Below are 72,089 nucleotides of genomic sequence, written 5' to 3'. Positions count from 1 at the left end.
CACTTGAAACATCCCAATCAAAGAATCCTCATTACCCAGTCCTGTCCCCTCTGCCCCACACCCACCCACTTCAGACCCCCAGAATCTCACCTTTACAAGTTGTGAGAGACACATCAGAGCCCTGGGCACTGTCACTGCCTGGGGTAGAACAAAAACACGACCTGGTCAGAGCCTAAAGGAGAGGTGGAACAGGAAGAATTATGGAGTAGGTGAGCTCCTCCACACTCCCACCCCCGACTTCCAGGCAGCCTGAAAACTCCTTTTTCCACCTGTGGGAAGAAAATATCCTGTGAGGGGACTGGGAGGAGGCAGGGTCATGAAATCTTAGAGGAACCTCCTAGTCTTGGACATCAGAGAAGTTTCCAGAACTGTACTACAGACCCAGGGCGGGATCAGAAAACACAAGGAAAGCAGGTGTGGGTCCTGGACCAAATACCCTCCTAGGGTCTGTCCTTAGCAGTGATTTTCCCCTGACTTGTGAATGCTGGAATCAGGACCCCATCACCACAATCATCAAGGTGATACATCTGTCCTTCATTGTCACATGTGCTTCACAAAAGAATAAGTGCTGGCACACAGGGTCCCAGGCTGGGTCAGCCCATGTGTTGATGGTGCTTCCCAGTAACGAGGCAGGACACACCTTTACTTGGGGCTTGAAACCCCCAGTGGGACAAGAAAACCCAGACCTCACTCACCCCTTCCCTACCTGAGCTCAACCTCCTCCATATCACAGCAACAACCACAGCTCCAGTGATCACAGCTCCTAGGACAGCCAGGCCAGCAATGATGCCCATGATGTGGATGCTGGGCTGGGAAAATGGCTCTGGGAAAAGAGGGGAAGGTGAGGGGCCCTGACCCCCCAGGCCTCAGCCCTGACCCTGCTCAAGGGCTCTTGAAGGGCTCTGCTTTCCCTGAGATGAGACGTGACCCCTCATCCCCCTCCTTACCCCATCTCAGGGTGAGGGGCTCCAGCAGCCCCTTGTGCTGCACATGGCACGTGTATCTCTGCTCTTCTCCAGAAGGCACCACCACAGCCACCCACTTCTGGAAGGTTCCATCCCCTGAAGGCCTGGTCTCCACAAACTCAGTGTCTTGAGTTTGGTCCTCCCCATCCCGCTGCCAGGTCAGTGTGATCTCCGCAGGGTAGAAGCCCAGGGCCCAGCACCTCAGGGTGGCCTCTTGGTCAGAGATGGGGTGGTGGGTCATGTGTGTCTTTGGGGGGTCTGACGGGAAGTCAGAAAATTCAGGCACTTTGCATCTCTCATGGGACACCCCAGCAGCACCCATGTCACCCTCCTGAGAATGGACAGGACACCTGGGGTGGGGAAGGGAGCACAGAACCCAGACACCAGCCTGGACATGGGCACCTGGGATAATCTCCTATTCCTTGGAAAGTTCTAGTCTCTGAGAGACGAACAGCGACTTCTGGTCCTGACCTGAGTGGAGGCCGAGGGACTCAGAAAAGCTGGAATCAGACATTCAAATACGCTGAATATGAGGCAGAGAACAAGGCCTGAGAGAAAAAGTCACGGCACCCAAGGCTGCTGCAAGGGTCAGAGGGGACCCATATCAGTATTCCAGGGACTGTCTTCCCCTCCATTTCCTCGGAGAAGTCATCCCTTAATTGTCCTAGTGAGCAAGGGATGCCCTCAGAGGAAACTCAGGAAAACTCATGCCGTTCTCCATTCAAAGGAGGGCAATATTCTGGCGCTGATCCCATTTTTCTCCCTTCCTCATGGGAGGCCAGATGGCAGATGTATAGGAGATGAGGAAGACTCCTCACTGCCCCAGTACCTGCACGCTGCAGCCTCTCCTTCCCGTTCTCCAGGTATCTGCGGAGCGACTCCACGCACGTGTCCTCCAGGTAGGCTTTCATCTTCTCTGCCTCATGGGCGGCTTCGAACTTGCGCTGGGTGACCTGAGCCGCCCTGTCTGCCGCGGTCCAGGAGCGCAGGTCCTCGTTCAGGGCGAGGTAATCCTTGCCGTCGTAGGCGCGCTTGTCATACCCGCGGAGGAGGCGCCCATCAGGCCCGAGGTCGCAGCCATACATCCTCTGGTAGGTGTGAGACCCTGGCCCCGACCCCGAGGTCAGCCCCTCCCACTGAGCCCCACCCCCGCCCCAGACCTACCCGCGGGGATTTTGGCCTAAACTGAAAATAAAACCGGGTAAAGGCGTCTGGGGCTCTCCAGGGTGGAGGGTATGGGCGGGTTCCGCAGCCTCGGGGTAGATCTTGGAGACTCAGGGAGAATAGAGCCGTCTGTGGGTAATAGGGAGGGGTCGTGACCTGCGCCCGGGGCCGGGGTCACTCACCTGCCTGGCTCTGGTTGTAGTAGCCGCGCAGGGTCCGCAGGCACACTTGGTTTGTCTGTGCGCGGGCCTTGAGGGTCCGTGTCTGCAGGTCCCAATACTCCGGCCCCTCCTGCTCCATCCAAGGCGTCCGCGGCTCCCCTCTCGGAATTGCGGCGTCGCTGTCGAACCACTCGAACTGCGTGTCGTCCACGTAGCCCACGGCGAAGAAGTGGGGCTCCCCGCGGCCGGGCCGGGACACGGCAGTCTGGAAATACCTCAAGGAGTGGGCGCCTGGGGGCAAGGAGGGGCTGAGACCGGCCCGACCCTCCTCCGGGCGCGGCTCCCAGGGTCCTGAGCCCCAAGGGCGGGCCCCTCGCTCCTCCCCGCACAGGCCGTTTCCTTGGCGATCCTGCACTCACCCGCCCGGGTCTCGGTCAGGGCCAGGTTCACCGAGAGCAGCAGGAGGAGCGTTAGGGGAGTCATGATCCCATCCTTGGCATTTGGGTAGAATCTGAGTTGCAAAGGGTGACTGGGCACTTTAGAACCGGGACCGCGGCGACGCTGATTGGCCCGCGGTCAACACCCAATGGGAGAAACCCAACACCCAATGGGAGTGGGAATTGGGGACGCGTCATGAGTATCCAGGAAGAAAGACCCGACACAGGTTGGGAGAGGAAGCAAACTCAAGGGAGTGGGGAATCCTCAGCGCTGCGTCCCCTCAATGCAGACAGGACCCTCAGAGCCTGAGACTCTGAGAGCCACGCCTGGGACTTTGTCCTGATCCCTCTTCTACACTAAGCCTCTTTGTCACACTGTCTGCCTGAGTCCTGGTCTAGGATTTGCCTGTGGAAAACAGGGAGGGACCCCCAGGCTGCGTTCAGCCCCTTCCCCTTCACTTCTCGTCCTGGAATCCCCGTCCCTGAACTGAACTCCCTGCCTGCCACTCCTTACCTCTCCCCTTGGACTCTTGTACGGGCAAACTCACCATGGGGAACTTGACTCCAGAGAGTGAGCTCGCCCTGGGAATGGACAGGTGTAGAGACACAGGTTTTCTCTCTAAACCTGGTGAAGTTTTTTCTGAAAGTATCAGATATTCTCATAGAGACCAGTTTCCTTTTTGTTTATTAATACAGTAAGTAGCACAGTATTGATAATTCCTGAATGATTGGAATTCCAATCTGTAAAAGACCTGTGTCAAAATAGTATTACAATTAAACTCTCAAAGCTCCTGTTTTGCTTTCCAGGACTATGAATCTTTGACTCTGGGTTGTTGCATTTAAAATTATCGTCATTCCCTAGCCTGAGTTTCTCTGTGTGAGTCCAGAACACCTCCTGAATACAAAGAAGCAGAGTTTATTACTGTATATGGCAAGCGGGAGCCTGTAGTCATCACCTTAAAGTTGCAAGTGCTCCGTGCAGTCCCGATGCTCTTCACCAATGCACCAGCACTGCCTGTTTTCTTGAACCATGCACATCTAAGCAGTGTGCACATTTTATTTAGGCACTTGATATTGTTGTAACCCTCTTTATAAAAAAAATCATGAGGAGGCCATTAGTTTTTAGGCAGTCCCACAAAATTTATTAAATACCGAATGCAAAAAACTCCCTGCTAGGCTCTTCCACTGCTTTAGACATGGATTAAGCTGGAAGCCATCGTCCTCAGCAAATTGATATGAGAACAGAAAACCAAATACCACATGTTCTCACTCCTAACATGGGTGGGAGTTGAACAATGAGGACACATGGACACAAGGAGGGGAAAACACACACCAGAACCTGTTGGAGAGTAGGGAGCAAGGTGAAGGAACTTAGACGATGGGTCAATGGGTGCAGGAAACTGCCAGGGCAGACTATACATATGTAACAAACTTGCATATTCTGCACATGTATCCTGGAACTTAAAATAAAAGAAATTAAATAAAAAAAGAGAGTGCCTGTCTTATGTGTACACATATGTCCACTGCAGCACTATTCACAATAGCAAAGACTTGGAGTTAATGAAAATGTCCATCAATGGGAGACTGCATAAAGAAAATGTGGCACTTATATACCATAAAATACTATGCAGCCATGAAAAAGAATGAGATCATGTCGTTTGCAGGAACATGGGTAGAGTTGGAGGCCATTAAACTTAGCAAAGTAACACAGGAACAGAAAACCAAATACCACATGTTTGCACTTATAAGTGGGAGCTAAATGATGAGAAAACATGGACACGTAGAAGGGAACATCACACACTGGGGTCTACTTGAGGGTGGAGGGTGGGAGGAGGGAGAGGATCAGGAAAAAGAGCTAATGGGTACTAAGGCTTAATACTTGGGTGGGTACTAATGGGTACAGAATAATCTGTACAACAAAACCCCATGACACAAGTTTACCTATATAACAAACCTGCACATGTACTCCTTAACAAAAAAGTCAAATAAAAAATAAAAAGTGCATGATGAAAACAGCATACGGTTGATTTTCCTGTTTTTTATAAACCAAGCCACATAATCTCTGCCCTTCACTGGAGTGATTATTCATGTAGATTTTTGTCATTATTGATATGGTAAGTTTTAGGTCTACCATGTTCTTTTCCCAGTTTTTGTTTCTCTGTTCCTCTTGTCCTTAACCAATGACTTCTTATTAGAGGCCATAGAAAGAAAAGAAAGTAGAATAGCATCTTTAAAGTGTTGGAAGAAAAAAAGGTCAACTAAGAATTCTATATCCAGCATAGATGGCCTTCAAGGAAAGGCAAAATAGGGAGATATTTCAGGTAAAAGAAAATTAAGAGAATTTGTCACCAGTAGATCTGCATAATAACAATTGGTAAAGAAAATTCTTCAGGCTAGGGGAAAATGACACCAGGTGGAAAATGAGATTATCAGAAAAGATGAAGATGATCAAAAATGGTAAATAATGACCTAAGTGCAAAAGCCTATGTTGCTCCCCTCATTTACATTTCCTTTACATAGAACTGTTTAAAGATAAGAAAAATATTTTTCTTGTCGTACTTATAATGTATATAGATATATTACATATAATATCTATACCACAAAAGGTGGACATATTAACTTGTGTTTTGAGATACTAAGCTAAGCATCTACTCACTTATGACCCAGCAATTGCACTCTTAGTTATAAACCAACAGAAATGCATGTATGTGTGTGCCAAAGTATATGAAATTATTATTCATAGCAGCATGATTTGTAAAATCTGGATACAACACAGTTGTCTATCAACAGTGAAGGGTCAAGAAGTGTGAGCTATTTATGAAGTGGAGCATTGGACAGCCATGGCAGTGAATAGGCTATGAACACACACAAGATGATGAGACCCAGGAGGATGATGGTGACAATATAATGCCATTCAGCTACAACTGGCAGAACTAATCTATGTTAAAAACAAGAGTGGCTACTTTAGGATGGGAGAGGGAGGTTTATGACGCCAGGAGCCCAGTCCTCCAAAAGAGAGATGACACAAGAGACAATGTGCTTGTGAAACATCAGCAAACAAACACACTCCTACACAAAAATCTTGAAGAGAGTTGTTGAAACACAGATTCCTGGACTGTACCAATAGGTATTCTGATTAGGTTGACAAACAATCAAGTGCATTGAAATTCTGAAAAATCCTCAAAAGTTTATAGCAACCAACTGAATGCAGAAAAACAACTGGAACTCAGTAGCAGAGCTTAGTGGGATCACACTTTCCCTTTCCCTTGGTCCATTTCTCCCTCTCTAGGTCAGCAGTGGTCTTGAAGACAGCAGCCTGGCTTCCCAGTGTGGGTTCCTGGTGCCAGATGGAGTTAAGTAGATCTTGCTCTCAAAAAATTGTAGCTGTTTTTTTGTTTCTCTCATCCTGTTGGGCAACTCCCTGAAGGATGAACAGAAATGGTTTGCATTTTCCCCCTACTTTGGTCTTTCTCAGGGAAGAAAGTCAGACAAGGCAGAGAGCATTTGATAGAAAAATAACAGACTTTTAAAAGCCAATGAGTCAGCAGCTATCTCTTGGGCAAAATATATATATATATATATATATATATATATATATATATATATATATGTATATAAATTGAGAAAAGTAATAGACATGTAGGAAAAACTGGAAGGGAAAGCTGGGATTGAGATGGTCTGGGGAAGTAGGGTTTTGGAAAGTTTTCATATTCCTAGGAATCTAGATAACCTTATACATGCTCATAAGGCACCTGAGAGTCCCTTGTTCACTCCTCTAGCCGACTTTCAATATCTTCACAAGCAAGAAGGAAACGCAAAGGCAGAGTTGTAAACTGCCCAACTGGCTATTGAAGGCATGATTCAAACATACCCCCACACCCTGGATAAAAAGACTGGATTTTTTATTTTATTTTTTATTTTTTGGCTCAACACATTTAAGGAAATTTCTGTCAAAACTCTAGAAGACCACTAAGCTAACAGAACAGAGACTTCAGTGACCACACAAAATAAAGAATACAGTCTATTAAAAAATGGTTTAGAAAACGTAATTTTCAGGGTGGGCATGGTGGCTCACACCTGTAATCACAGCACTTTGGGAGGCTGAGGCAGGTGGATCACAAGGTCAGGAGTTTAAGACCAGCCTGGCCAAGATGGTGAAACCCAGTCTCTACTAAAAATACAAAAAAATTAGCTGGCCATGGTGATGAGCGCCTGTAATCCCAGCTACTTGGAGGCTGAGGCAGGAAATCGTTTGAACCCAGGAGGCAGATGTTGCAGTGAGCTGAGATCACACCACTGCACTCCAGCCTGGGTGACAGAGTGAGACTCCATCTCAAAAAAATATGTAATTTTCAGAGTTACCATATTGTAATATTGAAAATGTCTAGTTTTCAACTTCAGAAAACATGAGTTATGCACATATGAAAGTAAAACCCATTCACAGGAAAAGCAATAAACATAAATTGCTCCTGAAAAAGGCCAAGCACTGGACTGACTTACTAGACAAAGACTTTAAATCAACTGTCTTAAACATAGTCAAAGAGCTGAAGGGATCATGGTCAAATAACTAAAGAAAATCAGGAGAAATATGTTTCACTATATAGTGAAAATCAATACAGAGTTAAAAATCAATACATTGTGAAAAGGAACCAAATAGAAATTCTGGAGCTGAAATGTACAGGAAGCAAAATGGAAAATTCACTGGAGGGATTCAAGAACAGATTTTAGTATGCAGAATGAAGAATCAGTAAATGTGAACCTAGGTCAATTAAAATTGTCCCATTTGAGGAGCAGAAGGAGAAAAATATGAAGAAAAATCAACAGAAGAGATCTGAGAGACAACTTCAGCATTTGCATTTTGTGAATCTTCAAAAGGGAGAAGAAAGAAGTGGGAAGAAAGAATATTTGAAAAAATAACCACAAACTTCCAAAGTTTTATTACAAACAGGAACCTGGGTATCCATCATACTCAAAGATTTAAAGCAGCAGAAATTCAAAGATGTCCACACTGAGAGACATTATAATACAACTGTCAAAAATTAAAGATAAACAGAGCATCTTGAAAAGAACAAGAGAAGGGACTCATCGAGTACAAGGATCCTCTATGAGATTAACAGTCAAGTGTTCTTAAGAAACCATGGAGGTCAGAAGACATTGGCGGGACAAACTTACAATTCAGAAAGAGGAAAAAAAACCTTGCAACTGAGAGTTGTATATCTGCTAAAACTCTTCTTCAGAAATAGTGGAGAAACTCAGACATTAACGAGTAAATAAAAGCTGATAGCATTTGTCTCTAGTAAACCTATTCTACGATTAATGCTAAAAGGAGTCTTTTATTTCAGGCTGAAATAAAAGAACATTAGATAGTAACTTGAAGCCATATGAAGCAAAAAAGTACACAGCTAAAAGTAACTTCATAGGTAAATAGAAAAGCAAAATTTTTGGGGGGGTGGTTTGTAACTCCTCTTTTGTTTTCTCTATTTAATTTAAAAGAAAATGCCCATCAACTGATGAATAGATAAACAACATGTAATCTATTCTGCAATGGAATATTATCTGATCATAAAAGGAATAATGAGGCCGGGCGCGGTGGCTCAAGCCTGTAATCCCAGCACTTTGGGAGGCCAAGGCAGGTGGATCACGAGGTCAAGAGATCGAGACCATCCTGGTCAACATGGTGAAACCCCGTCTCTACTAAAAATACAAAAAATTAGCTGGGCATGGTGGTACGTGTCTGTAATCCCAGCTACTGGGGAGGCTGAGGCAGGAGAATTGCCTGAACCTAGGAGGCGGAGGTTGCGGTGAGCCGAGATCGCGCCATTGCACTCCAGACTCGGTAATGAGAGCAAAACTCCGTATCAAAAAAAAAAAAAAAAAAAAAAAGGAATAATGTACTCCTACGTACAACAACTTGGATGAACCTTAAAATCATGTCAAATGAAAGAAGCCAGTCACAAAAGGCCATATATTGTATGATTCCATTTGCACAAAATATTCAGAAGAAGTAAATCTAGAGACAGAAACTGGGTTAATGGTGCCAAGGTCTGGGGTCAGGGAAAAGTGGAAGGTGACTGCTTAATGGGTACAGAGTTTCCTTCCAGGGTGATGAAAATGCTCTGAAACTTGATAGTGATGGTGGCTACATATGTTGTCAATCTACTAAATGTTACTGCATTGTACACTTAAATGGTTACAATGGTAAATTTTGTGTTTATGTGTATTTTATCACAGAAAAAAAAAAGCAGCTGGCAAATATATTCTAAATTTTCTTGGGAATCTGCCCGTCTGTCTTTTCCCCTCGGGATTTCATCTGCTATTCAGAGCTCACCCTTGCTCTTCTGCAAGTAGAAAGCCTCTTTTCAGAACACGGTCCAAGTTCAGCCAGGTCCAAACCCCAAAATGACTTTCTGTCTTGGATCCAGATGCTCAAATGCAACTCTGGGGCTAACTTCAGGAGAAGTTAGGAGATTATCCAAATAAGATGATTCACTGAGAGGGACAATGTTTGGCTTTAATGTTAGGGAAATTATCTTTGCATTTCTAAAAAGGATTCTGCTTACCAGTTAATATGTTGCTTTGTCTGTGCAGGATGGAGTTCTCAGCAGAGGAATGACAGACAGCCCTAGGAACATGATACACCTCATGGGTAGCTGATTGACTCACCCTCCTGCTGCCCCCAGCTGAAAGAAGTAGCCACACTCTACCCTTCACCCATCCTTCAATTGTATTCCACTGGATACAGACCCTCTACAAATGTGGACGTTCCTGGGTCTCAGTTGCTCTTCAAGCAGTCTGGGAGTCTCCACTGGTGTGGCTCATGCCTAGATAGGCTCGGTAGGAGGCTGGGTGTCTCCTAATTCTCAAGGCTGACCTTCAGTGAACCCAGACCAAGCCTCAACGTTCTCAGGGGCTCAGCTTTTAGACTATGAAATGGAAGAATCCATCTCTCTCTTTAGGTACAGCGGTAATTATATATAATTATATATATGTGGTAATTATATATTTATATACACACACACATATATATACATGTACACATATATGACAATCAGTAATCTATATATTGATGGTGTTCTTAGTGTTGACTTTATTGCACAGCTGAACTCTATAACCAAAAATTGGATCATGGATTGTGAAGGAAGAACTCATTTCTTTTCTCTGCTGGAGCCCTCAGTAGGCATTTCTGCTCTTTGGGTTCAAATGAGAAAGTAGCTTTAGCCTGAGACAGGAAGAAGATCTGGACTACTATTGTTATTGTATTATTGTTATTATTACTATAAAGATAAGGTCTTGCTATGTTGCTCAGGCTGGAGTGCGGTGACTATTCACGGCTGTGATCATAGTGCACTACATCCTTGAACTTCTCGGCTCTAGCAATGTTCCTGCCTCAGCCTCCTGAGTAGCTGGGACTACAGGTGCATACCACCATGTCTGGCCTCATTTCTTTGTTATTTTGCTTCAAATGTTTTATTTTAAATGTTAAAATATATGTTTTTATATTAAAAAAGTGAAACCCTATCTGATCACAGAAGACTGTAAAATGCACAGACAGATAGAAACACCACCTAGGCCTTTCTTTAAAAACTCACTGCTATTATATTGTTGAACCTTTACAGACTGCAGTGTGAATGGTGGTCACTGAAGCTGTCTTGTGCAGTGGTGCTGATTTTCATTTTGTTCTTTTCTATATATATATTTTTACATATGCTGTCAGTTCACAAAGTTGCATTCATATGTTATGGGTTATCTTGGATGTTGTTTTCTGAATGTATTATTATACAAGTTGTTTTCCATGTTATAAATTCTGCATAAACTTTATACACTTTTACAAGCCACATCCCATTTCAGATAAGAAGATGTAACCCAGCTTCTTTTGGATCCATCTGCTTTCATTTTGTCTTGCTGTAAATAATGTCTTTACAAGCATCTTTATACAGAGATATTCTTCTATGTTTGGAATTTTAAAAAATTCATAGACTATTCAAATGATAAATATTAGGTCACAGACTTTTAAAAACTTCTAAGTCTTTCCATACATACCGTCACATTGCTTCTCTAAATCGTTGTAATGATGTATTCCACTTCACCTTTCAAGACATGCTAGAACTCAAGGGTATTTACTGATCTGGTTCAGAGAGGGGTGTTGGGGTTAAATGTTGAGTGAAATCACAGGGTCTTGAGGACAAATACCTTAGAGAAGACCATTACTTTTTCATTAATCAAAGCTGAATTAACTTCCCCAAATGTAGTTGAATGTAATTGGCAAATAATTCTCAGCAGAATTTAGGAGTTCAGTATCTTTAGCTTCATCAGGAAATTCTGAGATGTTCCCCTTCCGATTTTCCACATCCCATTTATTCTCAATCAACACACTTAAATAACATATATTCTTTGAGTTTGGGATTTGTTTTGTGTTGTAATTTACCCACCCACAGGATGAGACTCTGGGGTTTACTTTTCAGAAATTTCAGCCCTGCAGCTACAGGAGATTAAGATTTCATTAAAAAGAAACAAAAACTTTTAGGAGATTTATATGGCTCATGAGCTGAAAGTTTGCAGCCCTTAGTTCATCTTTTTCTTTCCCCATTTTGTTCAGCACTATTGGTAGCAATCAGCCAATCACCTTATACTTGCTAGTTAACAAAGTCTTCTAAGGTCTCAAATACATGGTCACCCAGATCTTACAAATATTTGATTAGATCCATCTAGTGGTGATATTCTGCATATTAGCACTCTATGTACTACTGGAAATAGAGTCATTTGTGCCTTTATATCTAAATAGATTATAGAACCAATTCAAGAAACTACCCCCTTCCAAAATTCAATAAATTATTCTTAAAATTCTGTTCCAGTGTCCCTGTGCCCCAGAAAGCTGGACTGGGCATGGTCTGAGGCCTGGCAGACCAAGGACAGCTGGCTCAGCTAGGTGTGCTATGCACTGATGGGTCAGCAGCCCACAATGCTGCTGGGTTTATGGGCACAAGCCCATTCTGGAGTTGCACACACTGAGTCGGCCTCCAAAAAGCATTATGTTGAATAAAAGTGACAAAATTTGGCATCTTGTCTTGCTCCAGTTCTGAGAGAAAAGACTTTTAAATATTCTCTGTTCAGTGTGATGTTAGCTGTGCATTTATCATATGTAGCCTTTATTGTTCTAGTTATGTTTCTTCTATATCTAGTTTGTGGAGGGTTTTTTATCATAGGGATGTTGAATTTCAACAAATGCCTTTTCAGCACCTATTGAAATGATTGTGTGGTTTTTGTTTTTGGTTCTGTTAATGTGGGGAATCATGTTTATTGATTTGCAAATATTAAAGCATCCTTGCATCCCTGGGATGAATCCCACTTGATCAGCTAGCCATGAGGTGTATTATGTTCCAAGGGCTGTCTTTCATTCCTCTGCTGAGAATTCCACATCCTGCACAGAAAAAGCAACATATTCACTGGTAAGCAGTATCCTTTTTAGAAATGCAGAGATAACTTCCTTTCCATTAAAAAGGTGAATGATCTTTTTAATGTGTTGTTGAGTTTGGTTTGCTGGTATTTTGTGGTGAATTTTTGGAATTTATGTTGATCTGGGATATTGGCCTGTAGCTTTCTTTCATTGTGTTCTTGTATGCTTTTGGTATCAGGGTAATCCTGGCCTCATAAGATGAGTTTGAAATATTCCCTCCTCTTCAATTTTTTCTCAATAGTTTCAGTAGAATTAGCATTAATTCTTTAAATGTTTAGTAGAATTCAATGAAGCTATCAGGCTCCAGCCTTGTCTTTAATGACAGCTATTAATTATGGCTTTGATCTCATTATTCATTATTGATTTGTTTATGTTTTCTGTTTCTTCATGGTTCAATCTTGTAGGTGGTGTGTGTCAGGAATGTATCCATTTCTTCGAGGGTTTTTAATTTATTGGCATATAATGGTTCATCATAAGCTCAATGCAAGCTTGCCCAACCCACAGGACAAAGCTTTGAATGTGGCCCAAATTTGTAAACTTTTTTCAAACAATGTGAGTTTTTTGTTTTTTTTTAAGTTCATCACCTATCCTTAGTGTTAGTGTATTTTATGTGTGGCCCAAGACAATTCTTCTTCCAAAGTGGCCCAGGGAAGCCACAAGATTGAACACACCTGCTCTAATGACTTTTTGTATTTTTGTGGCTTCAGTTGTTATGTCTTCTTTTTCATTTCTGATTTTATTGATTTAGGTTTTCTTTTTTCTTAGTCTAGCTAAATGTTTGTCCATTTGGTTTATCTTTTCAAAAATCCTGACATTATGTTTCCTTAATCTTATGCATTTTTAGTTGCAATTTTATTTATTTCTATTCTGATATTATTTCTTTCCTTCTATCAAATTTGGGGTTGCTTTGTTCTTATTTTTGTAGTTCCTTGTGGTGCATAGACAAATTGTTTATTTGAAGTCGTTCTACTTTTTTGATGTAGGTGTTTATTTCTATAAACACTCTTAGTGTTTCCTTCACTGTATCCCATAGAGTTGGTACGTTGTATTTCCATTTTCATTTGTTTTAAGAAATTTATTTTTTTCTTAATTTCTTCCTTCACTTACTAGTCATTCAAGAGCATTTTACTTTTTTGTTTTTTATTTTTTTTTTTGAGACGGAGTCTCTCTGTGTAGCCCAGACTGGAGTACAGTGGAGTGCTCTCGGCTCACCGCAACCCCCGCCTCCCAGGTTCAAGCCATTCTGCCTGAGCGACCCAAGTAGCTGAGATTACAGGCACTCGGCACCACGCCCGGCTAATTTTTGTATTTTTAGTAGAGGCGGGGTTTCACCATATTGGTCAGTCTGGTCTCGAACACCTGACCTCGTGATCTACCCGCCTCGTCCTCCCAAAGTGCTGGTATTACATGTGTGGGTCACCGCCGCTGGCCGAACATGTTTGTTTAATTTCCATGTGTTTGTGTACTATGTGAAGTTTCTAAATGTGGACACAGGGAGGCCTGGGTCCGAGGCGCGGCTAGCCAGAGGCCTCGTGTCTGCCCCTCTTCCTGCACGGCCTCCTCCTCCCAGGGAAGCTCCGCGCCTGTCCTCAAAGCAGAGAGTGGTTTCCAAACGGATCCCCACAGTGCACGATTGGGCCATCACGCCCCGAGCTGGAGGGTGGGGGCTCGTGGGGTCACCAGGCACCAAAGGCCGCACCCGCGCGGACCCGATCTCTCCTCCAGACTCGGATGGGCCTCGATGGCGGCGAACAGCTCGGCTCTGAGGGAGGCCCCGGCCGGCACTGCCTAACTCTGACAGCCTTCCTGGCCCACCCGGGAGCTGAGTTTCAAGGCTTTCCGGAGAGGCCAGCCCGGATTCGGAGCGGAGGGTTTCTCAGGCCGCGAGCTCGGGTGAGAAGCAGCCCCGGTTCCCGGAGCCCAGGGCCACCGCTGAGCGGGAGCGCGCTCGGATCTCGCAGCCTCTAAAGCCTAGCGGGCTCCTCCTGGACTACAAGCCTCAGACATCTAGTGGCAGCTCTGCACTATTTAAGCTGAGGTTTCTCTGCCATTGCTGAGGTTTATGGTTTCAGCTTAGTGTACCCAGAGGCTTCTTTCTTTCTCTTCTGGAGGAGTCAGTGGTTAGAGTTGAATTCTATGGTTAGAGCCCAGTCAGTGGTTAGAAGATGACTCTGGTGTCCAACCCCAACCCCTTCCGAGATCACAGCCCTGTTCCCCGTCAGTCCCAGCTCATCAGCAAATGGCTCGGTGGCTCCCTCCAGAGGAGACTGGACGAAGTTGTCAAAGCGGCTGGGTCAAAAGTGTTGCCATGTCTGATGGAGCGGTGTAGACCATGAACCTGAGCCTGGTACCAGCATCTAGGGGTGTGGAGTTGGGAGAGAAACCTGGGGTCCTACAGTGTGAGGAAGGAGGCCCATGGTCAAACCAGACTGGGCAGATCCCTCAATATTTAGTGATCTCCAGCTGGGATGGAAACCCTGAGCTGGGGGCTATGGGTGCAAATTCCTTTCCGCATGAGGTCTTGTCAGGTTATGCTTTCGTTTCTCATCTGCAGGAACAGGTGACTGACTGCCCTTCAGCATGGGCCCATCTGTCCATCTCATCTCCTGACTCCAGTTCATTACAGGAGAGGGAACTGGGTGCTGGAGGGTGGGGAATCCAGGAAGTCAGAGGGTTCACATCTGCATAAAAAGTTTTGAAAACACAGGTACGCGGTCTGACTGTTGACTCTACCACACCGGGTCTGTTTTAATTATGAAGTCTCCCTTCCTCTCCCTTTACTTCCAATGATAAAGTCTAACACATTTTAAGGTCCTTAAAACATATGTAACCCTTTTCACTCAGTAACTATACTGACCCTTAAGTGTCCATTTTCTAGTCAAGGATTATACCTCTCTCTCCTACCCCCCTTCCCCACCCCACCAGTGCTGGGTCTGGTTTACCCCTCCCAAATTATCTCCTCTGCCCCACCCAAGCACCTTTCCCTATATTTTCTGTAAGGTTTAAATGAAGCAACTGAGATTTAAATGAGGCAACTGAGGCCAGTTATTGGAATAAAGAAATTTAATCAGCTCCTGGGAGAGGTTCTACGATCCGACAGGAGGGGCCGGAGAAGTCGCGCTTCTCTTCTTGGGGTGTGGGGTTTTATAGGGAGTGGAGGTAGCTAATTGACTGTGGGGAAACAAAGAGGAGGTAATTTCATTGGATATGAAGGGACCGGGCATGGACGAGGGGCTGGTCGAAGATGTATGGGGCAAGCTTGCCATAGGGCAGGTCTTTGGCTGGCTTTTTAAAAATTTTGGCAGGTGCAGGGCTGTGAGATTGGAATGCAGAAACGTGTACGGGGAGCCCACATGGAGAGGGTGAATGCTGAGTAATGTGCTCAGAATGGTGATGTAGTTTTCAGGTGTGGAGAGAGAGGGGCGTGTCCACTCAGCTCCCAGAAAGGTAGCCAGCCTTACATTCTGACCTTTTTGATGATATAGGATGTCGCTTCTTTTCTGGCTACTTCCTGCTGAACAGGGGCGAAGTGGGGAGGTCAGTTGGCTGGTGCCTCAGTTGGGATTCGGACATAGGGGTGAAGTAACATCTGGTTTACAGCTACCCTGGAGATTTCCCTTATGTGTGCTTGTAAAAACCTGAGAAAGAATGGGGCTAGCATTAGTAGAAGACAAACTATGATTAAGGGAATGACAATGGGAGCCAGCCAGGTAAGTATGGGAGATTGCCACCAGTTAAGAGGAGAGTTTGGTGCATTTGGTATTCCTCGGAGGTCCTCCTGGAGGTGGTAGAGAGTATTGACATTTTCTTCTACCAGGCCTGTTTCATTGATATAATAGCAACACTGATCCTGTAGAAACAGACAGGTACCTCTTTTTTCTGCCATTGGTAGGTTAAGGGCCCGTTGGTTTTGGAGAGTTACCTGGGCTAGTGACGTGATTTGTCACTGGAGGGAGGCCAGGGAGGCAGCTGCTGCTTCAATGGCCACATGGAGTTTGTCTTCCAGTTGAACAGCTGAAGTGACACTGTAACTTATGGCTTCACTTCTTATTCCAGCTGCTGCTAGAGAGGATGCTAAAGAGAGGCCTATTACTATTGGGAGGAAGATTGCTTGTTTGTTTTGGTGATTAGGGGATGGTGCGATGAGGGACAGGAACTTGGCCTGCCCATATACTTTTAACTGTGGGACTAGGGTGACGGGCACACAGGGGAAGGGAAGGGAGGCAGTTATAACTTTTGTTAGGGTTCATTATACCAAAAGTATTTTCTTGGTGGCACATAGAGGGAGGTTTTTATTTTTATTGTGGTGTTGCAGCTCGGACTGGAGCTGCTGGCTGTCTCATAGCAGAGAGAAAGAAATTTTGAGAGTGTATTTTGAACAAGGGGATATTTGTTAAGGTGGTGTTAAGCCCCGTAGGTGACTGTGACAGATTGAATTTGGACCAGAGGGGAACTGTGGCTAAGGGTGGGGGGGGGGGGAGTTGCTGAGAGAGGCACATAAAAAGCAGTTAGTGAGGTTTACAGTTTTGGCTAAGTTTAACATGTTGGCTCCATGCTGTACCAGAGTTAACCAGGAGAAAGGATGAGAGGTGTTATTTGAGGGTTTGATTTGGTTAGTTAGGGTGGCCTTATTTTCTAGGATTGTATGGCTTATAGAGCTAAGTTGTTTTATAACTTAAGGGACAATGCAGGTATAGGACTGGAATATTAGCCATGTTCCCTGGGGGTATTTTTAAATATAGTCTACATACAGTTTGTGGGCACTCCAATGTTCTAGCGGTCGTTTTATTAGCTGGTGATGATGGTTTATGGCAGTCTGCTTGGGCAAGGTAATGAGTTTTAGTAGCGGGGCTCTCTGTCTAGGACTCTTGAAGGTAGAACCACCAGATGTAGTAGGGACTGGCATTAAGGGGAAGGACTAGAATGATTGAGATGAGAAAGGTTTGGAGGGTTAGAGGGTAATGGGCAGGGGCCATGCGTAAGGCGAAGGTGAGTGGGGCCTAAGGGTTCAGACTTCCACTGGTAATTTTTGGGGGCCAATTTGAGGCAGGACACATGGTACCAAGGGGTGTGGCCTAAAAGGTTGCAGCAGTTGGGGTGGTCAGGACAACGATGTGGAGTCCTGACCACCTGGGCTGCAGAGACCTTGGCTTGAGTTCCCGGAGGTGAATGCTGTCACCTGGCTGGAGAGGTAATGCTAGATGGGAGTCCTCCAGTCCTGGAACTATGGGGAGAGTGCAGTCCATGTGTTCCCTGAGTAAGAGGTGGAGGAGAGAGAGGTAGGGGAGGTAGGAAGCCAGGGAAGGTGGTTGTACTGGGAGATTGTGAGAAACTAAAAAAGGCTTGCCATGAGAGGGCATATGGGTAAAATTAATTTGCTAGTCTTGGGCTGGTAATTTGCCCCACATTTGTGAGTAGGGAACTGTAGCCTTAAGCCACCCTGAGATGAGACTTTAGAGCAAGTGGCACATGCTTTGTGTACTTGCTCAATTGTCTGTTGTAAGCCCTTAGTTTGGGGAGTAAGGTGAATACCTAAATAGATCACTGAGGTGACTGGTAGCTGTGCTTTGGAGGGGGAAACCCGATATCCTCTAGACTCAAGGAAATTAAGGAGAGTGGCAGTATGCTGCTGCGACATGGAGAGGGAAGGGCTGCAAAGCAGCAGGTTGTCCACCTACTGTAAGAGGAGACTAGGCTGAAGGGGGCAAGAGGTTAGGTTAGCTGCTAATGCTTGTCTAAATATGTGAGGGCTGTCTCTAAGGCCCTGGGGCGGGACTGCCCAGGTTAACTGCGAGAGATTAGTGTTTGGATTGGTTTAAGTAAAGGCAAAGAGGAAATACTAATCCAATCTGGGTGTAGGAGAATGGTAAAAAAAAAGCATCCTTGATGTCAAGGACTGTAAAATGAGAAGTAGTGGAGGGAATGTTTGATAATAGGGTGTATGAATTGGGAACTACAGGGTGGAGGGGAATTACTGCCTTATTGATAAGGCACAGGTCCTGAACCAGGCAATAGTCACATGGCTTTTGGACTGGCAACATAGGAGTGTTGCAAGGGGAACTGGTAGGAATAAGGAGTCTCTGTGCCAGGAGTTAGGTTATAATAGGCTTTAGGCCCTGACAGTGGGTTTTTCAGAAGGGAAATTGAGGATATGAGGGAAAGTGGGTAGGATTTTTAAGAAGTATTTTAACTGGCATGTGATGTTTGGCCACTATAGGCTTAGAGGTATCCTATACTAAGGGATTAACCACATTAGGAGGGATAGGGGGTTGAGACAAGGGGATGAGCCCAGGCATAGGGTCAGTTAGGAGGGGCAGTAGGAGGTGAGTGGGTGATGGTTTTGAGTATGGGGGCCAGTAAGTTGGAGAGTGGCCTCCACAGTCTGGAGAATATTTCATCTTAATAGGGGAACTGGGCATGAGGGTATGATTAGAAAAGAGTGAGAAAAAGGGTGTCCTTGGAGGACACAGGCTAAAGGATGAGTTTGATTAGGGCAGAAAGGCTTTCCATTAATTCCTATAACAAACCTGGGAAGGTATACTAGGCCCTGAGTAGGAAGGCAATACAGAACAGGCAATCCCTATGTCCATTAAGAAGGAAATGGACTTACCCGCTACTTGCAGCATTTCCCTAGGTTTGCCAAGAGTGATGGGGGTCCTCAAGTCTGGGCTGTGTCAATTGTCCATGAGTCTGAGGAGTTTAAATGAAGGGACTGCATCCTTTGGACCGGCCTGCCCCTCACATGGAGATGCAGGGGGTGAGCCTGTAGTCCGGAATGGGCAGTCTACCTTCCAGTGTTTAGTCTGTTTGCAGATAGGACAGGGTCTAGGGGCTGGACCTGGACAGGGGCACAGTTAGGCCCAGTGCCTCTCCTGGCCACATTTGAAGCAGGTCCCAGGTGGGACCTTTGAAGCAGTCTGGGCAGGTCTTAGGGGACCTTTTTGGAGGAACTTGGAGGTGTTCCTTATACTAGACGCTGGGCAAGCTGCTGGCCTTAGGGCTGCTACAATGGCTTGGGTTTGGAGGCTTACCTGTTGCTGCAAATGGGCCTGGTGGATGGCCTCAGCCTTTTCCTCTTGGCTATAAAAACTTTAAATGCCATGTTTACCAGGCCTCATATGGGAGTTTGGGTTTACTCGGGTATGTAGGACTACAGCGTTGGTTAATTGGTTAAGGAAGGCAGCTGGGTTAAGTTATAGGCCTGAATGAGATAGGGAAATTTTTTAGTGTAAACAGTAGGATTGGTGGAGAATGACCCTAGGCATTTTTAATGGTGGCTAAATTAGAGAGAGAGAAGGGAACGTGTACTTGGATGACACATTTCATTCTAGCCACTTTGCAGAGGGGACAAAAGAGGGAGTTCTCATTGGTGGGAGCGCTGTGTAGGTGAGTGTGAGCACTAGCAGGAGAGGCTATGTTAGGACCTGGGAGAGCAGAAGGGGGTTGGGGTTTTGAAAGAGGAGGAGCAGGAGGGATTGGGGATTTTGTGTAGAGGGAACAAAGAGGGGAACTCCCATTGGTGGGAGTGCTGTGTGAGCAAGTGTGGGCACTAACAGGAGAGGCCATGTTAGAACTTGGAGGAGGAGGAGCCGAGAGGGTTGGGAGCAGCTTGAAAGAGGAGGGGGGGGGTTGGGAGCAGCTTGAAAGAGGAGGACCACACAAGCCCCGTAGCTGTTAGGCTGTGGGACTACACATAAACTCACTCACTCACTCATGCTGGGGGTAGGAAGAGAAACTGAAAGTACAGTTACTCCATAAAGCAGGAAATGGCTGTTATTTAGAGAGATAGAGAGAGAGAGAGGGAGATAAAGAGTTAGAAGTGGGAGATGGCCGCCAGTGGCCATCATTGAGAGAGAGAGAGAGAGAGAGAGTGAGAGTGAGAGAGTTAGGAGATAGAAGCAGAAACAGGAGCCAAGAATACAGCCGAATCTGGATTTGCTGCTTAGAATTTACTTAATCATCCACTTACTTGTGCTGAGGTTAGGAAGAGAAACTGAAAGTGGCAGTTACTCAATTAGTGGGAGTTTATATGCCAAAGGGCGAGTTTGAGATAGACATTTTAGTGGCGTAAGCTGGGAGTTTGGTCCTGCTTCTGGGCAGGGCCTGAAGTCGTAAACAGGGCTTTTGATTACCCAAACATTAGCCGCTGCTGCGAAGATGATTGGAAGGGTGGCTCAGCATCCTGGGCCATCCCACCTAACACCTGAGACTATGAGAGGGTGCAGGAATGTGGGGACATCTCCCTGAGATTCCTGGCCCTGAGAGACCCCTTACTGGGAGAAGACAAGAGTGCAGGGACGTCTCCGCTGCACTCAGGTCCTTGGAACAAGGCCAGGGCCCTGGGCCCTGGGCCCATGGCAAAAGAGGGGAGGGGGAGTCCCTGATGTGGCCATGTTTATGAGCAGGGAGTCCAGAGAGCAGCCAGCGGGAAAAGTTATAGGCAACAGAAGTCTTACCTCGAGGTGAGAGGCTCCCCTGTTCAGCTTTGAGTGCAGGAGTCAGTTTCCCCCAGGAGGGGAGGGGTCTTACAACTCCTCCCAGGTTTTGGCACCACTTGTAAGGTTTGAATGAAGCAACTGAGATTTAAATGAGGCAACTGAGGCCAGTTATTGGAATAAAGAAATTTAATCAGCTCCTGGGCGAGGTTCTACGATCCGACAGGAGGGGCTGGAGAAGTCGCGCTTCTCTTCTTGGGGTGTGGTGTTTTATAGGGAGTGGAGGTAGCTGGTTGACTGTGGGGAAACAAAGAGAAGGTAATTTCATTGGATATGAAGGGACCGGGCATGGATGAGGGGCTGGTTGAGGATGTACAGGGCAAGCTTGCCATAGGGCAGGTCTTTGGCAGGCTTTTTAAAAACTTCAGTGGGTGCAGGGCTGAGATTGGAATGTAGAAATGGGTACAGGGAGCCTGCATGGAGAGGGCAAATGCTGAGTAATGTGCTCAGAATGGTGATGTTGTTTTCAGGCACGGAGAGAGAGGGGCATGTCCACTTGGCTCCCAGCGAGGCAGCCAGCCTTACAATTTCTTCCTTTTTCTCTATGCTTTCCCTTCATGTTTGAACTTGCTGTGAAATAAGGAATAGCTTCCCAGTTCTGTTTGTTTCTTCCTATCCTTAGGAGATTTCTTGCTCTGCACTGAGAATCTCACTGGGTACCTCCCTCATTGCCAGAAGATTCAGCAGCAGATGTCCTGGGCTCAATGAGCTCCAAAATACTGCATTGCTCTACCAGAAGTCATTTTTTTTTCTGTTTCCAGACACACTGGAGACTTACAGGACAGTATTGGGGCCTTGAGGTACCTCCTGGGCCCAAAAGGAGTCATCTGCCCCCATCTACTTGGTGACACAGATCATTTGCTGGGGGCTCTCTGCAGAGCAGAGAAAATCTCGGGTCACTGGGGAGGAGCTGCACAAGAGCCCTGGGCCGGTCCTGGCCTGGAGACTCCTTCCCTGGGTCTAGTTTATGGACATCTTCTCTTCTGTAGAACAAGCAAAAGAAACAAGTCATTTTCTTTCTACAATTCTCTCAAGACACTCTTACCCCCTAGGCTTCCCAGGGCTCAGAGAGGGCCTCCCTGCCACGGCATTCATCTGGGAAAACCAAAAAGTCTGCTAGGCTCTGTTCTGCCAGGAAGCAGCCTGTACCTACCCTACAGAGGGTTACAGACAGTTTGTGGCCAGATATGGATTAAAAAAAAGGACTGATTTCACCCATAATCAGTATAAATTTTATTACCCCTCTCTACAATTGATAGAATTAAGGAAAGTGTCAGGAGAGACAGAATCTCAACCACCCTTATCTATCTAATTTTCATTTATACACAGAATGGAAGAAAAAACTCTTTTCTTCCCCCTTATGCATGAAGTAGATGCACAGTGCAACTCCGGGGCAATGTGCTGAGCTGGAAGACAGGATTCTATTAACTTAACAGCATAAAAATCATTGGAGTGTATTCTCTGACTACAATGATATTAAATTAGAAATCAATACAAAGAAGATATTTTGGAAACCAAATTATGTGGAATGAAATATTTCTATGTAAATTAAGGGCCAAAGACAAAATCACCAGGGAAATAAGAAAATATTTTGAATTGAATAATCACAAAACAAGATATCCAAACCTGTGAGATGCAGCTGAAGCACTGCTCTGAGGGAGACATGAAGCCTAAGTGCTTAAACTAGAAAGGAGGAAAGACATAAAATCAGTTCCACTCTAGAAAACGAGAAAAAGAAGAGCAAAATAATGCAAAAGTAAGTCAAAGAAGAAAATCCTAAAGAGAAGAAGTCAAATAAATAAAGTAGACATCAATAGAGAAAACAGAGGCAAATTTGATTCTTCGTTAAACTGACAAAACTCTAGTTAGACTGATGAAGCAAAAAAGAGGACAAAAATCACCAATATTTGGAATGTAAAAAGGATTATTACCAAAGATACTATTGCCATTAAAAGAACAATAAGATAATATTGTGTAAATTTTTTGCCAAGTTGCATGAAATGGACAAATGTGCTGGAAATTAAAATAACCAAATTAAGAAAAGGAAAGAATCATGGAAAAAAATTAGAGGCTCTTTTTATTCACGGCTAAAAGTACAAAGATCTTTAATGAAAAATCACCAAAACAATCTTAGGCTACAAGGATAATTGAAAATCAAAAGCAAAACCAAACAAACAAATAAAAAAAAAAAAAAGGAAAAAGAACAAGAAAACCCAATATCACACTCCAAATAACATATATAAGCAATAAACAAAGATAACGTTTAAATTTAAATTTTTCCCCAAGTATGTTAGTGTCAGAAACATAATATATGTAGGAATAAATCTTAACAATGGTTAAGATCTCTGAAATCCAAGACACTGAAAACCAAGACAGACTGTGGAAAGAGTGTATAGAGGACCTACATAAATATATCCACTGTTCATGGAGAGCAAGACTTCACATAGTTAAAATGTGACACTCTCCAAATTAATCCAGAGATTTAAAAAATACCAAGCAAAATTCTGGAGATCTTTTGACAGAAATTAATTAACTGATGTACAAATTTATATGAAAACATGAAAGATCTCTCCCTCTCTCTCTCTCTCGTGTGGAAGTTTTCTCTCCTCTCCTTTTTTTCTCCTTTCTCTACCTAATAAATAACTTTTATCCTACACTTCTTGAGTCCAATATTTACTTTACAATACCATGCACCTGCTATGGTCCCCGCTCTCATTCTTGAGAGGGTGGAGACCAAGAACCTACAACATTCTCTCAGGGGAGCTGTGCCTCCCCAGCACCCAAAAAACTTGGTTACAGTACGTGGTTCATATCATTAGAACTGGTTGGACAGTGGGTGAAGCCCAAGGAGAGCTAGCCAAGGCAGGGTGGGGCATCACATCACCTGGGGAGTGCAAGGGGCTGGGGAATTTCCTCTCCTAGCCAAGGGAAGTCATTAGGGCCTAACCCCTGAACTCCAGCCAAGATATTGTGCTTTTCCCATGGTCTTCACAACCCACAGACAAGGAGATTCCCTCCAGTGCCTACAACATCAGGCCCTGGGCTTCCAGCACAAAACTGGGCAGCTGTTTTGCTGTTTTGGAAGACACTGAGCTAACCACAGCAGTTTTTTTTCTCATACTCCAGTGGCACCTGGAATGCCAGTGAGAAAGAACCATTCACTATCCTGGAAAGGGGGCTGAAGCCAAGAAGCCAAGTGATCTGGCTCAGTGGGTCCCACCCCCACAAAGACCAGAAAGCTAAGATCCACTGGCTTAAATCCTTACAGCCAGCACAGCAGTCTGAACTCCACCTGAGACTTTCAAGCTTGGTGGGGGAGGGGGAGGGCATCTGCCATTGCTGAGGCTCCATTAGGTGGTTTTAATATCAGTGTAAACAAAATCTCTGGGAAGTTCAAACTGGGTGGAGACCATGGTAGCTTAGGAAGGCCTCTGCAGGGAGACTGTGTCACTAGTCTCCCACCTCACAGGGCAGGGCATCTCTGAAAAAAGTGAGCAGCCCATCAGGGATTTATAAATAAAGCCCCCACCTTCCTGGGACAGAGCACTTGGGTACAGGAGGCTGTTGTGGGTACAGCTTCAGCAGACTTAAATGTCCCTGCCTGGCAGCTCTGAAAAGAACAGCATATCTCCCAGCACAGTGTTCCAGCTCAAATAAGGGACAGACTGCCTCCTCAAGGGGTTCCCTGACCCCCATGTATCCTGACTCTGAGACACCTCCCAGTAGGAGCCAACAGACACCTCATACAGGAGAGCTCTGGCTGGCATTTGGCAGGTGCCCCTCTGGGACAAAGCTATCAGAGGAAGGAACATGCAAAAATCAATGCTGTTCTGCAGCTGCCACTGGTGCTTTCCAGGCAAGCAGGGTCTGGAGTGGACTTCCAGCAAACTCCAGCAAACCCACAGCAGAGGGCCCTGACTGTTAGAAGGCAAACTAACAAACAGAAAGGAATAGTCTCAACATCAACAGAAAGGACTTCCACTCAGAGACCTGTTCCAAAGTTCACCAGCTTCAAAGACCAAAGGTAGATAAATCCACAAAGATGGGAAGAAACCAGTGCAAAAAGGCTGAAAATTCAAAATACCAGAGTGTCTCTTCTCTTCCAAGGGATTACAATGCCTCACCAGTGGGGGAAGAAAACTGGACAGAGAATGAGTTTGACAGATTGACAGAAGCAGACTTCATAAGGTGGGTAATAACAAACTTCTCCGAGCTAAAGGAGCATGTTCTAACCCAATGCAAGGATGCTAAGAATCTTGAAAAAAGGTTAGACGAAATGCTGACTAGCATAACCAGTTTAGAGAAGAACATAAACGACCTGATGGAGTTGAAAAACACAGCACGAGAACTTCGTGAAGCATACACAAGTTTCAAAAGCCAAATCGATCAAGCAGAAGAAAGGATATCAGAGATTGAAGATCAACTCAATGGAATAAAGTGAGAAGACAAGATTAAAGAAAAAAGAGTAAAAAGAAATGAACAAAGCCTTCAAGAAACATGGGATTACATGAGAAGACCAAATCTGTGTTTGAACGGTGTACCTGAAAATGATGGAGAGAATGAATCCAAATTGGAAAACTCTCTTCAGGATATTAACCAGGAGAACTTCTTCAACCTAGCAAGGCAGGCCAACATTCAAATTCGGAAAATACAGAGAATACCACAAAGGTACTCCTTGAGAACAGCAACCCCAAGACACATAATCATCAGATTCACCGGGGTTGAAATGAAGGAAAAAAATGCTAAGGGCAGCCAGAAAGAAAGGTTTGGTTACCCACAAAAGGAAGCCCATTAGACTCACAGTGGATATCTCAGAAGAAACCCTACAGGCCAAAAGAGAATGGGGGCTGATATTTTCAACATTCTTGAAGAAAAGAATTTTCAACCCAGAATTTTATATCCAGTGAAACTAAGCTTCATAAGCATAGGAGAAATAAAATCTTTTGCGAACAAGCAACTGCTGAGAGATTTTGTCACCACTAGGCCTGCCTTACAAGAGCTCCTGAAGGAAGCACTAAACATGGAAAGAAACAACTAGTACCAGCCACTGCAAAAACATACCAAATTGGAAAGACCATAGACACAATGAAAAAATTATATCAACTAACAGGCAAAATAATCAGCTAGCATCATAATGGTATGATCAAACTCACATGTAAAAATATTAACCTTAAATGGAAATGCACCAATTAAAAGACACAGACTGGCAAATTGGATAAAGAGTCAACACCCATTGGTGTGCTGTATTCAGGAGACCCATCTCACTTGCAAAGATACGCATAGGCTGAAAATAAAGGGATGGAAGAATACTTACCAAACAAATGGAAACAAACAAACAAAAAAGCATGGTTTGCAATCCTAGTCTCTGATAAAACAAACTTTAAACCAACAAAGATCAAAAGAGACAAAGAAAGGCATTATATAATGGTAAAAGGATCATTGCAACAAGAAGACCTAATGATCCTAAATATATATGCACCCAGTATAGGAACACATACAAAGATACCTACAAAGAGACTTAGATCCCTACACATTAATAGTGAATACGTTAATATCACACTGTCAATATTATACAGATCAACAAGACAGAAAATTAACAAGGATATCCAGGACTTGAACTCAGATTTTGACTAAGCAGACCTAATAGACATCTACAGAGCTCTCCACCCCAAATCCACAGAATATACATTGTTCTCAGCACCACATCGCACTTGTTCTAAAATAGACCACTTAATTGGAAGTAAATCTTTCCTCAGCAAATGCAAAGTAATCGAAATCATAACAAATAGTCTCTCAGACCACAGTGCAATCAAATTAGAACTTAGGATTAAGAAACCCACTCAAAACCACAAAACTACATGGAAAATGAACAACTTGCTCCTGAATAATTGCTGGACAAATAATGAAGTGAAGGCAGAAATAAAGATGTTCTTTGAAACCAGTGAGAACAAAGATACAATGTACCAGAACCTGAGGACATATTTAAGGCAGTGTCTAGAGGGAAATATATAGCACCAAATGCCCATAAGAGAAAGGAGGAAAGATTTAAAATTGACACCCTAATGTCACAATTAAAACATTAGAGGAGCAAGAACAAACAAATTCAAAAGCTAGCAGAAGACAAGAAATAACTAAGATCAGAGCAGAAGTGAAGGAAATAGTGACATGAAAAACCCTTCAAAAAAATCAATGAAACCAGGAGCTGTTTTTTTTTTTTTAAAGATCAACAAAATAGACAGACCACTAGCCAGACTAATAAAGAAGAAAAGAGACAAGAATCAAATAGATGCAATAAAAAATGATAAAGGAGATGTCACCACCAATTCCACAGAAATACAAACTACCATCAGAGAATACCATAAACATCTCTATGCAAATAAGCCAGAAAATCTAGAAGAAATGGATGAGTTCCTGGATACTTACACTCTCCCAAGACTAAACCAAGAAGAAGTCAAATTCCTGAATAGACCAATAACAAGGTCTGAAATTGAGGCAGCAATTAATAGCCTACCAACCAAAAAAAGTCCAAGACCAGATGGATTCACAACTGAATTCCACCAGGGGTAAAAATGTAGCTGGTACCATTTCTTCTGAAACTATTTCAAACAATAGAAAAAGAGAGAATCCTTCCTAACTCATTTTATGAGGCCAATATCATCCTGATAGCAAAACCTGGCAGAGACACAACTAAAAGAGAAAATTTCAGGCCAATATCCCTGATGAACATCAATGTGAAAATCCTCAATAAAATACTGGCAAACCAAATCCAACAGCACATCAAAAAGCTTATCCATCACAATCAAGTCAGCTTCATCCCTGGGATTCAAGGCTGGTTCAACATAGGCAAATAAATAAACATAATCCATCACATAAACTGAACCAAAGACAAAAACCACATAATTGATGCAGAGAAGGCCTTTGACAAAATTGAATAGCTCTTTATGCTAAAAACTTTCAATAAGTATTGATGGAACATATCTCAAAATAATAAGAGCTATTTCTGACAAGCCCACAGTCAATACCATACTGAATGAGGGAAGACTGGAAGCATTCCCTTTGAAAACTGACACAAGTTAAGGATGACCCCTCTCACCGCTTTTATTCAACATGGTATTGGAAGTTCTGGCCAGAGCAATTAGGCAAGAAAAAGAAATAAAGAGTATTCAATTAGGAAAAGAGGAAGTCAAATTGTCTCTATTTGCAGACGACATGATTGTATATGTAGAAGACCCCATCATCTCAGCCCCAAATCTCCTTAAGCTCATAAGCAACTTCCAGCAAAGTATCAGGATACAAAATCAATGTGCAAAAATCACAAGCATTGCTATATACCAATAACAGACAGAGAGCCAATGATGAGTGAACTCCCATTCACAATTGTTGCAAAGAGGATAAAATACTTAAGAACATAGCTAACAGGGGATGTGAAGGACATCTTCAAGGAGAACTACAAACCACTGTGAAGGAAATAAGAGAGGACACAAACAGATGGAGAAACACTCCATGCTCATGGTTAGGAAGAATCAATATCGTGAAAATGGCCGTGCTGCCCAAAGTAATTTATACATTCAATGCTATCCCCATCAAGCCACAATTGACTTTCTTCACAGAATTAGAATACAAACAAAACAAAACAAAATCCTAAATATTGTATAGAACCAAAAAAAGGGCATGCATAGCCAAGACAATCCTAAGGCGGGGGGAGGGGGGAAGCTGGAGACATCATGTATCAGGCTACCTGACTTCAAACTGTACTACAAGTCTATAGTAATCAAAACAGCATGGTACTGGTACCAAAACAGAGATATAGACCAATGGAACAGAACAGAGGCCTCAGAAGTAACACCACACATCTACAACCATCTGATCTTTGAAAAACCTGACAAAAACAAGCAATGGGGAAAGGATTCCCTATTTAATAAATGATGTTGATAAAACTGGCTAGCCATATGCAGAAAGCTTAAACTGGATCCCTTCCTTACACCTTATACAAAAATTAACACCAAATGGATTAAAGATTTAAACATAAGTCCTAACACCATAAAACCTCTAGAAGGAAACCTAGGGAATATCATTCAGGGTATAGGCATGGGCAAGGACTTGATGATTAAAACAACAAAAGCAATGGCAACAAAAGCCAGGATAGACAAATGGGATCTAATTAAACTAAAGAGCTTCTGCACAGCAAAAGAAACTACCAATACAGTGAACCAACAACCAATGGAATGGGAAAAAATTTGTGCACTCTATCCATTTGAAAGAGGGCTAATATCCAGAATCTACAAAGAACTTAAACAAATTTACAAGAAAAAAAAACCCCATCAAAAAGTAAGTGAACAATATGAACAGATACTTCTCAAAAGAAGGCATTTTTGCAGTCACCAAACATATGAAAAAAGCTCATCATCACTGGTCATTAGAGAAATGCAAATCAGAACCACATTGAGATACCATTTCATGCCAGTTAGAATGGTGATTGTTACAAAATATGGAGACAACAGATGCTGTAGAGGATGTGGGAAATAGGAACACTTTTATACTGTTAATGGGAGTATAAATTAGTTCAACCATTGTGGAAGACAGTGTGGCAATTCCTCAAGGACCTAGAAATAGAAATTCCATGTAACCCAGCAATCCCATTACTGAGTATATACCCAAAGGATTATAGATTATTCTATTATAATAAAAAAAAACACACACACACACAATAAACATTGCAGCACTGTTCACAATAGCAGAGACTTGGAACCAACCCAAATGCCCATCAATGTTAGACTGGATGAAGACAATGTGGCACATATACACCCCAGAATACTATGCATCCATAAAATAGTATGAGTTCATGTCCTTTGCAGGGACATGAATTAAGGTGAAAACCATCATTCTCAGTCAACTGGCACAAGAAAAAAAACCAAACACTACATGTTCTTATTCAAAAGCAGATGTTGAACAATGAGAACACATGGACACAGGGAGCAGAACATCACACACCGGGGCCTGTTGGAGGGTGGGGGGCTAGGGAAGGGATAGCAGGGGGTGGGGGAATAGGGGAGGGATAGCGTCAGGAAAAATACCGAATGTAGATGACAGGGTGATGGATGCAGCAAACCACCATGGCACATGTATACATATGTAACAAACCTGTGCATTCTGCACATGTACCCCAGAACTTAAAGTATGATAATAAAAAAAGAATAAATAAATAAATGAAGAGAAGTCATATTATAGCCCTCTTTTGCTCAAAACTGTCCTCTGACTCTTCATCCCACTCCAAGCAGAGTTCAGATCCAACCCCAATCCCTTCAAGCCCACCTGCTCTGGCCATACCTCTGACCTCATCTAGTTTCTTTCTGTCCAGCCCTCCTGGCCTCCTTGCTCTTCTGGGAACACAGACAGCTCCCTGCCCTAGTGCATTTGCACCGGAGGTCCCCTGCCTGGAAAGAACTTCCCCAGACATCCTCATGTCCCTCAAATCTTTCCTCAAAGGTCACCTTTGCAACAAGGCACACACTGACCACTTTTGTACAACAGCCACCTTCCCTGTCCTCACTGCCCACATCCTGGATCACCTGCCTCACAGTACTTCTCACCTTCTAGAACTTTCTTTCTTTCTTTCCTTACTCTTCTTATAGTGTATCTATCATCTGCCTCTTCCCGCTGAAGCACATGCTCCACAAGGTAAGAGATTTTTCTGATTTTACTTCAATGGTGTTCTGTTCCCCAGATGCAGAACCACTCTGTCCTATGTCTGGCTGACACCAAAGGTCAGTTGAATGAATGATCACTGTAGAGCACCTCCTATTCTAAAGACAGTATCTTTGTTAACATAGACTCAGGACAAGTGCTGTTTTGTGGCAGCTACAGCACAAGGTCCCCTCTCACTGAATCGAGGCCACCTGTGCTTTTCTCAGCAGTGCTTCTTGTGCTCTCCCTCCTCCATCCCTCCTCCCACACCAACCCCCCTGCACACACACACACACACACACACACACACACACTTCAGCACACAATCATGTTTCTATCTTCAGAAAAGAACAGTCCTTGATGATGGGTCCAATTTCACAAACAAATGTAAGTCTAAATTAGACTCTGCTTTATAGATTCATAAGTTGGGGTTGGAGCCAACACCAAGATCACTAGAACCAGGACAGGAAGAGAGGGCAGGAGAGCAGAGCAGAAGAGGAGCCCTAGAAGGAGGGCAAGAGCTGAATGGGTCTGAAAATGTGTCTCTTTATAGCACAGACTCCCGTGTGCAGGAGCCACCCTGGGAGATGTGTGAGCCTCTATGGTCACAGCTCCTGTGGGACAAGTTTCCATTGAAGGGACAAGGACAGTGCAGAAGTGACGCTGACCCAGCTGTGGACTGACCACATAAAGCTCGTGATGGACTCAACAGCGACTGAGCACAGGCCCCATCCACACTTGGATCCTCATAGCTTTCTCCATCCCCACCTGCAACAGACTCAGCACAGCAAACATGCAGATTCTGGAAGGTTCTCAGGTCTTTATTTTCTCACTCAAATTTTAAGAATTGACTTATTTAATTAACTCATCAACCTCTCATGGCAAATATTTGAGAAAACAAATTTATATTCAGATTTTCATTTTCAGTAAGAAAGAGGTTGTAGCTCAGTGCACCATGAAGCTGAGACAGAGATGGAGACACCCAGCCCCACCTCTCTGGAACAGGAAAGATGACTGGGGAGGGAACACAGGTCAGCATGGGGACAGGGGTCACAGTGGACACAGGGTGGGCTGTCTCTCCACCTCCTCACATTATGCTAAGAGGGACACAGACACATTCAGAAGCCTTTGCGGAAAGAGATGCAAGAGGTTCTTGAAGTCACAGAGGGGAGGCGTGAAGAAATCCTGCATCTCAGTCCCACACAAGGCAGCTGTCTCAGGCTACAGAAAACAATAGTCATGAACAAATTCAGATCAATCATGGTAAGTGATGACACTCTGAACAGCCCACCACACATTTGAAATGTCCCAATCAAAGAATCCCAAGTACCTAGTCTTTTCCCCTCTGCTACATCCCCCACCCACTTCAGACACCCATAATCTCACCTTAACAAGTTGTGAGAGATACATCAGAGCGCTGGGCACTGTCCCTGCCTGAGGTAGAACAAAAACAGGACCTGGTCAGAGCCCGCAGGAGATGTGGGCCAGGAGGAATTATGGGGTGGGTGAGCTCCTCCACACTCCCACCCCCCACTTACATGCAGCCTGTGAGTAGCTCCCTCCTTTTACACCAGTGGGAAGAAAATGTCCCATGAAGGGACAGGGAGGAGGCAGGGTCATGAGATCTTAGAGAAGCCTCCTAGACTTGGAGGCTCCAAGAAACTTTCCTCCAAGAAAAGTTTCTAGCCACAGTGACTACAGACCCAGGGCAGAATCAGGAAACACGAGGACATCAGGTGTGGGTCCTGGACCAACCACCCTCCTGAGGTCTGTCCTCAGCGGGGACCTTCCCCTGACTCATGAATGCTGGAATCAAGACCCCAACACCACAATCATCAAGGTGATACATCTGTCCTTCATTGTCACATGTTCTTCACAAAATAGAAAGTGCTGTCACACAGGGCCCCAGGCTGGGTCAGCCCATGTGTGGATGATGCTTTCCAGTAATGAGGCAGGGAGCACTTCTACCTGGGGCTTGAAAGCCCCAGTGGGACAAGAAAACCCAGACTCCATCCCTTCCCTACATGGGCTCTTCCTCCTCCACATCACAGCAGTGACCACAGATCCGACGACCACAGCTCCAAGGAAATCCAGGACAGCAACGATACCCACAATGGGCATGGTGGGCTGGGAAGACAGCTCTGGGAAAGGAGAGGAAGGTGAGGGGCCCTAACCCCAGGCCTCAGCCCTGACCCTGCTGAAGGGCTCCTGCTTTCCCTAAGAGACATGACACCACCATCCCCCTTCTTACCCCACCTCAGGGTGAGGGGCTCCAGCAGCCCCTCATGTTGCATATGCTATGTGCATCTCTGCTCTTCTACAGAAGGCACCACCACAGCCACCCACTTCTAGAAGGTTCTGTCCCCTGCTGGCCTGGTCTCCGCAAGTTCTGTGTTCTGAATTTGGTCCTCCCATGCCTCTGCCAGGTCAGTGTGATCTCTGCAGGGTAGAAGCCCAGGGCCCAGCACCTCAGGGTGGCCTTGTGGATCACATGTGTTTCTAGGGAGTCTGGCGGGAAGAGTCAGAAAATTCAGGCACTTTGCATCCCTCATGGGACACCCCAGCAGCACCCATGTGACCATCCTGAGAATGGACAGGACACCTGGGGTGGGGAAGGGAGCACAGAACCCAGATACCAGCCTGGACACAGGCCCCTGGGATAATCTCCTATTCCTTGGAAAGTTCTAGTTTCTAAGGGTGGAACAGCGACTTCTGGTCCTGACCTGAGTGGAGGCCCAGGGACTCAGAAAAGCTGGAATCAGACCTTCAAACACATGGAGTGTGAGGCAGAGAACAAGGCCTGAGAGAAAAATCTCAGCCCCCAAGACCGCTGCAAAGGGGACCCCTGATCAGTATTCCAGCGACTGTCTTCCCTTCCATTTCCTCAGAGGTCATCCCTTAATTGTCCTAGAGAGGAGAGGGGGCCCTCAGAGGAAACTCAGGAAAACTCATACCACTCTCCATTCAAGGGAGGGAGATATTCTAGTACTGATCCCATTTTCCTCCAATCCTTGTGGGAGGCCATCCTGGGAGATCTACAGGAGATGGGGACGGTTCCCCACTGCCCCTGGTACCTGCACGCTGCAGCGTCTCCTTCCCGTTAGCCAGGTATCTGCGGAGCCACTTCAGGTATGTGCCCTCCAGGTAGGCCCTGAGTCCCTCCGCCTCATGGGCGGCCTCCAACTTGCGCTGGGTGATCTGAGCAGCCACGTCAGTCGCCGTCCAAGAGCGCAGGTTCTCGTTCAGGGCCATGTACTCCTTGGGATCATAGGCATGTTGGAAATACCCGCGGAGGAGGCGCCCATCAGGCCCTGGGTCTCAGCCATAGCTCATCCGGAAGGTGTGAGACCCTGGCCCCGCCTCCGCGGTCAGCCCCACCCACCGAGCCCCGCCCCCGCCCAGACCAACTCGCGGGGATTTGGGCCTAAACTGAAAAGAAAACCGGGTAAAGGCGTCTGGGGCTTTCCCGGGTCGAGTGTGCGCGGGTCCCGCAGCCTCAGAGTGGATCTCGAACTCGGAGACTCGGGGCGACGTGGGCCGTCCGTGGGGGATGAGGAGGGCCGTGATCTGCGCCCAGGGCCGGAGTCACTCACCGGCCTCGCTCTGGTTGTGGAAGCAGAGCAGGGTCCGCAGGTTCCCTCGGTGAGTCTGTGCGCTGACCTTGAGCGTCAGTGTCTCCGGGTCCCAATAATCCGGTCTTTCCTGCTCCATCCAGGGCGCCCGCGGCTCCCCTCTCGGACTCGCCGTGTCGCTGTCGAACCGCGCAAACTGCGTGTCGTCCACGTAGCCCACGGAGATGAAGAAGGGCTCCTCGCGGCCGGGCCGGGACACGGCGGTATAGAAATACCTCATGGAGTGGGAGCCTGGCGGCGAGGAGGTGCTGACACCCACCCGACCCTCCTCCTGGGGCGGCTCCCCGGGTCCTGCGTCCCCCCCAGGCGGGCCCCTGGCTCCTCCCCCAGAGACAGTTTCCCTCCGGACCCTGCACTCACCCGCCCATGTCTGGATCAGGGCCAGGGCCCCAGAGAGCAGAAGGGGGAGGGTTCGGGAGCCATGACCCCATCCTCGGTTTCTGGGGAGAATCTGAGTCCCAGTGGGTGCCTGGGAACTTTAGAACCGAGACCGCGGCGACGCTGATTGGCTTCTCTAGAAAACCAACACCAATGGGAGTGGGAACTGGGGATATTCATGAGTATCCAGGAGGAAGGACCCGATACAGATTGGGAAAAGTGAAATTCAGGGGAGTGGGGAATCGCCAACGCTGCACCTCCCCGGTGCAGACACAGCCCTCGGTGTCTGAGACCCTGAGATCCAAGCCAGGGACTTTTTCCTGATCCCTCTTCTCCTACACCAAGCCTCTTTGTCACACTGACTGCCTGAGTCCTGGCCAAGGGTCTGTCTGTGGAAACCAGGGAAAGACTTCCAGGCTGCGACCAGCCCCTTCCTCTTCACTTCTCATCCTGGAATCTCCGTCCCTGAACTGGACTCCCTGCCTCCCACTCTTTACCTCTCCCCTTGGACTCTTCTTTTTTTTTTTTTTTTAATTTTATTTTATTATTGCATTTTAGGTTTTCAGGTACATGTGAAGAACATGCAAGATTGTTGCATAGGTACACACATGGCAGTGTGATTTGCTGCCTTCCTCCCCATCATCTGTATCTGGCATTTCTCCCCATGCTCTCTCTCCCCAACTCTCCACCCCTCGCTGTCCCTCCCCTATTTCCCCCCGACAGACCCCAGTGTGTGATGCTCCCCTCCCTGTGTCCATGTGTTCTCATTGTTCAACACCCACCTATGAGTGAGAACATGCAGTATTTGATTTTCTGTTCTTATGTCAGTTTGCTTAGAATGATGGTTTCCAGGTTCATCCATGTCCCTACAAAGGACATGAACTCATCGTTTTTTCTGGCTGCATAGTATTCCATGGTGTATATGTGCCACATTTTTCCTGTCCAGTAAATGCCAGTACAATGGATGGGCATTTGGGTTGGTTCCAGGACTTTGCTATTGTAAACAGTGCTGCAATAAACATTCGTGTGCATGTGTCCTTATAGTAGAACAATTTATAATCCTTTGGATATATACCCAGTAATGGGATTGCTGGGTCAAATGGAATTTCTATTTCTAGGTCCCTGAGGAATCGCCACACTGTCTTCCACAATGGTTGAACTAATTTACACTCCCACCAACAGTGTAAAAGTGTTCCTATTTCTCCACATCCTCTCCAGCGTCTGTTGTCTCCAGATTTTTTAATGATCGCCATTCTAACTGGCGTGAGATGGTATCTCAATGTAGTTTTGATTTGCGTTTCTCTAATGACTAGTGATGATGAGAATTTTTTCATGTGTTTGTTGGCCTCATATATGTCTTCTTTTGTAAAGTTTCTGTTCATATTCTTCACCCACTTTTGAATGGGCTTGTTTGTTTTTTTCTTGTAAATCTGTTTTAGTTCTTTGTAGATTCTGGATATCAGCCCTTTGTCAGATGGGTACATTGCAAAAATTTTTTCTCTCATTCTGTTGGTTGCCGATTCACTCTAATGACTTTCTTTTGCCATGCAGAAGCTGTGGAGTTTGATTAGGTCCCATTTGTCTATTTTGGCTTTTGTTGCCAATGCTTTTGGTGTTTTGGTCATGAAGTCCTTGCCTATGCCTATGTCCTGAATGGTTTTGCCTGGATTTTATTCTAGGGTTTTTATGGTGTTAGGTCTTATGTTTAAGTCTTTAATCCATCTGGAGTTAATTTTAGTATAAGGTGTCAGGAAGGTCCAGTTTCTGCTTTCTGCACATGGCTAGCCAGTCTTCCCAACACCATTACAGGGAATCCTTTCCCCATTGCTTGTTTTTGTCAGGTTTGTCAATGATCAGCTGGTTGTAGATGTGTGACATTGCCTCCAAGGCCTCTGTTCTGTTCCGTTGGTCTATATCTCTGTTTTGGTACCAGTACCATGCTGTTTTGATTACTATAGCCTTGTAGAATAGTTTGAAGTCAAGTAATGTGATGCTCTCAGCTTTGTTCTTTTTGCTTAGGATTGTCTTGGCTATGCAGGCTCTCTTTTGGTTCCATATGAAGTTAAACGTGTTTTTTTCCAGTTCTGTGAAGAAGGTCATTGGAAGCTTGATGAGGATAGCATTGAATCTATAAATTACTTTGGGCAGTATGGCCATTTTCATGATATTGATTCTTCCTAACCATGAGCATGGAATGTTTCTCCATCTGTTTGTGTCCTCTCTTATTTTTTGAGCAGTGGTTTGTAGTTCTCCTTGAAGAGGTCCTTTACGTTCCCTAGTTGTATTCCTAGGTATTTTATTCTCTTTGTAGCTATTGTGAATGGCAGTTCCTTCTTGATTTGATTCTAAGTCTGTTATTGGTGTATAGGAATGCTTGTGATTTTTGCACATTGATTTTGTGTCCTGAGACTTTGCTGAAGTTGCTTTTCAGTTTCAGGAGATTTTGGGCTGAGATGATGGGGTCTTCTAATATACAATCATGTCATCTGCAAATAGAGACAATTTGACTTCCTCCTTTCCTAATTGAATGCACTTTATTTCTTTTTCTTACCTGATTGCTCTGGCTAGAACTTCCAATACTATATTAAATAGGAGTGGTGAGAGAGGGTATACTTGTCTAGTGATGGATTTCAAAGGGAATGCTTCCAGTTTTTGCCCATTCAGTATGATATTGGCTGTTGGTTTGTCGTAAATAGCTTTTATTATTTTGAGATACATTCTATTGATACCTAGTTTATTGAGGGTTTTTAGCATAAAGGGCTGTTGAATTTTGTCGGAGGCCTTCTCTGCATCAGTTGAGATAATCATGTGGTTTTTGTCTTTGGTTGTGTTTATGTGGTGAATTACGTTTATAGGCTTGCATATATTGAACCAGTCTTGCCTCCCTGGGATGAAGCCTACTTGATCATGGTGGATAAGCATTTTGATGTGCTGTTGCAATCGGTTTGCCAGCATTTTATTGAAGATTTTTTCATCTATGTTCATCATGGATATTGGCCTGAAGTGTTCTTTTCTTGTTGAGTCTCTGCCGGGTTTTGGTATCAGGATGATGTTGGTCTCATAAAATGATTTGGGAAGGATTCCCTCTTTTTGGGTTATTTGGAAGAGTTTCAGAAGGAATGGTACCAGCTCCTCTTTGCATGTCTGGTAGAATTCATCTGTGAACCCGTCTGGACGTGGGCTTTTTTTGGGTGGCAGGCTCTTAATTGCTGCCTCAGCTTCAGACCTTGTTATTGGCCTATTCAGGGTTTTGACTTCTTCCTGGTTTAGGCTTGGGAGGATGCAAGTGTCTAGGAATTTATCCATTTCTTCCAGGTTTGCTAGTTTATGTGCATAGAGTTGTTTGTAATAATCTCTGATGATGGTTTGTATTTCTGTAGAATCTGTGGTGATATCCCCTTTGTCATTTTTTATTGCATCTATTTGATTATTCTCTCTTTTCTTTTTTATTAATCTAGCTAGTGGCCTATTTTGTTGATCTTTTTGAAAAATCAACTCCTAGATTTATTGATTTTTTGAAGGATTTTTTGTGTCTCTATCTCCTTCAGTTCTGCTCTGATCTTATTTATTTCTTGTCTTCTGCTGGTTTTGAGTTTTTTTGATCTTGTTCCTCTAGCTCTTTCAATTTTGACACTAGGGTGTCAATTTAAAATCTTTCCTTGCTTCTCACATGGGCTATTACTGCTATATATTTTCCTCTAGACACTGCTTTAAATGTGTCCCAGACATTCTGGTATGAGGTGTCTTCATTCTCATTGGTTTTGAAGAACATCTTCATTTCTGCCTTCATTTCATTGTTTATCTAGTCAACATTCAAGAGAAAGTTGTTCAGTTTCCATGAAGCTGTGTGGTTCTGAGTTAGTTTCTGAATTCTGAGTTCTAACTTGATTGCACTGTGGTTTGAGAGACTGTTTGGTACAATTTCCATTCTTTTGCATTTGCTGAGAGGTGATTTACTTCCAATTATGTGGTCAATTTTAGAGTAGCTGTGATGTGGTGCTGAGAAGAATGTATATTCTGTGGATTTGGGGTGGAGAGTTCTGTAAATGTGTATTAGGTTTGTTTGGTCCAGGTCTGAGTTCAAGTCCTGGATATCCTTGTTAATTTTCTGTCTGGTTGATCTGTCTAATATTGACAATGGGGTGTTAAAGTCTCCCACTATTGTGTGGGAGTCCAAGTCTCTTTGTAAGTCATTAAGAACTTGCTTTTTGTATCTGGGTGCTCCTGTATTGGGAGCGTATATATTTAGGATCCTTAGCTCTTCTTGTTGCATTGATCCTTTTGCCATTATGTAATGTCCTTCTTTGTCTCTTTTGATCTTTGTTGCTTTAAAGTCTATTTTATCAGAGATGAGAATTGCAACTCCTGCTTTTTTTTGCTCTCCATTTGCTTGGTAAATCTTCCTCCATCCCTTTATTTTGAGCCTTTGTGTATCCTTGCATGTGAAATGGGTTTCCTGGATACAGCACACAGATGGCTTTTGGCTTTTTATCCAATTTGCCAGTCTATGTCTTTTGATTGGGGCATTTAGGCCATTTACATTTAAGGTTAATATTGTTATGTGTGAATTTGATCCTGCCATTTTGATGCCAGGTGGCTGTTTTGCCGATTTCTTGATGCAGTTTCCTCATTGTGCTGATGCTCTTTACCATTTGGTATGTTTTTGGAGTGGCTGGTATTGGTTGTTCCTTTGTATGTTTAGTGCTTCTTTCAGGAGCTCTTGTAAAGCAGGCCTGGTTGTGATGAAATCTCTCAGCAATTTCTTGTTCATAAAGGATTTTATTTCTCCTTGACTTATGGAGCTTAGTTTGGCTGGATATGAAACTATGTGTTGAAAGTTCTATTCTTTCTTTCTTTTTTTTTTTTTTTTTTGCATTTCAAGTTATGGGGTACATATGAAGAACATGCAAGATTGTGGCATAGGTACACACATGGCAGTGTGATTTGCTGCCTTCCTCCCCATCACCTATATCTGGCATTTCTCCCCATGCTCTCTCTTTCCACCTCCCCACCACCCACTGCCCCTCCCCTATTTCCCACCAACAGACCCCAGTGTATGATGCTTCCCTCCCTGTGTCCATTTGTTCTCATTGTTCAGCACCTGCCTATGAGAGAGAACATGTGGTGCTTGATTTTCTGTTCTTGTGTCAGTTTGCTGAGAATGATGGTTTCCAGGTTCATCCATGTCCCTACGAAGGATATGAACTCATCGTTTTTCATGGCTGCATAATATTCCATGGTGCATATGTGCCATATTTTCCCTGTTCAGTCTATCATCAATGGGCATTTGGGTTGGTTCCAGGTCTTTGCCATTGTAAACTGTGCTGCAATGAACATTCATGTTCATGTGTTCTTATACCAGAATGATTTATAATCCTTTGGACATATACCCAGTAATGGGATTGCTGGGTCAAATGGAATTTCTATTTCTAGGTCCTTGAGGAATTGCCACACTGTCTTCCACAATGGTTGAACTAATTTACACTCCCACAAACAGTGTAAAAGTGTTCCTATTTCTCCACATCCTCTCCAGCATCTGTTGTCTCCAGATTTTTTAATGATCACCATTCTAACTGGTGTGAGATGGTATCTCAATGTAGTTTTGATTTGCATTTCTCTAATGACCAGTGATGATGAGCATTTTCTCATATGTTTATTGGCCACATGTATGTCTTCTTTTGAAAAGTGTCTGTTCATATCCTTTGCTCACTTTTGAATGGGCTTGTTTGTTTGTTGTTTTCTTGTAAAATCTGTTTTTCTTCTTGGCAAATTCTGGATATCAGCCCTTTGTCAGATGGGTAGACTGCAAAAATTTTTCCCATTCTATTGGTTCCCGATTCACTTTAATGACTGTTTCTTTTGCTGTGCAGAAGCTGTGGAGTTTGATCAGGTCCCATTCGTCTATTTTAGCCTTTGTTGCCAATGCTTTTGGTGTTTTGGTCATGAAGTCCTTGCCTACACCTATGTCCTGAATGGTTTTGCCAGATTTTCTTCTATGGTTTTTATGGTGTTAGGTCTTATATTTAAGTCTTTAATCCATCTGGAGTTAATTTTAGTGTAAGTTGTCAGGAAGGGGTCCAGTTTCTGCTTTCTGCACATGGCTAGCCAATTTTCCCAACACTATTTATTAAACAGTGAATCTTTCCCCATTGCTTGTTTTTGTCAGGTTTGCCCAAGATTGGATGCTTGCAGGTATGTCATGTTGCCTCTGAGGCCACTGTTCTGTTCCATTGGTCTGTATCTCTGTTTTGGTACCAATATCATGCTGTTTTGATTACTGTAGCCTTGTAGTATAGTTTGAAGTCAGGTAGTGTGATGCCTCCAGCTTTGTTCTTTTTGCTTAGAATTGACTTGGCTATGCAGGATCTCTTTTGGTTCCATATGAAGTTAAACGTGGTTTTTTCCAGTTCTGTGAAGAAGGTCATTGGTAGTTCAATGGGGATAGCATTGAGTCTGTAAATTACTTTGGGCAGTATGGCCATTTTCATGATATTGATTCTTCCTAACCATGAGCATGGAATGCTTCTCCATCTCTTTGTGTCCTCTCTTATTTCGTTGAGCAGTGGCTTGTAGTTCTCCTTGAAGAGGTCCTTTACGTTCCTTACTAGTTGTATTCCTAGGTATTTTATTCTCTTTGTAGTAATTTTGAATGGCAATTCATTCTTGATTTGGCTCTAAGTCTGTTGTTGGTGTATAGGAATGCTTGTGATTTTTGCACTTTGATTTTGTATGCTGAGACTTTGCTGAAATTGCTTATCAGTTTCAGGAGATTTTGGGGTGAGATGATGGGGTATTCTAGATATACAATCATGTCATCTGCAATTAGAGACAATTTGACTTCCTCCTTTCCTTTTTGAATACACTTTATTTCTTTTTCTTGCCTGATTGCTCTGGCTAGAACTTCCAGTACTATATTCAATAGGAGTGGTGAGAGAGGGCATCCTTGTCTAGTGCCAGATTTCAAAGAGAATGCTTCCAGTTTTTGTCCATTCAGTATGATATTTGCTGTTGGTTTGTCATAAATAGCTTTTATTATTTTGAGATATGTTCCATCAATACCTAGTTTATTGAGGGTTTTTAGCATAAAGTGCTGTTGAATTTTGTCAAAGGCCTTCTCTGCATCAATTGAGATAATCATGTGGTTTTTGTCTTTGGTTCTGTTTATATGGTGAATTATGTTTATAGACTTCTGTATGTTGAACCAGCCTTGCATCCCAGAGATGAAGCCTACTTGATCATGGTGGATAAGCGTTTTGATGTGCTGTTGCAATCAGCTTGCCAGTATTTTATTGAAGATTTTTGCATCTATGTTCATCATGGATATTGGTCTGACGTTTTCTTTTCTTGCTGAGTCTCTGCCCGGTTTTGGTATCAGGATGATGTTGGTTTCATAAAATGATTTGGGAAGGATTCCCTCTTTTTGGGTTATTTGGAAGAGTTTCAGAAGGAATGGTACCAGCTCCTCTTTGTATGTCTGGTAGAATTCAGCTGTGAACCCATCTGGATGTGGGCTTTTTTTGGCTGGTAGGCTTTTAATTGCTACTTCAACTTCAGACCTTGTTATTGGTCTGTTCAGGGTTTTGACTTCTTCCTGGTTTAGGCTTGGGAGGATGTAAGTGTCCAGGATTTTATCCATTTCTTCCAGATTTACTAGTTTTTGTGCATAGAGTTGTTTGTAATAATCTCTGATGATGGTTTGAATTTCTGTGGACTCTGTGGTGATATTCCCTTTATCGTTTTTTATTGCATGTATTTGATTATTCTCTCTTTTCTTTTTTTATTAATCTGGCTAGTGGTCTGTCTATTTTGTTGATCTTTTTGAAAAACCAGCTCCTGGATTTATTGATTTTTTGAAGGGATTTTTGTGTCTCTATCTCCTTCAGTTCTGCTCTGATCCTCGTTTTTCTTGTCTTCTGCTAGGTTTTGAGATTTTTGATCTTGCTCCACCAGCTCTTTCAATTTTGATGATAGGATGTCAATTTTAGATCTCTTCTTGCTTCTCACATGGGCATTTATTGCTATATATTTTCCTCTAGAGACTGCTTTAATTGTGTCCCAGAGATCTGGTATGTTGTGTCTTCATTCTCGTTGGTTTTGAAGAACATCTTTATTTCTGCCTTCATTTCATTATTTATCCAGTCAACATTCAAGAGCCAGTTGTTCAGTTTCCATGAAGCTATGTGGTTCTGAGTTAGTTTCTGAATTCTGAGTTCTAACTTGATTGCACTGTGGTCTGAGAGACTGTTTGGTACAATTTCCATTCTTTTGCATTTGCTGAGGAGTGATTTACTTCCAATTATGTGATCAATTTTAGAGTAGCTGTGATGTGGTGCTGAGAAGAATGTATATTCTGTGGATTTGGGGTGGAGAGTTCTGTAAATGTGTATTAGGTTTGTTTGGTCCAGGTCTGAGTTCAAGTCCTGGATATCTTGTTAATTTTCTGTCTGGTTGATCTGTCTAATATTGACAATGGGGTGTTAAAGTCTCCCACTATTATTGTGTGGGAGTCCAAGTCTCTTTGTAAGTCATTAAGAACTTGTCTTATGTATCTGAGTGCTCCTCTATTGGGTGCATATATGTTTAGGATCCTTAGCTCTTCTTGTTGCATTGATCCTTTTACCATTACGTAATGTCCTTCTTTGTCTCTTTTGATCATTGTTGCTTTAAAGTCTATTTTATCAGAGATGAGAATTGCAACTCCTGCTTTTTTTTTGCTCTCCATTTGCTTGGTAAATCCTCCTCCATCCCTTTATTTTGAGCCTTTGTGTATCCCTGCATGTGAAATGGGTTTCCTGGATACAGCACACAGATATGTTTTGGCTTTTTGTCCAATTTGCTATTCTGTGTCTTTTGATTGGGGCATTTAGGCCATTTACATTTAGAGGTCATATTGTTATGTTTGAATTTGATCCTGCCATTTTGATGCTAGCTGGCTGTTTTGCCCATTAGTTGATGCAGTTTCTTCATTGTTTTGATGTTCTTTACCATTTGTTATGTTTTTGGAGTGGCTGGTACTGGTTGTTCCTTTCTATGTGTAGTGCCTCTTTCAGGAGTTCTTCTAAAGCAGGCCTGGTGGTGATGAAATCTCTAAGTACTTACTTGTTCACAATGGATTTTATTTTTTTTTTCACTTAAGAACTTAATTTGGCTGGATATGAAATTCTGGGTTCAAAGTTCTTTTCTTTAAGGATGTTGAATATTGGTCCCCAATCTCTTCTGTCTTGTAGGGTTTCTGCTGAGAGATCTGCTGTGAGTCTGATGGGCTTCCCTTTGTGGGTAACCCGACCTTTCTCTCTGGCTGCCCTTAGTATTTTCTCCTTCATTTCAACCCTGGTGAATCTGACGATTATGTGCCTTGGGGTTGCTTTTCTTGAGGAATATTTTTGTGGTGTTCTCTTTATTTCCTGGACTTGAATATTGGCCTGTCTTGCTAGGTTGGGGAAGTTTTTCTGGATAATATCTTGAAGAGTATTTTCCAGCTTGGTTTCCTTCTCTCTGTCACATTCAGGTACACCTATCAAATGTAGATTAGGTCTTTTCACATAGTCCCATATTTCTTGGAGACTGTTTATTCCTTTTTACCTTTTTTTCTCTAATCTTGCCTTCTCATTTTATTTCATCGAGTTGATCTTCGACCTCTGATATCCTTTCTTCTGCTTGGTCAATTCACCTGTTGAAACTTGTGTATGCTTCGTGAAGTTCTCATGTTGTGTTTTTCAGCTCCGTCAATTCACTTATATTTCTCTGTAAGCTGTTTATTCTTGTTAGTATTTCATCAAATCTTTTTTCAATGTTCTTAATTCTTTGCATTGGGTTAGAATATGTTCTTTTAGCTCAGACAAGTTTCTTATTACCCACCTTCTAAAGCCTGTTTATGTCAATTCATCACACTCATTCTCCATCCAGCCTTGTTCCTTTGCTGGTGAGGAGTTGTGATCCCTTGTAGCAGGAGAGACATTCTGGTTTTGGGTGTTTTCATCCTTTTTGCACTGGTTTCTTCCCATCTTTGTGGATTTATCCACCTGTCATCTTTGTAGTTCTTGACTTTCAGATTGGGTGTCTGAGTGGATGTCCAGTTTGTTGTTATGAAGTTATTTCTTTCTGTTTCTTAGTTTTCCTTCTAGCAGTCATGCCCCTCTGTTGTAGGACTGCTGAGGTCCACTCCAGGCCCTGCTTGCCTGGGGAATCACCTGCAGCGGCTGCTGAACAGTAATGGTTTCTGCAAGTTTCTTCTTCTGCTATCTTTGTCCCAGAAGGATACCCACCAGATGTCAGTCTGAGCTCTCCTTTATGACGTGACTCTTTGGATATACAGGGGTCAGGGAGCTGCTTAAGGAGACAGTCTGTCCTTTATAGGAGCTCAAGTGCTGAGCTGTGAGCTCTTGTTCATTCAGATCTGCTGGGATGGTACATTTAAGTCTGCTGCAGCAGAACTCATAATAGCCTCTTTTTTTTCCCCCAGGTGCTCTGTCCTGGGGAGTTAGGGCTTTATTTATAAATTTCTGTCATGTTGTTGCCTTTTTTCAGGGCTGCCTTGCCCAGCAAGGAGGCAGCCTAGTCACAGTCTCCCTGCAGAGGCTTTGCTGAGCTGCTGTGGGTTCTGCCCAGCTGCTGTGTGAACTTCCCTGCAGTCCTGTTTGTACGGGTATAGTTAGAACTGCCTCAGCAGTCATGTCCCACCTCTGTAATGGTGGACTCTCTCTGTAATGGCAGTCTGCCTTGGCACTGGTGGGCTGCCTTAGCAATGGTGGACTACCTCCATAGTGGTGTACTGCCTTGGTAATGGCAGAAGACCCTCCCCCACAGAGCAGGACCATCCTGGGTTCAGCTGTTCTTGCTGTGAAACCATCAATCCAGAGCATTTCAGATTGCTATTTTGTTGTGGGGGTGGGACCACCTGAGCCTGATCACCTGGCTCCCTGCCTCAGACCCCCCTTTTTTTTTAATTCAGTGGGGAGCTCTGTCTCCCAGGTGTTCCAGTCACCTGTTGAAAAGGTGCTGGGATCTGTGTGATTTCCCATGTAGTGATCCACTGTGCTGGCAGCCGTGCTGAGATTCATGGTGCTTTTTTGCCCAGGAATCTCCTGGCCTGGCTCTTTACCAGTTTTAGCTGTGCTTTTTTGTGGATACTGATATTATTTATAGTCGTGTAACTACCACACTGCCCAGTAGAGAAACACTAAATGCAAAGAACCCCCTGCTAGGCTCCTCCACTGCTTTAGAATTCTTTCCCCGATCCTTTTCCTCACTTCCTGCTCCCCAGCCCTTCTCTCTGCCCCTCATCCCTCACACCCTCCTCTCTTTTTACTTCCCACATCCTAGTCACTTCTGAATTGTTACTGCTATCAAAAGGGACTTGAGAATTCCCAGAGGAGTCTTTTAGCCTCTTTCCATGTTTCTTTCTGCCCTTTCAAAGCACAGCCAGAGACACCAGAAATGAAATTGTGCACAAGTATTTGGAGTTTTTGACAATCACTGAAATTTCTGCAAGTGCCAAAGTTATATTTTTGGCAACTCTATCAAAGCCGAATGTGCTCAGGACAGTCAACTCAGGCCCTGGACTCTCATTCTGGTTGGATTCTATGAGAACTGTATTCACCATAAGAATTCTAGAACCAGATCTTGCTACTTCACTATTGCCTCACTTGCAAGACAAGTAAATCTAGCATGAGTCCTGTGGATTCCAGGGCTGCTCAGGAGGAACCCCCATCCCGGGTGGATGACCTCAGGCTCAGCTCCCCATACCCACTCAGCCTGCAACCCCATCCTGGACAGCGCTCAGTTAGAATCCAAAAGCAGCACGGCGGTGTCCCAGTGTAGCCATAGGACCCAGGACAGAGGACCACACTACCTTCTCTCCCCACCCAGGACCTCCCAGGCTCTCCCTCTGTGCCCAGCACCTGGACAGGGCTCTGCACATCAGGGAGCCTCTAGGTCTCAAGTCAGGGCCTGAGTCCATCCAGCTTCCCAAAATTCATGTTGATATGACTGTTTTCTCCCACAACTGAGTGACTGCACTTTCATCTCAGGGCAGAGAGAGGCTTCCAGGGCAAAACAGCAGGATCAGGTTTGTGGTTGACCCACCCTCAAACCCTTGTTACCACAAGACCTAATCCCTCAGCCTCCAGGATGAGACCATGGTGTCCTGTCCTGTCCCTTGTTCCTGCTGCTACTCTGGCAGGTGGAGGCTGCTCATCCCAGGAATCAGCCTTTGAGCACCAACCCTGGGGTCCAGGGAGAGCAGCCTCAGTCCAGGAAGAAGGGAGCCTCCAGGGAGCATAAAGGAGAAGAAATGGATCATAAGAGAAGAAGGAATCATACCCAATACTTGAACTGTGAGTCAATTAAATGTTTTTCTTTATAAAAAGAAGAAGAAAGAAAAAAGAAGGAGAAGGATAAGAAGGAGGAAGAAGAGAGGAGGTAGAAAACAAGAAGAAGAAGAAGGAGAAGACGAAGAAGAAGGAGAAGAAGAAAGAGGAGAGAAGAAAAAGAAGAAGGTGATGATGAAGTAGAAAAAGAAGAAGAGGAAGAAGGAGGAGGACAGGAGGAGGAAGAGGGGAATGAAGAGGAAGGAGAGGAGGAGGGGAGGAGGAAAGACAAAAGAAGAAGAAAAAGAAGGAAGAAGAATCACGGAGGAGAAAAAAATGGTAAGCATCTCTTTAGAAGTGGTGTGTGTTTGTGTGTGTGTGTGTGTGTGTGTGTGTGTGTGTGTGTGTAGAGAAGAAGGAAGTCCCTAGGGTCCTGAAGAAGAGAACTAAGGCCAGGTGCTAAGGGGCCCAGGGTAATTGTTCCAAGGCCGTACTTTCTGAGCTAGGACCTTGTTGTTGTATCAGAGTCCAGCGCCAGGAGGCCTAGGGTCACAGCACTCAGCTTGCTGAATGGCTGCCTCTCATTGCCTTTGACAGCAGAAGCCACCATGCCAGGTCCAGGGGCCACAGGGTCACAGGCAGAGAGCAGGCCCCTCTGCTGGAGCCAAGGAGATGTTGTTCTCGGAGGATGTGTGCCCGACTTGGGTTGGAGTCTGAAGATGGTTGTGGGTTACAAAGAGCTCAGCAACAAGCCTGGCACAAGCTTCTGACCCCTTGCCCTGGATCCTGTTGGCTTGAATCCTCCCTATTCCCAATAGGTGTCAAGAATTATTCTGTTAATCTCCTGCCCTCTGAGGGCAGCCCCTCACCTCCCTCACTTCCATACTCTGGGACTTAGGCATCTGATTTCATTCTCCTGCGGCTACCTAAGCACCCCCAGGCCCTGCTGTCTGCCAGCCCTGAACTCCAGAGTTTTGCAACCCCACTCATAAATTGCTGGATAACATACTGGTTCTGTTTTTATATTTTTAAAAACTCTCCTTACTGTTTTCTATAGTGGCCGTACTAATTTAAACTCCTATCAATCGTGTGTAAGGGTTCCCTTGTCTCCACATCACCAGCATCTGTTTGTTTGTTGTTGTTTGGTTGGTTGGTTTTTGTCATTTTAGTTGTGTCGGTTCTATTTGGGGGAAGAAGACATGTCATTGTGGTTTTGATTTGCGTTTCCCTGATGGTTAGTGATATTGACCTTTTTTTTTTTTTTTAACGCACCTGTTGGCCATTTCTATGTCTTATTTTGAGAAATGTCTATTCATGTCCTTTGCTCACTGTTTAATGAGATTATTTGGTTTTTTAATTCTTAAGTTGTTTGAGTTTCTTATATATTCTAGATATTAGTCCCTTGCCAGAAAAATTATCTCTTCACTCAGTTGATTGTTTTCTTTGCTGTGCAGAAGCTTTTTACTTTACTATAGTCCTATTTGTCTATTTTTGTTTGATGTTTTCTGTATTTTTGAAATCTTAACCATAAAATCTGCCCAGACTGATGTCCTAGAATGATTTCCTGAGGTGTTGTTCCAGTTATTTTATAGTTTCAGATCTTACATTTAAATATATAATTCAACTTGAGTTGATTTTTATATACAGTTAGCGAAACGGATCTGATTTCATTCTTCTGCATTTGGCTATCCATTTTCAGTGTGTTCTTGGCACCTTTGTTAAAAGTCAGTTGGCTATAAACATATGGACTTATTTCTGGATTCTCTATTATGTTCCACTGATTGACATTGATTGACATGTCCATTTTTATATCAGTAGCATTCTATATTTATATCAGTACCATTTAGTTACTATAGCCTTTTAATATATTTTGCATCAAGCTTTGTTCTTTTTGTTCAGGATTGTTTTGGCTATTTCAGTTTTTTTAATTTTGGGGTTCCATAGGAATATTAGAATTATTTTTTCTACTTCTGTGAAAAATAACATTGGCATTTTATTGAGATTCCCTTGACTCTATAGATTGCTTTGGGAAGTATGGTCATTTTACTAATATTAATTCTAATTCATGAGCAGGGAATATCTTTCCATTTGTTTGCATCTTCTTTCTTTCATCACTGCTGTATAGATTTCAAGAGATTTTTGACTTCCTTGCTTAAACTTATTTCTAGGCATTTTTTCCTAGCTATTGTAAATGGAATTGCTTTTTAAATTTTTTTCTCAGCTACTTCATTACTAATGTGTAGATATTATACTAATTTTTGTATGTTGACTTTGCATTCTACAACTTTACTAAATTTATTTATCAAATCTAATAGTTGCTTGGTTTAGTCTTTAGGTTTTTCTAGATAAGGATCATATCACTGGAAGTTAGGGGAGAGAGGCTGAAGGTTAAGCTGATGGACAGTGATTTAATGAATCATGCATACAAAATATGGCTTCCATCAAAATCCAAAAGAGCAGAGTTTGGAGAGCTTCTGGATAGTTGAATACAGAGAGGCTTAGAGGAAGATGAACAAGAACTCAGCCATGTGCCAGGGAGGGTGGTGCATCCCAACCCAATGGGACAGAAGCTCCTGCACTGGGGACCCTTCTGAACTTGCCCTATGTATCTGTTCATGTGGCTCTTTATTTCTATCTATTAGAATACCTTTTAAAATAAACTGGTAAATGTATGTGAGTGTTTCTCTGAGTTATGTGAGCCATTCTAGCAAATTAATCAAATATGAGAAATGGATTTATAGCAAGTCAGTTAGAAACACAGGCAAAGTAACCTGAGGCTTGAGATTGGCATCAGGAGTGGGAAGGGGACAGTCATAGGGACTGAGCCCTCAACCCATGGGATGTGATGCTGTATATAGGGAGACAGTATCAGAATTGAGTTAGAGGACACCCAGCTGGTGTCCATCACAGAACTGATTGCTTGTTTGTTGGATAAATTCCCTACATTTCATCAGGGAAATCTTCTGTGTTGATAGTTGTTGTGGTGTGAGAGCAGGGGAAAAGATTTGAGATTTTCCACACTCAGAGTGGTTCTAAATGTTGAGTTGCTTTTAAATTTGACTTAGTCGTGGCCTAACTAAACAGGATTAGATGTGAGAAATGTTTTGGTATAATGTATAGGAAGGAAACAAATGTGGATGAAGACAGGGGTGTTGGAATACATGTTCTGTGTGTGAGTGCCCCCTTCATCCTCTCTGTCTCCCAAGAAACCAAAAAACACTCTCGCTGCAGCTTTAACAAATACTGGTTTGGAAGAGAGTGCCTGCATTTTTCAAAAGTTCTAAATGGCTATAATTGCAGGACTTTCATGATGCTGAGGAAAGTCCTGATGTCAGTGGAGATGAAGGGAAACCAGAAAGTCAGGAGTCAGTGGAAATGGCCATTTATCATAATTTTTTTGACAGAATATCAAACTATTTTACTGTTTACAGTAGTAAAGGGCAACAAATAATGTACAAATTGGTGAATAAACACAACAGAGCCAACAAACATGCCACCCAAGCCTAGCAAACAGGAAATGAGAACATTTTCAACAACATTTCAAGCAAGCAAGAGATGATGGGTCATTACTCAGGTGATTATAAAAAGGCAGAAAATGGCCACCAAGCAGCAATGGATCCTCAAGGAAGGACAATAGACAGAACTATGGAAATGCTTAATTGGTATAGACCCCAAAATATATCACAGAACTGAAATCACCAGACTAATGCACAAATTCAATACATATTTGGAAAGCAGCACAGGACAAACTCACAAGAACATGAAGTCATCATTCCACGGGTTCCTTTGTAACCACACTTGGAAGTAGCTCTTTTACACAACAACATAACTGCAAATTCAACAATACTTAATCTTACTTTTTTATGTATAAATCATCATTATTCATCAGAAGCAAATACTAGAAGAAATCTGAGTCCATGACACCATTACTAAATAAGAAATGTGGGAATTTCTTCCATATTAAGAGAAAGAAAAAAGCCAATTTTGGTTGTGCCAATCCTTGCCTGTGTACCAACACCAGCTACTAAGCAGGGAGTGGGGTGGGAGGGGTGGCAGGGGGATGGGTCCTGGGCCTCTGGCGCACCTTCTGTCTGCTGCTGGAACACGTCGAGGGTGTCCTCCTCCTCCATGCCCAGCTGTGCTGGAGTGTCAGTTTCATTAATTGGCTGCTTGTCAAACCCGAATCTAATCTGTCTCATTAACAAGCAAGCCCTGCCTCTCACAGTAGGCCTTCTTCAGCTTGTTCAGTGGTGTGTGCCTCTTGATCTTGAACTGCACCACAGAGCCATCTTGCCCAGCCACCTTCAGGTTGATGTGGTCATTCTCCATCTTCATGCCCTCCTTAGGCTTCTCCTCCAACTTGGCTGCGCAGTCAGTGTGGACAGGCAGTGCGGGGGAAGCAGTGCAGAGAGAGTGAGTCACAATGTAGGTCCCGCTGCTCTCCTCAGTTTTTTTTTTAAATGGAGTTTCACTCTTGTTGCCCAGGCTGTAGAGTGATGACACACATCTCGGCTCACTGCAATTTCTGCCTCCCTAGTTCAAGTGATTCTCCAGCCTCAGACTCCCAGAGTAGCTGGGATTACAGGCATGAGCCACCACCAATAAATAAATAAATAAATAAATAAATAAATAAATAAATAAAGTGTTTTTAGTAGGAATGGGGTTTCACTATGTTGGCTGGGCTGGTCTTGAACTCCCAACCTCAGGTGATCCACCCACCTCAGCCTCCCAAAGTGCTGGGATTACAAGTGTGAGCCACCATGCCTGGCCCATTATTCTTATCATACATAATTTCTGGAAAAAAAAAGAAAAATTTCTAGGAAACAAACAAAAAAATAACGATCAAAATCATCAGAAAACCTTCCATATAGAAATTACTTCATTTAATTTGATCCTTGTCATTCTTTCTTTGTTTTTTTCATGTAATATAATCTATGGAGATTTCTATCCAGAGTGAGACCCTGTCTCAAACAACAACAACAACAAAAAACCCTTACAAGCTGCAGCACAGTGGCGCAATCATTGCTCACTTCAGCCTTGACCTCCCTTCCTGTCTGAAGCAATCCTTTAGCCTCAGCCTCCCAATAGCTGAAACTACAGACACATGCTACCACACCCAACTAACGTTTTTTTAAAAAATTTTGTAGTGATGAGGTATCACTATATTGCCCAGGCTGGTCTCAAACTCATGAGTTCAAACAATTCACCCACCTCAACTTCCCAAAATGCTGGGATTACAGGCCTGAGCCACCACACCCAGCCTCTATCCCGTGTTTTGATCTCCTAAGCCCTTTCCCAGCATCTGTAGTCTACCAAACAAGCCATGATTAAATTATATCTCTACACCTTGATATAACCAAAATATTATATAAGCAGTAAAGACAAATATGAAAAAGTACAGTTACTACCAAAGTTATTAAGAGGATAACCTAAAAATATTTGGGTACAAAAATCTTTCTTTTTTCTTTTTCTTTTCCTTTTTTGAGTCAGGTCTCATTCTGTCACTTAGACTAAACTTCAGGCCTTATCATGGTTCACTGTAGCCTCCACCTCCCAAGGTTCAGGTGATCCTTCTGCCTCAGCGCCCTGAGTAGCTGGGACTACAGGCGTGCAATACCATGCCCGGCTCATTTTTGTATTTTTAATAGAGATGGGGTTTTGCCAGGTTACCCAGTCTGGTCTCAAACTTCTGGGCTCAAATGATCCACCCACTTCGGCCTCCCACAGTGCTGGGATTACAGGTGTGAGCCACTACACCCACCCATTTCTCTCTTTTTTTTTTTTTTTTTAGCAACAGCTGATAGAATGGAAAATATTTCTTAAATGAGACACAAGTATATCAAATTGAAAATGTTTAAACTTCAAATAACTTACATACACATACAGTCTTTCTTTGCTTAATGGTGAGATAGCATTTGGGAAATGAGTCCTTAGGTGATTTTGTCATGTGTGGTCATCATAGAGTGTCCTTACACAAACCTAGATGGAATAACCTACTGCACACCTAGGCTACACAAAAAAGCTTATTGCTCCTAGACTATCAACTTGTATAGCATGTTATTGTATGGAATACCCTAGACAGTTCTAACACAATAGTATGTATTTGTGGATCTAAACGTGTAAACAGAGAAAAGGTATAGTGAAAATGTGATAAAAATAAAAAAGATTTTTAAAATAGCATATCTGTCTAGGACACTCACCATGAATGAAGCATGCAGGACTGAAAGTTGCTCTCGTTGAGTCAGTGAGTGAGTGGTGAGTGAATGTGAAGGCCTAGGGCATTACTGCACACTGCTTATATTTTATAAACACTGTACATTTAGGCTACGCTAAAATGATTTTAACAATAATTTTATTTCCTTAATAAATTAGCTTATTAATTAATAATTAACTAATAATTTTATTATTGGTCATTTATTAATAATTAATAACAAATTGATAATAGATTAGTTACTATAGCTTTCTGTAGTCTTTTTAACTTTATAAACTTTTAAAACTTTTCTACTCTTTTGTAACAGCACTTAGCTTAAAACATCGACATATTACACAGCTCGACAAAAATATTTTTCTTTATATTCTCATTCCAAAAACTCATTCCTATTTTTTTATCTTTTAATCTTTTTCGGTAAAAATAAAGACATACATTAGCCTAGGCTGACATGAGGTCAAGATCAACAACATCAACCATCTTCAGCCTTCATATATTGTCCCACTGGAAGATTTTCTGGGGTAATAACATTCATGGAGCTGCCATCTCCTATGATAACAATGCCTGCTTCTGGAATACCTCCTAAACTACCTGGCTGAGGCCATTTTCAGTTAACTTTTTTGATATATAGAAGGACCACACTCTAAAATAACAATGAAAACTATAGTAAGTACATAAAACATAGCATAGCCCTCTATTATCAAGTATTATGTACTATAAATAACTATGTGCTAGACTTTTATAGGGCTGGCAGTGTAGTAGGTTTGTTTACAGCACCATCATCACAAACACATGATTAATGCATAGTACTATGAATTTATGATGACTGCAGTGTCACTGGGTGATAGGAATTTTTCAGCTCCATGAAACTTTCATGGGATGACAGTCATATATATGATCCATCATTGGCCCAAACATCATTATACAGGGCATGACTGTATAACATAGTGGTGTGTGTGTGTATTTTGTGTGTGTAAGGTTGTTAAAACTGAAATTGAGGTTTCAACTAGGCACCAAGATAAAATATATTAACTTTTCCTGTGAGGTGTTAAATTATCCTTTGCAGAATTTGAAATGCAAATGACTGTTGGAGGTTTAGAGATCTTCTGGTTTAAACCGTCACAGACTAGCTCATTTTAAACTCATCTTCCCACTGTAAACAAATACAAAAGTCAGACTGAGGCGGGAGAATGCCTTGAACCTGAGAGGCAGAGGTTGCAGTGAGCTCAGATGGTGCCACTACACTCCACTGGGAGACAGAGTGAGACTGTGTTTCAAAGGAAGAAGAAAAAAAAGAAGTGTTCCCTTTAACAACAAAAGAGACAGAGATAAGCAGAGACAAAAAAAAAAAAAAAAAAAAATGAGCCTGAATGGGAGGCATTGCCACCATGTGGACCACTGAGCCACATTACACCAGGAAGCACACTTCCCCACAATGTCCAACAATGATCAGAGAAATATCTGCCTCAGAGGAAGAGTTCCATAGAGAATTAAAATAGTCCATTGAAACATTGACTGTATAAAGCAGGATTGGGGAGACATAAACATGAAGGGCGGGCTTACACATTTTCATGACTGGGCTCACATTTGACATGAGAGTATCTCTCTTTTCCTGGTGGAGCGGGGAAGGTGCTGGTGTGATCTACATACAATTCTTCCCAAGGTGGGAGGAAACGGGAGTGATGCCTGTACTTTACCTCATCTTGCTTTTCTCATACCTGATGGTCCCAGGACTAGGGATGCAAATAGCATCCAGAAACAGGAATTATTCCTAAGCAGGAAACTGTAAATATATTTTATGTCTGTGATGCAAGAATTCCTGAGGGCCTGAAGAAGGAGGTTGTACATTCACTGCATCTGGATAAGTTGGGGTTAATACTGAATGCAGCTGTATTACCTGGGGTCATATAGCCAACCAGTTCTCTACCTGCATAACTCTAACCTCTGTTAACTGGAATGGGCTGATGGGAGACACTTGCTAGAACAGTATTGCTCCCCGCAGTCCAGGCCAGCAGAGCAGCAGAACCTCGTGTTCCTTCCAAAACTGGAAATGTTTGGTATAAATGAAGAGAAGGGGAAATAATAACTGAGGGTAAATGAATGAATAAATGGGTTATGTAATGAGGAAAACCCAATATAACATGAACTACTCGAAAGAGGCACAAGCAAGCAAGAGATGATATTGTCTCTTAGCTCAATTTTCCCAGATGCCTGAAAGGGTGCATCTATATGTTGCTGAGACTACCCCTGTTGTTGCACTACACTGGGATAATTGTTAATGACTGAACAGGATTCTGGTAATATGCCAAGTTCTTTTTACTCTTATGATTCCTCTGATATAGGATATCTGTGATTGGCCAGGCACAGTGGCTCATGCTTGTAATTTCATCACTTTGGAAGGCCATGATAGAAGCATTGTTTAAGGCTAGGAGTTTGAGCCAGCCTGGGCAAAATAGTGAGACCCTATTCCTACAAAATATTAAAAATTAGTTGGGCATGATGGTGTGCAACTGTGATGCTATCTACTCAGGAGGCTGAGCCAGAAGGATCACTTGAGCCCAGGAATTCAAGGTTACAGTGAGCTATGATTGTACCACTGCATTCTACCCTGGGCAACAGAGCAAGACCTTGTCTGTAAAATAAATAAATAAATATTATAAAAAGAGATAATGTGGTCAAAGACCAGGGTGTGATCTATGGCCCCAATAAAAATATTTGGCCTTTGTCCCTACTTCCTGACAAACAGGTTATAAAACATTTACAGTCTCATCAGTGATAAGCATGACTTTAACATGGCAATGAGATGACTATGGGCTGAGGAGCTCCTAGGTAGCTTCAGGATGGGAGCTGCTTGCCAGAAACATGAAGCTGTGATTAGAGGATTGGAACTATCAGCCCCATCCCTTACCTCTGCAAAGGAAAGAGGGGCTGGAGGTTGAGTTCCATCACCAATGGCCGATGATTTAATTAATCTTGCCTACACATGAAACTTCCATAGAAACCTCTAGAGATTGGGTTTTGGAGAGCTTTACAATTGGTGAGCACACCCATGTGTCCACGTGCTGGGGGGATGGTGCACCCTATCTCCATGGGAACAGAGGCTCCTGTGCTCAGAGCCCTTCCAGACCTCACCCTGTGCATACTTCATCTGGCTGCTCATTTGTATCCTTTATAACTGCTATGGTTTGAATGTTTGTCCAAAAATGCATCTGTTGGATGATTCATCCCCAATGCAACATCTTTAAGAGGTGAGACCTCTGAGAGGTGATTGGACAATCAGAGCTCTGCCCCCATTAATGGATTAAGTCTTATCATAAAAGGATCTGAGGCTGTGAATTTGACCTCTTTTTCCCTCTACTTCTCTCCCTCTCTGCCCTTTTGCTTTGTACCAGATACAATCCCTTGATCTTGGAATTCCCATTCTCAACAACCATGAATCAAATAAATTTCTGTTTGTTATAAGTTATCCAGTCTCAGGTGTTCTGCTATAGTCACATAATTTAAGCCAGGGGTCCCTAAGCCCCGGGCTGTGGACTGGAACAGATTCCTGGCCTGGTAGGAACCAGAACACACAGAAGGAGGTGATTGGTGGGCAAGAGAGCATGAGCATGACCACAGGAGCTCTGCCTGCTGTAAGATCAGTGGTGGAATTTGATTCTCATAGAAGCATGAACCCTATTGTGAACTGTGCATGCAAGGGCTCTAGGTTGCATGCTCCTTATGACACACTAATGCCTGATCATCTGAGGTGCAACAGTTTCATCCTGAGACCATTCCCCTCCGCCCCCTGCCACCTCTGCTGGTCCATGGAAAAATTGTCTTCCATAAAACTGGTCCCTGGTACCAAAAATTTGGGGACAGCTGATTTAAACTATAACAATAATAAACTGCAATACTGAGTGTGAAAGGAAAATAAAATTTCAGAACTCCAAACTCTACCAAAGGGAAACCTTAAGTTTGGAAACTGAGTGATGGAAAAACTGCCTTTCTTTTGTGTGTAAACAACTAACTGCAAAGATAGAAGACCACGTATCTCCCCAGGTGGCCTCCCTCACAAATTGCTCACAGGATAATTCCTTGTGGGCCCCAGCATCTTTACTCTGAAACAGAGTTTTGTTTAATTTCCCCCTGACAATGTAAATTAACAGCTAATCTTCACAGGTACAGAAAAAACACAAGACTAGAAATCATCCCTCCACCCACCCAGAGACAAACGCGTATTTGACTTCTCTACCCAATGTTTTCTTTATCTTATGTAAAATGCAGATTTACTAAACATGAGATGAAAGCATAGTTGACTGTTCCTTCTTACTCTCCTGCCTGCTTTTCCCCTGTAAATATTGCAGCCCTCAAAACCCTCTTAGGAAAAGCATGGGTCACAGATGGTACAGTTATTTGTGTCTCTTTTTCCAAGGTGCATCTTCAGCATGGGAAAATAAAACTCTAAACTGATTGAGAACGGTCTGTGATGTTTTATGGTTTGCATGACAATAGAAACTTCCTGAGTTATTTGAGTTAAAGAATTATGAAGCCTTGGGAAGTGAGAAACCCCTGACTCTGCAGCCATATTAGGCACAAGTACAGGTAACCTGGGACCTGATACTTGTGACTTGCATCTGAAGTGAGGACAGTCTTGTGGGACTGAGCCCTTAAACCTGTGGAGTCTGAGGTGAGCTCCAGGTAGTTAGTGTCAGAACTGAGTCAAATTCTAGGACTTCCAGCTGCTGTTGGAGAATCAGAAAGTTACTTGGATGGAGGAAAACCCCATCACCATCCCACAGAGAGAAGCTTATAGAAAGAGTAAGCAAGTAAACCTCTACCATCTTCGGTCCCAGAGGAAAAGATAAACAAAATGTAAGCATTTATTTCATGTTCTAAGGGCTAAAGACAGGTTGCTACCAGCTGTTCATTGGAAGTTAGAATTTTCTTTTAGGCCTCTGAAGGGGTCACATAAAAACAAGTAAATGTGCCAGGGCACAGTGGCTCCTGTGTGTAATCCCAGAACATTGGGAGGCTGAGGTGGGCTGATCACCTGAGGTCAGGAGTTCGAGACAAACCTGATCAAAATGGAGAAACCCCATTTCTACTAAAATTACAATATTAGCCAGGCATGGTGGCACTTACCTGTAAGCCCAGCGACACGGGAGGCTGAGGCAGAATTGCTTGAACCCAGAAGGGATAGGTCGTGGTGAGCTGAGATCCTGCCATTGCACGCTAGCCTGGGCAACAAGAGTAGAATTTCATCTCAAAAACAAAAAACCTAACAAATGGTAGAGATTCTCTCCCCAGAAATATTTCCACACACAAGAACATATAAATGTTAATATAAGACATCAGTGTGCACCCAGATCCTCCGAGATCTTACAAACCTGGTTTTTAAAATCCTAGTAAGAGACAATGCCAAGGAAAGATGTGTGAATAATCATTTCACCATCACACAATGCCACTCCAATAATCTAGAGTATGAACTGGAATAGACAAACAGTTGAGGTAATAACTTATTTTCAAGGGAATGGGTGGAAAGATGTTATTTATTCATCACTGGTTCATTCAGACACTCCGAGTGCCTCCCAGGTACCAGATAAAGTTCTTGTCTTGGATCACCGCTCCAATAATTAAAATTTGTCATTCTTTTCCCACCCCTCACACTCAGCACTTGAACCCTTTTATTACATCAGAATTCCACATCGTCAATGAAAGGAGTCAAACTCTATAAAATATTTGAAGAGATTTATTCTGAGCCAAATATAAGTGACTTCAGCCCATGATACAGCCCTGAACATGTGTTCAGGTAGTTGGGGTGCAGGTTGGTTTTTTACATTTTAGGAAGATATGAGACATCAATCAAATACATTTAAGATGTACATTGGTTCAGTCTAGAAAGGCGGAACAATTTGAAGCAAGTCGGGGGGGGTAGTGCTTCTAGGATATAGGTAGATTTTAAAATGTTCTGATTGGCAATTGATTCAGTTATTATCAATAGAAAGGAATGTCTGGGTTATGATAAGAGGTTGTGGAGTCCAAAATTTTATAATGCAGATGAAGCCTCCAAGCAGCAAGCTTCAGAGAGAAAAGATTGTAAGTGTTTCTGATCAGACTTAGGGTCTGTGTTGATGGTAAATACTGGTCAGCTTTTCCTGAATTCCAAAAGGGAAGAGGGCTTAATGAGGCATGTTCAACACCTGCTTCCCATCATGGCCTGAGCCAGTCTTCCAGGTGAACTTTTGAGTGCCCTGGGTGAGGGTGTTCATTAAGATGGTTGAGAGGGGTGGCTTTGAAGTTCATTTTTGGTTTACAACATGTAAAATGTAGAGAGGAGACAGAAACCACCTCGCTCCCTAGAAGAGTGCAACACTCCAGTCACCCCTGCAGTTGATCATGGGCATGAGTCTTAGGCTCCACCAGTCAGATGAACACCTGCTGAAGCTGTGTCATTGTCTGGGGTAAATAATGGGACTTTTGCCATCTTGCACCAAGAACATTAAGGACACCAACACACAAGGAGTGAGTTTATAAGCAGAGGTTTAATAGGCAAAAGAAAGACAAAGGGTAACAGCTCTCTGGTGTGAGAGAGAGGGGTGCCTGAAAGGAAATTCCAGCCTGGAATTGAAGTGCCCTAGATTTTATAGGCAGGCTTGAGGAGATGGTGTCTGATTTATGTAGGGCCCACAGGTTGGTTGGACCAGGTGTGACATTTACATAGTGCATGGGAAAAGCTGTTCCCCCACCCTAATCCTATTATACTAATAGGCTTTCCACTAGGTGAGTGCCATGTTGTCTTCTCCTTACTGTACATGTGGCTGGTGAAGAGAAGGGAAGATGGAGCCACCATGTGAACATGCCTAGTCCCAGGTGTCCTTTTCCTATTGGCACAGCTGCCACATTCACCCGTGAGAGCTCCCAGCTTGCTTGTCTATGTCTGAAGCTTGATTTTACAGGCAGCTCTTTGTTAGAAAAGAAAATGATACGGGGCTGCTTTTCATTAAAAGGAAAACCATACTGAGTCTTCCATACCCTTGCTATCTGCCTAATTTCAACTTAATTCCTATATTACTGCCAGACTCTGAGCCAGAATGAGGTGACACAGAGAGGCTGGGACTGTGCAGAATGCATTTTAGTAAAGGTGGCTGAGTGGCAGTGGTGATGTCCAGTTTCCAGGTGCAGCAGTGACATCTGTCCTAGCCTCAGGGTCAGTGTCTAGCACCAGGGTGTCAGAGGTGTGAGCAGTGGCATCTGTGCTCAGCAGCAGGGGCAGTTGTTTCTAGGAGGGATCTGATCCGGGGTGGGCTGTGGATTCTGTTTCTGGATGCGTAGTTTTCAGTCTTGTTCTGTGGCCTTCCCCACAATAAAATTAACTTCCAATAACAAATGTACAACTTTATGTGTAAATTACAGAAATTTGTTTTCCAGTTTGCTCCAAGAACTGAGTGAGAAATCAGTGTGTGGAGCAGTGTCAGAGGAGCATTCAGAGGTGTTCTTTGTGTGAGAGCCACGTCCTGAATTGTCCACCTGGCCTCTACCCCATGGTGGAGAGATCAACAGGGAATATCACACCCCATAATTGATGATACACATCCTCCATTTTCTTTCTGAGGGAAAAAACAGCTTTTAACCAAGATTTGAAAACCCACATGACCCACCCACCCTGGGCACTCTCTGATCACTGATCTCAGTGGTTCCCAATCTGGCTGAGCAACAGGATTGCTGGTGGGGGTTAGAAAATCCTCAGGCCACTCCCCAGAACCCCTGTCTCACAGTGTTATGCACAAGACCAAGGAATCATTTATATAACAAGCCCTACAGGTGAGGCTGATGCACAGACGTGGGATCCTGGTGTTCTTGCTGCTCCAAGCGTGATCTGGAGACCAGCAGCAGGATCTCCAGCCTTGTCATAAATCCAGAATCTCTCTTGCTTGACTCCAGACTTCCTGGATCTCAGCACCACATCCAGGTGATTCCTGTGCACATGGGAGGTCCTTGTCTAAGTGTCCTCTAGGTGTGGGGTCAGAGCTGTGCAGTCTGCTCTGGGTGTGGTCTGATCAGACCCCTTAGAACTTGAGGCTCAATGTTCAGTACTTGTGCTTATTCTCTTCTATAACCAGTCACTTCCTTGGTTCCCTCATCCATGCTTGAGGTTTTAAGTATTGTTTATATGGTGTGACCTTCTAAGTCTACTTCTCCAGCCCAGTCTTTTCCCCTAAACTCTGGAGTTGTCTGTTCAACTTCCCCCCAGCTCCCTCACCTGCATTCCTAGGAGACATCTCCTCCACTGAGTGCCTGGGATGCCCCCTCCTCAGTATGCTCCTGCCAGAGTCTCCCCCTCTCCACTGACAGCAGCTGTGCCCTTCTACTAACTCATTTACAACCATGGGTGTCCTTGATTCTTCTTTCTCACACCACAGATACAATCCATTGGCAAATGCTGTGAGTCCATCTTCAAATGCATCCAGAATCCCCTCATGTCCCATTATTTCCCCTGCTCACATCCCACTATTTCCCCTGCTCACATCCCAGTCCAGGTAACGACATCTCCAGCCTGGAATACTGCACTCGCTTCTTACTGTTTTGCCTTCTGCTTCCCTTGTCCCTCACCTCTTGATTTCATCCTCAGCATAGCAGAGATCCTTTTAAAAGAGACATCATATAATGTCCTTCTGCTCAAAACTGTCCTCTAACTCCCATCCCACTCAGAGCAAAGGTCAGATCCAACCCCACTGACCTCAAGCCCACTTGCTCTGACCACACCTCTGACCCCATCTAGTTTCTCTCTGTCCAGCCCTCCTAGCCTCCTTGTTCTTCTGGAAACACAGACATCTTCCTGCCCTAGTGCATTTGCCCTGGAGCTTCCCCTGTCTGGAAAGAACCTCCCCAGATATCCTCGTGGACACTCACACGTCCCTCAACTCTTTTCTCAAAGGTCACCTTTGCAACCTGGTGCATGCTGACCACCCAGCACAACAGCCACCTTCCCTGCCCCCACTCTTCATACCCTGGATTACCAGCCTCACTGCACTTACCACCTTCTAGCCCTTTCTTCCTTACTCTGGTTATAGTGTATCTATCGTCTGCCTCTTCTCACTGGAAAATATGCTCCAAAAGGCTGGAGATTTTTCTGATTTTACTTCAATGATGTTCCCCAGATGCCGAATGATTCAAATGTCAGTGGAATGAATGATCACTGTAGAGCACCTCCTATTCGAGACAGAATCTTTATTAACATAGACTCAGGCCAAATGCTATTTTGCGGCAGCTACAGCACAAGGTGCCCTCACACTGACATCCAGGCCGCCTGTGCTTTTCTCAGCAGTGCTGCTTGTGGCCTCCCTCCCCCACCTCCTCCCACACCAACCCCCTACACACTGCAGCACACAACCAGGTTTCTCTCTTCAGGAAAGAACAACTCTAGACTATGGACCCAATTTAACAAAAAAATATGAATCTAAATTAGACTCTGCTTTAGATTCATGAATTGGGATTGGAGCCAGCACCAAGATCACTAGAACCAGGGCAGGGAGAGAGGGCAGGAGAGCAGAGCAGAAGAGGAGCCCTAGAAGGAGGCCAGGAGATGAATGAGTCTGAAACTTTGTCTCAGAAAAACAGAGACTCCCATGTGCAGGGGCTGCCCTGGGTGATGTGTAACTCTCTGTGGTCACAGCTTTTGCTGGACAAGTTTCCACTGAAGGGTCAAGGACAGTGGAACAGTGAAGCTGACCCAGCTGAGGACTGACCACATAAAGCCCATGATGGACTCAGCAGCAACTGGGCACAGTCCCCGTCCACACTCAGCTCCTCACAGCCTTCTCCATCCCCACCTGCAACAGACTCAGCACAGTGAACATGCGGATTCTGGAAGGTTCTCAGGTCATTTTCTCTCTCAAATTTTAGGAATTGACTTATTTAATTAGCTCATCAACCTCTCATGGCAAATATTTGAGGAAACACATTTATATTCAGATTCTATTTTCAGTAGGGAAGTAAGAGTTTGCAGCTCAGTGCACCATGAAGCTGAGACAGAGATGGAGACACCCAGCCCCACCTCTCTGGAACAGGAAAGATGACTGCGGAAGAAACACAGGTCAGCGTGGGGACAGGGGTCACAGTGGACATGGGGTGGGCTGTCTCTCCACCTCCTCACATTATGCTAAGAGGGACGCAGACACATTCAGAAGCCTTTGCAGAAAGAGATGCCAGAGGCTCTTGAAGTCACAAAGGGGAGGCGTGAAGAAATCCTGCATCTGAGTCCCACACAACGCAGCTGTCTCAGGCTACAGAAAACAATAGTCATGAACAAATTCATGTCAGTCATGGTAAGTGATGACACTCTGAACAGCCCACCACACACTTGAAATGTCCCAATCAAAGAATCCACATTAGCCAGTCCTGTCCCCTCTGCCCCTAACCCTGCCCACTTCAGACCCTCAGCGTCTCACTTTTGCAATCCATGAGAGACAGATCAGAGCCCTGGACACTGTCGCTGCCTGGATTAGAACAAAAGCAGGACCTCGTCAGAGCCCGCAGGAGATGTGGGACAGGAGGAATTATGGGGTGGGTGAGCTCCTCCACACTCCCGCCCCCACCACTTACACACAGCCTGAGAGTAGCTCCTTTTTCCACCTGTGGGAAGAAAACTTCCTGTGAGGGGACAGGGAGGAGGCAGGGCCATGAGATCTTAGCAGAAACTCCAAGTCTTGGACCCAAGAGAAGTTTCTAGAACTATGATTACCGACCCAGGGCAGGATCAGAAAACACAAGGAAAGCAGGTGTGAGTCCTGGACCAACTGCCCTCCTATGGTCTGTCCTTAGCAGGGACCTTCCCCTGACTTGTGAATACTGGGATCAGGACCCATCACCACAGTCATCAAGGTGATACATCTGTCCTTCACTGTCACACGTGCTTCAGAAAAGAGTAAGCACTGGCACACAGTGCCCCAGGGTGGGTTGGCCCATGTGTGGATGGTGCTTCCCAGTAATGAGGCAGGGGAACACTTCTATCTGGGGCTTGAAACCCCAAAAGGGACAAGAAAACCTAGACTTCACTCCTCACCCCTTCCCTACCTGAGTTCAACGTCCTCCACATCACAGCAGTGACCACAGCTCCAATGACCACAGCTCCCAGGATGGCCAGGCAAGCAACGATGCCCACGGTGAGGATGGTGCGCTGGGAATATGACTCTGGGAAAGGAGGAGAAGGTGAGGGCCCCTGACCCCAGGCCTCAGCCCTGACCCTGCTGAAGGCTCCAGAAGGGCTCCTGCTTTCCCTGAGAAGAGACATGACACCCCCATTCCCCTCCTTACCCATCCCCCTCCTTACCCCAACTCAGGGTGAGGGGCTCCAGCAGCCCCTCGTGCTGCACATGGCATGTGTATCTCTGCTCTTCTCCAGAAGGCACCACCACAGCTGCCCATTTCTGGAAGGTTCCATCCCCTGATGGCCTGGTCTCCACAAACTTGGTTTCCTGGGTGTGGTCTTCCCCATCCCGCTGCCAGGTCAATGTGATCTCCGAAGGGTAGAAGCCCAGGGCCCAGCACCTCAGGGTGGCCTCATGGTCAGAGAAGAGGTGGTGAGTCATGTGTGTTTTTGGGGGGTCTGACAGGAAGAGTTAGAAAATTCAGGTACTTTGCATCTCTCATGAGACACCCCAGTAGCACCCATGTGACCATCCTGAGAATGGACAGGACATCTGGGGTGGGGAAGGGAGCACAGAACCCAGATACCAGCCTACACACAGGCACCTGGGATAATCTCCTAATCTGTGGAAAGTTCTAGTCTCTGAGGCAGGAACAGCGACTTCTGCTCCTGACCTGAATGGAGGCTGAGGGACTCAGAGAAGCCAGAATCAGACTTTCCAACACACTGAGTGTGAGGCAGAGAACAAGGCCTGAGAGAAAAAGTCACGGTGCCCAAAGCTGCTGCAGGGGTCAAAGTGGACCACTGATCAGTATTCCAGGGACTGTCTTCCCCTCCATTTCCTCAGAGACATCAACCCTTAATTGTTCTAGAGAGTAGAGGGGGACCTCAGAGGAAACTCAGGAAAACTCATGCCATTCTCCATTCAAGGGAGGGCGATATTCTAGAGCTGATCTCATTTCCCTCCCCTCCTCGTGGGAGGCCATCCGGGAGTTCTACAGGAGATGGGGAAGGCTCCCGACTGCCCTGGTACCCGCGCGCTGCAGCGTCTCCTTCCCGTTCTCCAGATGTCTGCGGAGCCACTCCACGCACTCGCCCTCCAGGTAGGCTCTCAATCGCTCAGCCACGTTGGCCGCCTCCCACTTGCTCTGGGTGCTCTGAGCCGCCGTGCCCGCGGCGGTCCAGGAGCGCAGGTCCTCGTTTATGGAGATGTAATCCTTGCCGTCGTAGGCGAACCGGAGATACCCACGGAGGAAGCTCCCATCCGGCTCCACATCGCAGCCAATCATTCCCTGGAGGTTGTGAGACCCTGGCCCGGTCCCCGAGGTCAGCCGGGCCCATCCAGCGCCGCCCCCGCCCGGACCAACCCGCGGACATTTTGGCCTAAACTGAAAATGAAACCGGGTAAAGGCGCCTGGGGTTCTCCCCGGTGAAGGGTCTGGGCGGGTTCCGCAGCCTCTGGGTAGATCTCGACCCAGAGACTCGGGGGGACCCGGGTTGTCTGTGGGGGATGGGGAGGGGTCGTGACCTGCGTTCCGGGCCGGGGTCACTCACTGGCCTCGCTCTGGTTGTAGTAGCTCAGCAGGGTCCTCAGGCTCACTCGGAAAGCCTGTGCCTTGGCCATGGCCCTCCGCGTCTCCCGGTCCCAATACTCCGGCCCCTCCTGCTCCACCCACGGCGCCCGCGGCTCCATCCTCGGACTCGCGGCGTCGCTGTCGAACCCCACGAACTGCGTGTCGTCCACGTAGCCCACGGCGATGAAGCGGGGCTCCCCGTGGCCCGGCCGGGACAAGGCAGTGCCGAAATACCTCAAAGAGTGAGAGCCTGGGGACAACGAGAGGCTGAGACCCGCCCCACCCTCCTCCCGGTGCGGCTCCCGGGGTTCTGCGCCGCCGCCAGGCGGGCCGCTCGCTCCTCCGAGCAGAAGCCGTATCCCTCCTGACGCCGCACTTACCCGTCCCGGTCTTGGTCAGGTCCAGGGTCCCCAAGAGCAGCAGGAGGAGGGTTAGAAGCGCCATGACCCCAACCTCGGTGTCTGAGTAGAATCTGAGTCCTGGTGGGTACGTGAGGACTTTAGAACCGGGACCTCGAAGGCACTGATTGTCTTTTCTACATCCAATGGAAGTGGGAACTGGGGTCGCCTGGTGAGTATCCTGGAAGAAGGACCCAACACAGGTAGGGAGAAGTGAAACACAGGGAAGTGGGGGAATCCGCAACGCTGCTCCCCAGTGCAGACAAGGTCCTTGGAACCTGACACCCTGAGACCCACGCCCAGGACCTGGGACTTTGTCCTGATCCCTCACGAGCCTCTTTGTCATACTGATTGCATGAGTCCTGACCAAGGATCTGTCTATGGAAACCCGGGAGAGGCAGAGAAGCCAGGGCTGCGCCCAGCCCCTTCCCCATCACTTCTTATCCTGGAATCCGTGCCTCCCACTTCTTACCTCTCCCCCCAACTCTTGTACAAGGAAACTCACCACGGGGAGCTTGATACCAGAGAGTTAGCTCGCCCTGGAAATGGAGGTGTAGAGACGGAAAAAAGTTTCTCTCTAAACCTGGTCAATGTTCGTCTGAAGGCACCAGATAGAGATTCTCATAGAGACCAGTTTCCTTTTTGTTTGTTAATACAGTAGGTAACACAATATTGGTAATCCCTGAATGATTAGGATTCCAACCTGTCAAAGACCTGTGTCAAAACAGCATTACAATTAAACTCTCAAAGCTAAATTTTACTTTCCCAGACTAAGGATCTGTGACTCTGGGTTGTTACATTTAAAATCATCTTCATTCCCTAGCCCAAGATTCCCCATGTGAGCCCAGAACATCTCCTGAATACAAAGAAGCAGGGGTCTGTTGCGACGGGGGCGGGGGGGGGGGCGGGGTGGCAAGAGAGGGACAGTGGGGAGGGGGCTGGGGAGGTCGGGAAGGGATAACATGGGGAGAAATGCCAGATGTAGGTGATGGGGGATGGATGCAGCAAACCACATTGCCATGTGTGGACCTATGCAACAATCCCGCATGATCTGCACATGTACCCCAGAACCTAAAGTATAAAAAAAAAAGAAAAAGAAGAAGAAGCAGGGTTTGTTTCTGTATATTGCAACCGCGAGCCTTTAGTCACCACCTCAAAGTTGCCAGTGCTCCATGCGGTCCCGATGCTCTTCACCGACACTCCAGCGCTGCCTGTTTTTGTGAACGACGCAGTGTGCATACTTTATTTGGACACTTGGTATTTTTGTAACCCTTTTTTTTTTTTGTCTTAAGGGGGCCATTAGTTCTTAGGCAGTACTCCTAGGCTCTTCCACTGCTTTAGAATTCTTTCCTCTCTCCTTTTCCTCACCTCCTGCTTCTCCAGGCCTTCTCTCTGCCCCTGTCATCCCTCACACCCTCCACTTCCCTTAGGCCCTGCCACCCCATCACTCCTGAATTGTGGCACTAACACCCTCGCTCACTTCCTGCCCATGTCTGTTCCCACAGCGCTCAGCCCTCCTGCTAATGTAACTCAGGTTGTGTCATTTCTTCCCTTACAATGGTTGGATTCTGGTCTACCACTTTGCTATTTGTTTTCAATTTGTCTCATGTCTCACAGTTTCTGTTCCTCTTTTGATACTTTCTTTTCTGTCTAGGAAACATTTTTTTAGTTTATGGTTTTAATTCTCCTAGTGGCTTTTAGCTCTATTTCTTTACACTAATTTTTTATTGTTCTAAGAATGGAAATTCAATTCCTTGAGTTTTCACAGTGAAGTTGAGGTAATGTTAAACTACATCCAGCAAAATAAAGGACACTTGAAATGGTATACTGTCATTTAACCTATCATTATGCTATTATTGTTGTATATATTACATCAATAAACATTATATACTCAATGATACAGTGTAATAGTTTCTGTTTTAGAAAAGCAGTCATATGCCTTCAGGAAATTAAGAAAATGAGTGTGTATGTGATATGTGTTTGTGCATCATTTCTGTTGTTAATTGTTCCTTTCTTTTTTTTTTTTTTTTTTGAGACAGAGTTTCACTCTTGTTACCCAGGCTGGAGTGCAATGGCGCAATCTCGGCTCACCACAACCTCTGCCTCCTGGGTTCAGGCAATTCTCCTGCCTCAGCCTCCTGAGTAGCTGGGATTACAGGCACGCACCACCATGCCCAACTAATTTTTTGTATTTTTAGTAGAGAGGGGGTTTCACCATGTTGACCAGGATGGTCTCGATCTCTTGACCTCATGATCCACCTGTCTCGGCCTCCCAACATGCTGGGATTACAGGCGTGAGCCACCGTGCCTGGCTAATTGTTCCTTTCTGTGTATCTGGGTCACCATTTAGTATCATTTCCCTTCAGCTTGAAGAATTTCCTTTAAAATTACATGTAGTACAGGATGCCTAGGAAATGAATTTTATGGTTTTGATGATCTAAAAATGTCTTTATTTTTGGCCTTTTTCCCCACCCCACCCTCTTTTTTTTTTCTTATTAGGGAATTTACATATAAAACAATTTACCAGTTTTAGGTGTGCTTTTTGCTGAATATCGTTAATTATTTGTAGTCATGTAACTACCACACTGGTCAGTAGAGAAACACCAGATGCAAAGAACCCCCTGCTAGGCTCCTCCACTGCTTTAGAGTCCTTTCCCCTGCTCCTTTTCCTCACCTCCTGCTTCCCAGCCCTTCTCTCTGCCCCCTCATCCCTCACACCCTCCTCTCCCCTCAGTTCCCACCGCCCAGTCACTCCAGAATTGTGGCCTGTAGAGAACAGTTTCTTTTTCCTAAAAACTTTCTTTCTGTCCCTTTCTATTTAATCCTTGCCTCCCACCCTCACCCCTTCCCTTCACTCAACCACTGCTCTGCTTTCTGTCACTGCAGAAGTGTAATTTCTAGAATTTCATGGACATGAGATTATATGTTATGTAGTCCATTGTTTGGTCTCTTACTCAGCATAACAATGTTTGAGATGATGCCATTCATTCATTTTTGTTGCTGAGCGGCTGCCCAGTATTGCTGGAATCCCAGCTTATTTATTGGTTTCTCTATTCTCCAGTTGATAGACATGGGGATTACTCCAGTTAGGGTGTGTTATTAATGAAGCCACTATAAATAACTGCTCACAAGTGTGGCCTTACATCTTTAATTCTTTTGGATAAATACATATTTGTGGGATTGCTGGGTCATGTGGTAATGGATGGGCAGCTGTATAAGAAATTGCCAAACCACTTTACAAATTGGCTGCCACATTTTTTGCATTCCCACCAGCAATATCAGACATTTCTATTTTTCCCATCTTCTTGCCAGCATTTAGATTTATCATATTTTTTTTAAGTTTATCTATCATAGGGGATGAGTGATGGTTTCTCATTATGGTTTTAACTTTCACTTCTCTGATGACTAGTATTGCTTGCTATCTCTTCATGTTCATCTCAGTGACTTATTACATGTGTTTTATGAACTATTTTTCAAATTCAGTGACTAATTCCAGAGACTTTTTCAGAATTTCCTAGTGTTTTCTACATATGCAATGAAGCTGGTGACAAAAAAAAAGACATTTATTTATTTATTTCCTATCCATTGATCTTTTTCCTTTTAAAATTATGTTTGCTTGGTAGAGATGAGGTCTCACCATCAGGCTGGTCTCAGACTCCTGAACTCAAGTGATTCTCCCATGTCAACCTCTGGAAATGTAGTGATTAGAGGCATGAGCTACCATGCTCGGATCTTCTATTGGTCTTTCTTGCTATGTTGCACTGGTTAGGATGCTTGTTAGGTGTTTAAGCAAGAATAATGAGAGCTCACATACTTGTTTACAAGGAACTTAAACAAATTTACAAGAAAAAAACATCCCCATTAAAAAGTGGGCAAAGGATATGAACAGACACTTCTCAGAAGAAGACATTTATGTGGCCAAGAAACATGAAAAAAAGCTCCACATCACTGATTGTTACAGACATACAAAACAAACCACAATGAGATACCATCTCTCACCTGTCAGAATGGCAATTACTGAAAAGTCAAGAAGCAATAGATGCTGGCAAGTCTACAGAGAAACAGGAACACTTACACTGTTGGCGGGAATATAAACTAGTTCTGTTGTGGAAGAATTTCACCTGACAAGAAACCCAAACGTCATTCAGAGGGTGGAGGAACACAGTTTATTACACCGACGGGCCCACATGAGTTCGCACCCAAAGGTCTGGCCCTGGCCTGGAACAGCACATAGCTTTTATAGGTTGGGTGCAGGGGAGTAACTGAAGGTTTTAGGCAATGTGGCAGTTTCTCAAGGGACTTCCTAGTTAGCAAGCAGGAAGCGAGCATACAGAAGCAGATAGTGGTGGTTAGTCGGGCAATCAGATTTTTCACACTTTCCATTTCATTCCCCCTTTGATGCTCTTTTATGAACTATATGGAGCATCAGCTTTATATATCAGTTGAGTTTAGTGGCAGCTGGGCTGCTGTTTTTCTTGACTACTGTGGCCTCAATGAAGCACTAGAGTGCACTGACTAGGCAGGGGCTGAAGGTGAGGGCCAGGAAAAGCATTAGTACAGGACCTAAGACAGGCAGGACCCATTGAGTCCAAGTTCCAAGTCCTGGGTAGCCCCAGAGGCTTTCTGACTCAGTACGTAGCCTTTGAATGAGATTCCTCAATTCCTTGACCTTTCCCGTGACAATTTCTGACCGATTTACATAGTAACAGCATTCTTCCTGCAAGAAGAGGCAGACACCCCCTTCTTCAGCCATAAGTCCAAGGCCCTGTGGTTTGGCAGAACCATGGCTGCTAAGGAATTTAGCTGGTTTTGCAACGACATTAGGGAGTTGGCCACCCTTTTCATGTCCTCATTGGGTTCCCAGGACAGTTTATGAAAGAAGTGGGCTGAAGTGCTGACGCCTCCTATTCCGTTGCCTATCCCGGCTGCTACGCCAGTTCCTACTAGGAGGGTAAGAAACACTGCCTGTTTGGACTGGTAGTGGGGATTTAGAGCCATCTCAATTCCCTGGTCTGTGGCAACTGAGGTTTCTGGGATTAAGAATGCTCGGATACATACTCGGGTCCAATTTTTGTCTAAAGAAGTATATGCCTGTCTGCCACATAGGAAGAAGATACCCAGGGTGGGGGGGCGGGCATTTGACCTCCGTGTGGAAGAGGTTAACAGTAGCAGTGCAAGGGAGGTTTGAGAGGTTGCCGACTGGCAAGTTCCCTCTGGGACTTTGCACACAGGTGAGGTTGGTTTCGACCTTCATGAATACATTCTCGGCTACTGGTCCTAGCAGAGCCATTCAGCTGGCTTCTGTCCAGGAGAGATTCCAACCATCAGGGACTGGAGTAGCCATAAATATTCCCTGTTGGAGGGGGAGACATAACCAGCAAGGGTTAGTGAGATTAGTCTCCCCTTGTATATACTGATAAGTTGTGTTTAGAATTCCAGTCAATTGGGCATCAGTTTCTAAGGGCTGTGTAAGCCTTCTGTCTGATTGCTGAGAGATTTATGCTTCTATGGGGCTCAGGCGTAGCCCTGGCTAGTTTAGTAAGTTCATTCTTAACCACTTGGATTTGTTTCGTTCAGGGCTGGTCTTGAACCCCCAAGCCATCTGACGTCCCATAATGGGTGTAATAGGTCCAGCACTGGTCCCGACTCCACCTGTGGTATCCCATGATTGGGCAATCAGATTTTTCCATTTTTCCTGTACAACAGGTTTTTGAGTCTGGGCCTGTGCAGAGTTTAGGGCTGCCTCACTGATAGCAGGTGGCCTTCATGTAGGAGTAGGGGTGAAAATGCCTTTGATTTTGCATATTTCCATGCATGATGGGTGCAAGTGAACTAGGATCCTGCAGGGAAGGGGAGGTGAAGGAGCAAGGCTGACAGCAGAGGCATCCATGTAGGATGGGTGCAGATAGGATGGTTATTTAGAACACCCCCCCTTACTAAGTTTGTCATGAAGGCCATCATGAAGAAAACAGAAAGTAACATTCTACACTAGGCATGGGCAAGGAATGTCCTTCGAGGGGCGGCAACAATGACAGCACAATAGCAGAACAGTCAGCACTGCCAGAATAGCACCAAGTACTAACATTTCAGTCCACATCTGCTT

At 44.4% G+C, this 72,089-nt stretch overlaps 1 protein-coding gene and 3 pseudogenes across 5 annotated transcripts in view; all 4 read right to left on the bottom strand.

Moving 5' to 3' along the window:
• Positions 1 to 2,837, bottom strand: part of LOC105728067 (patr class I histocompatibility antigen, A-126 alpha chain-like) — a 3,538-nt gene extending 701 nt beyond the window's left edge. Inside the window, exons 1-7 of one of the 5 annotated variants that reach the window (XM_064380601.1) lie at positions 2,710 to 2,837; positions 2,312 to 2,581; positions 1,795 to 2,070; positions 948 to 1,223; positions 707 to 823; positions 232 to 269; positions 91 to 138 (exon numbers count right to left, since the gene is read on the bottom strand). In XM_064380601.1, coding sequence (XP_064236671.1) covers positions 91 to 138; positions 232 to 269; positions 707 to 823; positions 948 to 1,223; positions 1,795 to 2,070; positions 2,312 to 2,581; positions 2,710 to 2,773 — 1,089 coding nt within the window. In that variant the 5' untranslated portion in view covers positions 2,774 to 2,837. The other 4 variants (XM_064380603.1, XM_021666277.2, XM_064380602.1 and 1 more) reach the window with 4 other exon arrangements.
• Positions 2,838 to 20,764: 17,927 nt separating this feature from the next.
• Positions 20,765 to 45,187, bottom strand: LOC105728052 (HLA class I histocompatibility antigen, A alpha chain-like; annotated as a pseudogene).
• A 2,123-nt stretch (positions 45,188 to 47,310) lies between these two features.
• On the bottom strand, positions 47,311 to 54,588 carry LOC110567263 (uncharacterized; annotated as a pseudogene).
• A 7,488-nt stretch (positions 54,589 to 62,076) lies between these two features.
• Positions 62,077 to 66,369, bottom strand: LOC110567264 (class I histocompatibility antigen, Gogo-B*0101 alpha chain-like; annotated as a pseudogene).
• Between the last annotated feature and the right edge of the window lie 5,720 nt (positions 66,370 to 72,089).

This window comes from Aotus nancymaae, unplaced genomic scaffold (genome assembly GCF_030222135.1).
Source record: "Aotus nancymaae isolate 86718 unplaced genomic scaffold, 86718_ANA_hifiasm-v0.15.2.pri h1tg000027l, whole genome shotgun sequence".
In the NCBI taxonomy this organism is placed as follows: domain Eukaryota; kingdom Metazoa; phylum Chordata; class Mammalia; order Primates; family Aotidae; genus Aotus; species Aotus nancymaae.
This window is presented reverse-complemented; position numbering and strand designations above follow the sequence as displayed.